The following is a 72,089-nucleotide window of genomic DNA, read 5'->3' as shown; positions in this document are numbered from 1 at the left end:
CTCTCCAGGAGATAGATTGCCTTGCGTGCAATTGGGGTCCCATTGAAATTAGATGCAGAGATCTGTTAGGATAGAAAGAGGTTGGTAAAATGAATCCAATGTGAAGTGCTGAACAGAAGAATCTTACATTTTATGTACCTTTCCCATTATGGTTGATCCAGGTGCAAAATACTCCGGCATGTCCACAAACGTGACATTGCCAATTTCAAACGTTAGGGATACGGTTATAGATTTGTGATGACAATGTCTGGGGAAAAAAAAAAAATGTAAACCCCACAAACATTAATGCACAGAACAAGCTTGCAGCAGCTTACTTTTGCTCAGATCAGACAATAGCTCACCGGTTCCCTCTTCAGTGAGGTTCACATTAATGACAAAAGAATCTTGCAGACGGTCCTCAAATTTGGTGTTTAAAAACTCTGACATATTGAAGTTGTAGGAGGCACATCCAGTGTTAGTCATCTTGTAGCAGAACACAGATGGTTATTGTCAAGTCAACCAGATAAGAAAAAGAAACCCCACTGTACTGTACTCACACACCTTTATGGTTTTATTCAGGCATAGAGGGGTCAACTCAGGAACCGGAATGTATTCAAAAGGGTTACGACAAACTTCAATCCATGTTTGCCCAGGTACAGGTTGCCCATATGTGTATCTGGGAAATAGTACAATGAACGGTCACTCACCAACGACAAGAGGATTGGGACGGTTAAGAAAATAAAGGCTTCACTTACTTGCCACAAACCTCAACTTTCAGTCCCACATCTCCAACACTACACATCTGTGGTGCTTTCACGGTAATGTCAAACTTGGGTAAAACTACACCAGATACAGAATGGTTACTCAAGATCTGAAGTTACCCATTTTGATAGCTTAACCAACTTTGACTTACCGTATTTTTTCACCTCAAAAACCTGCGAAATCATTCGTTCACCAATAAAAGCCTTCAGTGCGTACATCCCTAGCCGAGCCTCTGGGTTTAACTCATGAGAAAGGGTCAATATCCACCTTGTGGAGGAAACATTTGTCCACTGACCAATTCGGATACTCTGACTGTCCTATTAGAAATAAAATAGCACAAACTAAAGCAAAAGCACACCAACATATCTCAGACTTGAGCAGGAGCAAATTCTTACCTCCACCAGCACCAGACTGTACTGTAAAACAGAAACAAAACATTTCAAGCTACACACTCCAGCACCAATGTAATTTAATATTTGCAGAACTAAAATTGATCAATCTTGCTCAATATGTTCAAAGAAAGATCAGGTCTAACCATTTGATCGAGAGGCACAAACTTGCCATCCATGGTAACAACTCTGAAATTCACTGTAAAAGGAGAAACATTACACGACACACATTTCAATATGAAATGTACAGTAACGGATTCAACACTAATATTCATCCCAGGGTCATTCACCCATTTGTCCTGGATTATAGATGGGTTTGTCTGTTTGGATGAAGGTCACAGGTAGGGAAGGTCTGAACAGGACTTTCCTTTCTTCTGCCATTTTGAAAGCCCTCCCTTGAATTACCACCTTCACTTTCTGCACAGATTCTACCTCTACTTGAGGAGCCTGTAGTAGAGAAATGTTTCGTTAAAGGTACAACAAACCGGAAGGTAAAATTGCACACAGCTACACAATCTGATGACAGACCCGAAAGTTAAAGCAGCTGAAAGACTGTTGCAGATCTCTGCAGCACAAGTTGAGTGGTCACATTTTTCTCATTAAAGAGAGAAATGGTCATCGTGAGACTCTCATTGGGTTTGAGAAGGCCTGCACACAACTTGGCCTCAGACCCCGACTCAATCACTGCAGGAAACGTCACCATGAAAAATCTATCCAAATATACAAAGCAAAAGTCTTAGTTTCAGAAAGTCAGTATGTATTCAGAAATAACCATCTGACGGAGTTTACACTATTAGCACAGAAAAGACAACAGGGAGCTAAAGCCCTTTTTAATGGTACTTACGGCCCTGATCTTTGTCCATTAACAGCAAAGAGGAACAAGACTAAAATTAGCCTTTTCCAAACACAAATCTCCTTTAAAGCCATGGAGACAGATCATCCAAGACTCAACACAACTCAACCTTCTCTTTCAGAAATACTAAATAAGAAAAAAAGCATGCAGTTCTTTTCTCATTCATCTACACTGATATTTAAACACTTTTCCTCATTATGGGGAGGAGTTCATCAAGCTTGTTAAATTGATGTAGCGCTGCAGCACCTTGAGCCAATGGAAACATCGTTTGGGTGGAGCTACAACCCTTCAAAATTGGTGTTATTTGGTAAGTAGACTTGATTAACACTGATTGAATGTTGTGGGAGTTTGAGAAGCGCTACAGCTGGAGATGGGAGAGATGCTGAATCTGACATCAGAAACGTAAACAGAAACTTTTGTGTGAGTGATGAGAGAAGGAAACTACTGCATGAGATCTGTTCATTGTTGTATGTATTTTACAATCAGGTATTTTTCTAAATTTGATCTAGTGCACTTAAGAACAATATGAAATATGATTTTTGATCCTAGGTCTCTGGGAGACCATAGCCCTGTAATAATACATGGTGATATTATTGAACAGGTTTCTTCATATAAATACTTAGGAGTTTATATGGACAATTTACTATGCTGGTCTTCTCACATCGACAATCTTTGTTCCAGACTGCAGCAGAGGCTATACTTCCTGCGAAGGTTAAAAATGTTTGGAGTAAACCAGAGGATTTTGTTTCTATTTTATCAGTCTGTTTTTGAAAGCTTAATTAGATACTGTATTACTGCATGGTATGGAAATCTGACTGTTCAATCTAAATCAAAACTAGCACGACTGGTGCATTCAGCTCAAAAAATCATAGGGTGGGAGAAAAAACGAACCATACTAGAACTGTACTGAGGCATCTATTTCAAGGCAAGCTAAAGAATTGTCTCTGATGATACACATATTTTACACAAGTATTTTAATTTGCTACCATCAGGGAGAAGATTCAGGGTCTTGATGTGCAAGTCTAATCGTTATAAAAACTCTTTTGTTCCAACTGCGATCAAAATTTTAAATAGAGATTTTTTTATTGAATTGATGTAGTATGCTGCTAGTTTTTTATATAATTCATTGAAATGTGTTATTGCTTATTATTGCATGTTATTGTATGCATTGTGTTGTGTGTGATTGATGTTGTGCACTGGCCGTGTCATGCGGTCCAAGACAAATTTCCCAGGAATGGGACAATAAAATATAATAATAATAATCAAAAAGGAAGAGTATTCATGATTGAAAGAATGAATAAACAGGTAGGCTTAACTAATGGAAATATTTGTTACCAACACTCTGAAATGAATTGAAAAATCTAGGCTTAAATTCCCAATGGTTGGCTAAGCCAGTATGTAGCATGGACTTCGATAAAGGGTAATTCTGTAACACATTAGTTTCAAAGGGCATTAGAAGACTGCTGGGAATACTTTATAGTAATTTCAGTAGTTTGGGGTGGACTGTGAAAAAAGTAACAAAGTTTATTGACTGACAAGCATTGCTACCTACAGAGCCAGTGCCAATAACACCACCTCCTATTTCCAATGCCAAAAGTTGACGTCCATTTAAGGTGTCCGATTATGACAAAAATCTGAATTCATTTTTTTCCCCTTAGTGTTCGTTTAAATGAACAGAACTGAAGAACTGCCATGGCTCAGTCACCTTGTCAGGTTGAGGTTCTACCTGACTGGAATAGGGCAGTATCGGCCGGCTTTTGTGTTCCCCCTTGGAATGATCGCACCGGTCTGGTTGTTTGGACCGCCGTGCACTCTCCGGTGATGTCATGGTTCTGTCAACCAGTCAAGTTGGACCACGACATCATCGTCCCCTGTCTGTCTGTATTTTGTGTTTGTTTCGTATTTATGTTTTGTGTGGATGGGTCTGGTGGTGGGTTATTGCTGTTTGCGATTTGCTGCCGTTTGCCCTGATGTCAATGTCATGGCACCTTGCCAGTTTGGGTGTTACGCCTGTCAGGACCGGGGCATCATCCTTCCCTTGTCCGTTTCTGTTAAAGCATGTTTACATTTTGCCCTTATGTGTTTCAGGGGTTGCTGGCATGCTGAATCAGCATTTCCATGGGAAACAAAACTTACAAATCTGTTGTATGGAAGGTTGCCAGGAGATGGGCGGATAAATTATAATTCTTAAATAAGCAGGACAAGGCAGAAGTACCTTTTTATTTCTTCTTTATTTTCTGTATCAACAGGAACTCATACCCTCACTCACTACCCTTCTCTGTTCTCTTCTTCTCCTCCTCTTTTTCATCTCCCTTCTCTTCTCCCCAGGAGCGCCCTCTACTGTTTAACACAGGACACAACATACCCACCCTTAGTTAAAGTTACTAAGTGCCTGCTCCACTTAGACCACCATATTTACATTTACACATTTGGCAATGGGACACAATGGTGGTGACTGTGGGGATCGAACCAGCGACTTTCTGATTACCAGTTTACCAGTTATGGTCATTAGACCACTACACCACCACCACACCATATACTAAGTATTTATTTTGTAACCAGTATTACAGAACAGTAACATTAATACACATTTAGCATATAAGTACTTTGAGCTATGTGACTCAGAATTTCACATGTCTTTAATTGTAATACTCCGAGTACCCTCAAGTCAGCAACATAGTAAAAATTCAACACCCAGTATTTAACAGAACAATATGTGAAATAACCATTTTGTTTACAATGGTTCTTATTTCACTTTATTTTCCACATTGTTTCACCCGTGTACTTCTACTTTGTATTTTATTTCAGTTACTATTTAATCAAATGTACTATACAAAGTCTTTCATCCACTCAGGTGCTTTTGCCGATCTCTCACTCCTCCTGATTACATCTGAACGCTCTTGTGACTGTGAACTGAAACTCTCTTTTGGTTGAGGGAACTTGGTAAGCCTCATTCCATTCCATTTTTTCCCATCACTCAGCAGGTAAGTATTTTGTCCTATTTGTTGACGAACAGACAAGGGTTGTGTATATTTGGGACAACCCTTAGTTACATGTTCTGGTTTTCTGACACTCACCAGATCTCCCTCATTGTAGAACGTATGTTTAGCTCTTCTTCTGGTGTCAGTGTAGTTTTTGCTTTCCAACTGTTTGATTTTAACAAAGGCCTTTACTTCAGCACATTTGTCCACCTTTGTTCTCATTTTCCAATTGTGCAGGAGTTCAGATGGTGAAACACCAGTTGTAGAGTGTGGTGTAGCGCGGTAGCTCTGCAAAAACTCCGTAATGGCAGGTTTCCATGTTTTTCTCTCCCTATCAGCTGACAAAAGACATTCAGTACACGATTCCAGCGCTCAACTGCACTGTTGCACTGGGGGAGGTACACGCTTGTGAGCAACTGTTTGATGCCTCTTTCTGACAGGAATTCAGCAAAGGCAGATTAAACAAATCGAGGACCATTGCCTGTAACAACAAACAAGGGGTTACCTTCACAAGCAAAAATGGAATGCAGAACGGAAACAACCACTTCCGTGGTGACTTGAGACGCAAATGCCGCTTCCGGCCACTTGCTATAGTAGTCCACTAAGCAGATGGCAAAGCGACATCCAGGTGAGGCATTCTGAAAAGGTCAAGTCCAAGTTTCTGCCAAGGACCGTCAGGTAAGTCTATAGGTTGCAAAGGGGCAGGTGCAGTTTTGTCATTTAACTGGCATGGCAAGCAGTTAGCAATAACAGAATGCACTAAAGTGTCCATTTTTGGCCACCAGTACAATTCGCAAAGTCTGTTTAGTTCTGACTAGTCCTTGATGAGTTTCATGCGCTAGGTTGACAAGAGGGGCACGCAGGGGAGCAGGTACAATGAACCGATGCTCACCTCTCCTAATCAGTCCATCCTGTACAGACAATTCATCCCTAACTAAGAATAAAGGGGCTAAGAACGGGTTTATATCCTTATCACCAGGCCATCCGGCCTGTATTTGTGTCTTAAGCAAGTTCATTTCGGGACACGCTTCCGAAGCCGACTATACATTCTTTACATAGACTTCACTTAATTATAGACCAACACTACCATTTAAAAGAAGTCTCTTCTGCTCACCAAGACTGGATTTATTGGAACCAAAATACAGTAAAAACATTGATATTGTGAACTATTTTTACAGTTTAAAAGAAGTTTTCTATTTGAATATATTGTAAAATGTAATTTGTGATCAAAGCTGAATTCATCATCATTACTGCAGTCTTCAGTGTCACATGATCCTTCAGAAATCATTATAAGATGCTGATTTTCTAATATGGGCATATTTAAAAGTGCATTTTACTCATTTAACCTGAACACATTTGCAAGTACAGGCTTTGTTGATGATAATGAAGCAGCATAAACACTAGTTAAAATATAATCTAAACGTTCATATTATTATATCATAATACATACATTTATATAATACAGCATACAATTTAAATGCCTGCTTTAGCCGAAACATTGAAATGTAACTAAAACTTGAAATATGTCCTAATAGGCAATACTCTGAATCCTGGCTGGCAAGTCTGGAAACAGTCCCACTAGTAAAATATGTACGTTTATATAAAATAGCATGTCAGCTAATTAAAACTAAACTTAATCATCTGAAATAGTCTCCTCAGCTTGATCAAGTCTCTTCAAAATACAAACATTCATCGGAGTCCCGCTCTGAGGAAAATGTTAACTCTTCGTCACTATCCAGGAGTTTCCTCGCATGTGTATTGTGCAGTCTTTCAAACACGCAGAAAAATGAATGAACATGTTACGGCACAGTCAGGGGCGTTCACCATTTGCATTGATCCTCAGCACATGTGATCACATTAGGGATCATTAGCTGAAAATGGAGAAATTGTACGTCACTTTGTTACATACAGATTACATTGCAGGAGAATATGTCTTCAATTTGAATTGTTTTATTTCAAAGTAGACACCTCTTTCGGCATACGTTTCATAATTGTGTGGTAAGTATTCAGAGTTTGTTCATTTGTGACGAGTTTCCAATATATGCTCGCCAAAAGAGACTACTTACAGCTCACCCTTTTTATTTTGCAAAAGCAGAAGGTTTTGTTATTGTGAGTGTACACAAATAAATGTAGACCCTTTATAGCCTCCAATTTTGTATTTTGTCGTTTCCGCTGGAATGAAAGAAAAAAAAAAAAAAAAACAGCAGGACACGCCGGCGTGTCCGTCGACCCCAGAGGGTTAAGGGCTCTTGTCAGATCTGGCTGAATTGGTCAAGGAGAGGTTTGTAAAAACGTAGTTATTACAGTGAAAAACATCCCACAGGGACATATTTAATGCTGAAATATAAACCAAAGCAAGATTATGCGTTACTACCTACTTTTGCCATTTCATAGCTTTTAAAGTCCTGTGTGGATTCTTATTTCATTGTGGTTTGCCTCGAAAGAATTTAGGGCATTAGTTCTGTACAGCAGTACCTCCACTCAAAACACAGCCTGTGTAAGGCACCTATCCTGGTCGCGGAACTGTCTGAAACTGTCCCCATCCACTGCACCATTTTGGGCGTCCACACTTGTTGGGAGTGTTTGAATTCCAAGTGAACCACTCCTTCCCTACTTTTGTTCACTCACTTACCCACAATGCACTCCTTTGCCCATAATTCAGTGGTGGACAGCGAGGAGTTTAACGCTTCCTGCAAGGCTTTAGTGTTGATTTTATTAAATTGACAAATCATTACTTAAACTAGAGGCAAACTCTCGTTACCAGATCACCTTACGCCCACAAGTTTTGGGCTTGAACTCATTTCTTAAACCAAATAGAAATGTTTTGACAGAAATTAAGGTTATGGGACTACCCATTATGCTAAGCACTTCAATTAGGTTTCCTTGGTCAAAAGGGCTTGTGCAACTAGAGTACAGGAATGTGTGGAAAAATAACTGATTCTAGGTCTCAACCCAAATGCATACAGTGTCAAACACGTTCGATGATTCAAACACTTGCAACAGAATGCGCAAGTATAGTTCTTTGATAACAGCACAATACACAACCACATGACAAGCCTACAAGTATCATGTTAGGATCCAGGAAACTCACACCCCTATCAAGATTAACTGACAGGACAAACAGCCCTGCATCCAATTAAGCATTATGTGCTTGTGAATAAAATCATGACTAGACCAAGTGCGATTCAGCAACAAACCAATAATGTTGGTCTAACAAGGAGACTACAGAAAGATTGAATGTATAACATTTTATTTAAGCCAAGCATCCTACAGCCAGTAGAGTACAATTATATGCAGGGGGATGTGTATACGGTCTCAAACTGATCACCTGAAATGGAAACAGGAAATAAGCCAATTTTCTCCTACAGAAGAGAGCAAAACCTCAGGGACATTGAGAAGCATACTTGTTTGATAGTAGTCATAAACTCGGACTACAGCTGGCTTGAGATTTTTCACTGCTTGAACCGCCATCAGTTGGAGCATATAAGTCAGAGGCACATTCTTGGTAACCTGCAATACAGGAAAAACATGTACATACTGCATGTAGCATATTTTAATGTAGCTGGTAGGGTTAATACATCCAGTATACACTTCTCACCGCTTTCAGATATACCAGGACACGATCATCTTCCGCATCAACACGCTCCACTAGTGGGGCGTACGCATTGGGTGGAGCTCCAAGCTGTGGAAAGGACCCATTATTCATGGTTACATTATGTAGCTTCCAACATCTTGGGATTTCAGTCACCTTAAAAGAACACCAACCGTTGAGGTGTCTGCCATGAAGCCTGACAGAATTTTAATGTCCACTATAACCATGTTGGTACTCCCTTTTGGTCCATTATATCTGAAAACAAAGTTCAGAAATGCATTAAAGTGGCTCGTCTATTAACACCTTGACTAAATCAAGCTTTTTGTTTTTTTCATGCAAGCGGTTCTTACGTCACAGTGAAGTTGAGCATGAGTTTGTCTCCAAGTGGTCTGCATTCTCCCTTCACTTTAGTTTCAACACTCAAGGTTTTGGTGGTTTGAACAGGTGGTGGGATGTTGTAGAACATTGCAACCTATGAGTGGAAGTCAAGTTAAAGGATAATTGGGACATGGAAGACAGACAGACATATGAGCCAAAACAGACAGACCTGCACAGACACGCATGCAGAACCAGTCACTTTAACACTGTATTTGCCAGGAACATTCTTCAGCGGCTTCTCCTGATACAGCAGCCGGTTGTCTCGATTCACATCAAAGTTATAAACTTCTCCTCCTGCCGACAACTGTACAATAACCGTACTGGAGCCCCTGGAGCTGAACACTGCAGTCGCGTACAAGGAGAGAGCCTGAAGTGCCACCACAGTGTCCTAATAACCACAAACAAGGGGGAAACTGCTTTCATATGGACATGAAATTACTGGAATATTGTGCACTTGTTGGGTAGTTCACAGAACCTGGGTGGAAGAGAAGCCGCCGTAGGGATTCTGCTGAGCCACAAGCCAGTAGACAATCCTGTTAGCATAGCCCAGATTAACTGCAGAGAGCGGGTTTACAGAAAGAACAGCTAACAGCACATATGAGCTGATCTCCACTGCCAGAGTGTCACCCGATACAGTCTGAGACCAATGGAGACGTCCTCCTTTAGGACAAGAGGGAGAGAAAAAGGTCAAAAAGGCACCAAAACAGACTAGACGCCTCAATTGAAATGTCTAGTATATGGTTTACCATCATTAATAGCAACATTGTCCAAGGCATTTAAAAGCTGTAGTCGAGTGTTGGTCTCTCTAGCCAGACTGAACGTGTAGGCAAGCAGAGCAGTGGTGTAGGTGTTTCCCAGGTTCCCAATGACGGACCTCAAGCATGACAAAGCACTGGTGACAACAGGATCCTGGAACGCAAATGTGACACTACAGCCAAAACTGGATTGTCAATAGCTTGTACAAATGCAACCCGTTGCCAGTTTTACCGTGGCTGGGATGTCTAGTTCAAGCAGTGATGCTGTGATATAGGCGGTCATGGTAACATTATCACCAACTCCACCCTTGAACACATGAAAAAAATACATACAAATCAGAACCATCTCCGACCTCAAGTCTATACGTTACGGTTTGTGCAAAGAAACACCTTCATGTCATTGCGGTACAGATTTCCCTGTTGCATGAAACAGCCATCTGAACCCTGCTTGCTTATCAGCCAATCCTTTGCGCTCTGAATGACATGTGGATCAATGAAGATGAAGTTCTGTGCTTTGCCAAAAGACCTCAGGACAAAGGCAGTCAACCTGTCCAAGAGAAACTGAATTTACAAACTGGTTTATCCACTGGTGACAAAGACGACACTCGTGCAGCAATGAAACTCACCATGTATTCGACGCCTCGAAATCATATGTGCTGAAGGAACCGTCGCTATGCCTGTAGTTCAGTTGGTTTTGGTACCCTGTTTAGGTCAAAAACAGAACAAGTTCTCAATGTCCATCTGAAACATTTAAAAAAAAAAAAAAAAACCCCATCCAAGGTCCTGTTGTATACCACTCTTAATGTTGCCTGTGGCTTGCTCCCGGATGGCTGGGGTCAGCTGCTGAGTGACTATCAGATACTGCAGAATGTAAATATTGGGAGAAAGAGCAGCTATATTCTGTTCTCCACAGCCACGTGGCATGTGTAATAGTCCATCAAGATTCTCCAAAGCACGGCCCATTATATCCCCTACAAAAGGAAAAGAAACAGGTTAAAGCTTATAAACATCTGAGGTACGGGCTGAATGTTTCAGTTCTCATTCATTAAACTGTTTACCAATGACTGAAACGGAACATCTGGCTGATCCCTGGATCACATTTGCAGGAAGCGTCAGCACAACCTCTTCTAAAAGAGGGCTTCCTGCAAAGCAGAGTGCAAAGAAAGACTGAACACAAATGGGTCAGCACAGAGCACTAGGCTAATATTTAGCTGTACATTTGGGGGGGGGTTATAAAGTGGAAACGAACCCTTTGGACACAGTAACCAACTCTGGGTCTTTATCCGCTCAACTCCTTCAGCCTACAAAAGCATTAAAACCAATTCCTCAGTAAATGTACCAGCAGCTCAATTATCAAACTCCAGAAAGTTTAACACATGCTGACCAGTACAAGTAGACTTGTAGTCACTATGTCAATGCGTCCTCTTGCTGGCACACTCACAACCTCATTGCCACACATAGCCTGGGACTGCTCAGCCTGTGCACTGACAGTCACATTTAGAGCTCCTGTAAATAAGATGAATAAAATAAACAAAACCTTACAAGACCAGACAATCACATCAATGTAGTGAGATCTGATGCAAAACAGACCAAGAACAGAAGCTGTGAGAACCCATTTGAAGGTCTTGCTCTCATTGGTACAGAGACAAGATGAATCACTAGACACCGGTTTAAGAGTGTAGCCCGATGATGGAGCTGGAGTTACTCGTACCTGCCAGAGACCAACATCATTAGTGCACATTGAGATGAGGGGATGCCTTATGCAAAAATAGACAAACCCTGACCATGATGCACTTGGACTGATAGTTGAAGACAGTGGCCTTCAGCTCCAAAAACTCGCCACGGATGATGGAGTAAGGCAGGGAAAGCGCCAAGAAGAAAGGCTGGAATGCAGTCAAAAGAGCAGGAGGTGCCAGACCTAGACCGTTGGAGGACAGACAGAATGCCTCGGTCTCCCATGTGGTGATAGTGTCAGGAACCTTGATGGGAATCTTAGCAGATCCAGTGACCCTGTGTAGAAGTTACAAAGTCAAAAAGGCATTTAGGATATGAAAACATTGTGAATAAATGGCTTTCTGGTGTCAACCATTGACATTTAAGCAGATAACCCAACTAACCCCACATCAGCAAGTTGCCAGATCCATGTTTCCGGAAAGAAAGTCCTGATTGTCAGGTCAAAAGAGGAACTGCTGTCATCCGCAACTGCTCCTGACATGGCAAACATTGGGGCAGCAATTCCAGCTTCCCTAAAATACACAACTGAAACAGAGAGGAGCAAATGAACAACTAGTTGTTCATGCATACTGATGCACTTTAGGACTATAAATACAGAAACATAAGGTCATATATGAAAGAATAAAACGCTTTATGGCACACTCCAGAACAAACAGTTGCAAAGCCCAAAAAACTGGAAAAACTCATTTCGTGTTTAATAAACACAGCTGCATGGACCTACATCTGTTGCGATAATAATTCAGGCCCCTATACAGCAGGCAGTCTGGTTCTCGTACAGGCAAATTTGTAGCAATCTTCAACCCCACACTCTGCCAGAGCAACAAGACAGACAAAGTCAATGAGATGCATGTAGTGTCCAGTTAGTCAATTAAGCATGGCAGTGCTCACAATAAACAAGTCAGCAGTACTTTTCCACCTTGAAAGTTTCGTAGGCTTTGTCTGTAGGAACAGCTCGACGGGGTCTAACAATCAGGCACTCCTGTTCATCCTCCACCTCATATGGGTAGTCTGACTGGGATTGCATCGGGAGTAAATTGAAGACCTGGGACCATAGGAGTACATCCATGTCAAAGAGACTCCAAAAGGCAATAGACTCATTTGAAACAAACTAGGACAAAGTAATAGATGGATCACATTCCAAAAGGAATCACCAAATACACATGGATACCGTTTCTGCATTCAAACGTCTTCCTGGCTCCAAGATCCTGATGCTCTGATCTATTGCACTGAGGCCACACAGTGATCCTGGCTGAGCAGAGAGAGTCATAACATTTCCCTCACCAGGAACAGCCGTAACAGGGGAGAACTGCAGGGACACCTGCAAAAAACCACCAGTTCTCACTACAGGACACGTCACTTGTCCAATCATAAAAGCAAGAAAGTGTACTTCAAACCTGGTTTTTAAAACACATTTCAGTGTTAAATGTTGCGCTCCCAGCAACTACATTCTCACTGGGAAGAACACTGAATGCCAGAATCTGCACTACTGGAGCAAAATCTACAGCAATTGACAGCTTGAACGATACGGTGCCAGAGGTTACAGAACCAGAAGTCCTCACATTAACGTTCTCAAATCCATGTAGAATTATGACTCCTTTGGACAACACCTGACAAGTCAAACCGGTGCGTCAGTGCAGACCAACAAAACAACTTTAAAACATCCACTACAAAACTGATATACTCACCATATAGATAATGTCAGTGTTGTAGTTACCAGACTCCCCAACAAAAGAATATTTGATGGTCACAGTAACCTCAGCACCACATTTCAACGGCTGCACGAGCTTCACTATAGTAATTTCACTAAATGATGGCATGTAGGGCGTAGCAGGTTGGAAAAGACTAACAGTCCTTCTATCGGTGGTAAAGTACGCCCTTTTGTAACCATAAGACTCCTCTGGAGTTGCACTTGCCTGGGGAACAATGAATGGAATTAGTTTCTTGCAAGTCAAAGTCTTCCATTTAAATCAGTGTACTCAATGAACATACCACCAGATTAACATCAGCATTAGGAAGACTAGCTGTACGGAGGGAGAATGTGGCCAGTCCATTTTGGTTTGTAGTAAGATTCAACAACAGTTTGGGTGGCCAGCTGGAACTCTCCAGGAGATAGATTGCCTTGCGTGCAATTGGGGTCCCATTGAAATTAGATGCGGAGATCTGTTAGGATAGAAAGAGGTTGGTAAAATGAATCCAATGTGAAGTGCTGAACTGAAGAATCTTACATTTTATGTACCTTTCCCATTATGGTTGATCCAGGTGCAAAATACTCCGGCATGTCCACAAACGTGACATTGCCAATTTCAAACGTTAGGGATACGGTTATAGATTTTGTGATGACAATGTCTGGGGAAAAAAAAAAAAAAAAAATTAATGCACAGAACAAGCTTGCAGCAGCTTACTTTTGTTCAGGTCAGACAATAGCTCACCGGTTCCCTCTTCAGTGAGGTTCACGTTAATGACAAAAGAATCTTGCAGACGGTCCTCAAATTTGGTGTTTAAAAACTCTGACATATTGAAGTTGTGGGAGGCACATCCAGTGTTAGTCATCTTGTAGCAGAACACAAATGGTTATTGTCAAGTCAACCAGATAAGAAAAAGAAACCCCACTGTACTGTACTCACACACCTTTATGGTTTTATTCAGGCATAGAGGGGTCAACTCAGGAACCGGAATGTATTCAAAAGGGTTACGACAAACTTCAATCCATGTTTGCCCAGGTACAGGTTGCCCATATGTGTATCTGGGAAATAGTACAATGAACGGTCACTCACCAACGACAAGAGGATTGGGACGGTTAAGAAAATAAAGGCTTCACTTACTTGCCACAAACCTCAACTTTCAGTCCCACATCTCCAACACTACACATCTGTGGTGCTTTCACGGTAATGTCAAACTTGGGTAAAACTACACCAGATACAGAATGGTTACTCAAGATCTGAAGTTACCCATTTTGATAGCTTAACCAACTTTGACTTACCGTATTTTTTCACCTCAAAAACCTGCGAAATCATTCGTTCACCAATAAAAGCCTTCAGTGCGTACATCCCTAGCCGAGCCTCTGGGTTTAACTCATGAGAAAGGGTCAATATCCACCTTGTGGAGGAAACATTTGTCCACTGACCAATTCGGTTACTCTGACTGTCCTATTAGAAATAAAATAGCACAAACTAAAGCAAAAGCACACACCAACAGCAACATATCTCAGACTTGAGCAGGAGCAAATTCTTACCTCCACCAGCACCAGACTGTACTGTAAAACAGAAACAAAACATTTCAATCTACACACTCCAGCACCAATGTAATTTAATATTTGCAGAACTAAAATTGATCAATCTTGCTCAATATGTTCAAAGAAAGATCAGGTCTAACCATTTGATCGAGAGGCACAAACTTGCCATCCATGGTAACAACTCTGAAATTCACTGTAAAAGGAGAAACATTACACGACACATTTCAATATGAAAATGTACAGTAACGGATTCAACACTAATATTCATCCCAGGGTCATTCACCCATTTGTCCTGGATTATAGATGGGTTTGTCTGTTTGGATGAAGGTCACAGGTAGGGAAGGTCTGAACAGGACTTTCCTTTCTTCTGCCATTTTGAAAGCCCTCCCTTGAATTACCACCTTCACTTTCTGCACAGATTCTACCTCTACTTGAGGAGCCTGTAGTAGAGAAATGTTTCGTTAAAGGTACAACAAACCGGAAGGTAAAATTGCACACAGCTACACAATCTGATGACAGACCCGAAAGTTAAAGCAGCGCTGAAAGACTGTTGCAGATCTCTGCAGCACAAGTTGAGTGGTCACATTTTTCTCATTAAAGAGAGAAATGCTCATCGTGAGACTCTCATTGGGTTTGAGAAGGCCTGCACACAACTTGGCCTCAGACCCCGACTCAATCACTGCAGGAAACGTCACCATGAAAAATCTATCCAAATATACAAAGCAAAAGTCTTAGTTTCAGAAAGTCAGTATGTATTCAGAAATAACCAATCTGACGGAGTTTACACTATTAGCACAGAAAAGACAACAGGGAGCTAAAGCCCTTTTTAATGGTACTTACGGCCCTGATCTTTGTCCATTAACAGCAAAGAGGAACAAGACTAAAATTTGCCTTTTCCAAACACAAATCTCCTTTAAAGCCATGGAGACAGATCATCCAAGACTCAACACAACTCAACCTTCTCTTTCAGAAATACTAAATAAGAAAGAAACTACTTTTCTCATTCATCTACACTGATATTTAAACACTTTTCCTCATTATGGGGAGGAGTTCATCAAGCTTGTTAAATTGAATTAGCGCTAGAGCACCTTGAGCCAATGGAAACATCGTTTGGGTGGAGCTACAACCCTTCAAAATTGGTGTTATTTGGTAAGTAGACTTGATTAACACTGATTGAATGTTGTGAGAGTTTGAGAAGCGCTACAGCTGGAGATGGGAGAGATGCTGAATCTGACATCAGAAACGTAAACAGAAACTTTTGTGTGAGTGATGAGAGAAGGAAACTACTGCATGAGATCTGTTCATTGTTGTATGTATTTTACAATCAGGTATTTTTCTAAATTTGATCTAGTGCACTTAAGAACAATATGAAATATGATTTTTGATCCTAGGTCTCTGGGAGACCATAGCCCTGTAATAATACATGGTGATATTATTGAACAGGTTTCTTCATATAAATACTTAGGAGTTTATATGGACAATTTACTATGCTGGTCTTCTCACATCGACAATCTTTGTTCCAGACTGCAGCAGAGGCTATACTTCCTGCGAAGGTTAAAAATGTTTGGAGTAAACCAGAGGATTTTGTTTCTATTTTATCAGTCTGTTTTTGAAAGCTTAATTAGATACTGTATTACTGCATGGTATGGAAATCTGACTGTTCAATCTAAATCAAAACTAGCACGACTGGTGCATTCAGCTCAAAAAATCATAGGGTGGGAGAAAAAACGAACCATACTAGAACTGTACGAGGCATCTATTTCAAGGCAAGCTAAAAGAATTGTCTCTGATGATACACATATTTTACACAAGTATTTTAATTTGCTACCATCAGGGAGAAGATTCAGGGTCTTGATGTGCAAGTCTAATCGTTATAAAAACTCTTTTGTTCCAACTGCGATCAAAATTTTAAATAGAGATTTTTTTATTGAATTGATGTAGTATGCTGCTAGTTTTTTAATATAATTCATTGAAATGTGTTATTGCTTATTATTGCATGTTATTGTATGCATTGTGTTGTGTGTGATTGATGTTGTGCACTGGCCGTGTCATGCGGTCCAAGACAAATTTCCCAGGAATGGGACAATAAAGTATAATAATAATAATCAAAAAGGAAGAGTATTCATGATTGAAAGAATGAATAAACAGGTAGGCTTAAATAATGGAAATATTTGTTACCAACACTCTGAAATGAATTGAAAAATCTAGGCTTAAATTCCCAATGGTTGGCTAAGCCAGTATGTAGCATGGACTTCGATAAAGGGTAATTCTGTAACACATTAGTTTCAAAGGGCATTAGAAGACTGCTGGGAATACTTTATAGTAATTTCAGTAGTTTGGGGTGGACTGTGAAAAAAGTAACAAAGTTTATTGACTGACAAGCATTGCTACCTACAGAGCCAGTGCCAATAACACCACCTCCTATTTCCAATGCCAAAAGTTGACGTCCATTTAAGGTGTCCGATTATGACAAAAATCTGAATTCATTTTTTTCCCCTTAGTGTTCGTTTAAATGAACAGAACTGAAGAACTGCCATGGCTCAGTCACCTTGTCAGGTTGAGGTTCTACCTGACTGGAATAGGGCAGTATCGGCCGGCTTTTGTGTTCCCCTTGGAATGATCGCACCGGTCTGGTTGTTTGGACCGCCGTGCACTCTCCGGTGATGTCATGGTTCTGTCAACCAGTCAAGTTGGACCACGACATCATCGTCCCCTGTCTGTCTGTATTTTGTGTTTGTTTCAGTATTTATGTTTTGTGTGGATGGGTCTGGTGGTGGGTTATTGCTGTTTGCGATTTGCTGCCGTTTGCCCTGATGTCAATGTCATGGCACCTTGCCAGTTTGGGTGTTACGCCTGTCAGGACCGGGCATCATCCTTCCCTTGTCCGTTTCTGTTAAAGCATGTTTACATTTTGCCCTTATGTGTTTCAGGGGTTGCTGGCATGCTGAATCAGCATTTCCATGGGAAACAAAACTTACAAATCTGTTGTATGGAAGGTTGCCAGGAGATGGTATGGATAAATTATAATTCTTAAATAAGCAGGACAAGGCAGAAGTACCTTTTTATTTCTTCTTTATTTTCTGTATCAACAGGAACTCATACCCTCACTCACTACCCTTCTCTGTTCTCTTCTTCTCCTCCTCTTTTCATCTCCCTTCTCTTCTCCCCAGGAGCCCTCTACTGTTTAACACAGGACACAACATACCCACCCTTAGTTAAAGTTACTAAGTGCCTGCTCCACTTAGACCACCATATTTACATTTACACATTTGGCAATGGGACACAATGGTGGTGACTGTGGGGATCGAACCAGCGACTTTCTGATTACCAGTTTACCAGTTATGGTCATTAGACCACTACACCACCACCACACCATATACTAAGTATTTATTTTGTAACCAGTATTACAGAACAGTAACATTAATACACATTTAGCATATAAGTACTTTGAGCTATGTGACTCAGAATTTCACATGTCTTTAATTGTAATACTCCGAGTACCCTCAAGTCAGCAACAGAGTAAAAATTCAACACCCAGTATTTAACAGAACAATATGTGAAATAACCATTTTGTTTACAATGGTTCTTATTTCACTTTATTTTCCACATTGTTTCACCTGTGTACTTCTACTTTGTATTTTGTTTCAGTTACTATACAAAGTCTTTCATCCACTCAGGTGCTTTTGCCGATCTCTCACTCCTCCTGATTACATCTGAACGCTCTTGTGACTGTGAACTGAAACTCTCTTTTGGTTGAGGAGGGAACTTGGTAAGCCTCATTCCATTCCATTTTTTCCCATCACTCAGCAGGTAAGTATTTTGTCCTATTTGTTGACGAACAGACAAGGGTTGTGTATATTTGGGACTACCCTTAGTTACATGTTCTGGTTTTCTGACACTCACCAGATCTCCCTCATTGTAGAACGTATGTTTAGCTCTTCTTCTGGTGTCAGTGTAGTTTTTGCTTTCCAACTGTTTGATTTTAACAAAGGCCTTTACTTCAGCACATTTGTCCACCTTTGTTCTCATTTTCCAATTGTGCAGGAGTTCAGATGGTGAAACACCAGTTGTAGAGTGTGGTGTAGCGCGGTAGCTCTGCAAAAACTCCGTAATGGCAGGTTTCCATGTTTTTTTCTCCCTATCAGCTGACAAAAGACATTCTTTCAGTACACGATTCCAGCGCTCAACTGCACTGGGGGAGGTACACGCTTGTGTGCAACTGTTTGATGCCTCTTTCCGACAGGAATTCAGCAAAGGCAGATTAAACAAATCGAGGACCATTGCCTGTAACAACAAACAAGGGGTTACCTTCACAAGCAAAAATGGAATGCAGAACGGAAACGACCACATCCGTGGTGACTTGAGACGCAAATGCCGCTTCCGGCCACTTGCTATAGTAGTCCACTAAGCAGATGGCAAAGCGGCATCCAGGTGAGGCATTCTGAAAAGGTCAAGTCCAAGTTTCTGCCAAGGACCGCCAGGTAAGTCTATAGGTTGCAAAGGGGCAGGTGCAGTTTTGTCATTTAACTGGCATGGCAAGCAGTTAGCAATAACAGAATGCACTAAAGTGTCCATTTTTGGCCACCAGTACAATTCGCAAAGTCTGTTTAGTTCTGACTAGTCCTTGATGAGTTTCATGCGCTAGGTTGACAAGAGGGGCACGCAGGGGAGCAGGTACAATGAACCGATGCTCACCTCTCCTAATCAGTCCATCCTGTACAGACAATTCATCCCTAACTAAGAATAAAGGGGCTAAGAACGGGTTTATATCCTTATCACCAGGCCATCCGGCCTGTATTTGTGTCTTAAGCAAGTTCATTTCGGGACACGCTTCCGAAGCAGACTATACATTCTTTACATAGACTTCACTTATAGACCAACATTACCATTTAAAAGAAGTCTCTTCTGCTCACCAAGACTGGATTTATTGGAACCAAAATACAGTAAAAACATTTATATTGTGAACTAGTTTTACAGTTTAAAAGAAGTTTTCTATTTGAATATATTGTCAAATGTAATTTGTGATCAAGGCTGAATTCATCATCATTACTGCAGTCTTCAGTGTCACATGATCCTTCAGAAATCATAAGATGCTGATTTTCTAATATGGGCATATTTAAAAGTGCATTTTACTCATTTAACCTGAACACATTTGCAAGCACAGGTTTTGATGATAATGAAGCAGCATAAACACTAGTTAAAATATAATCTAAACGTTCATATCATTATCATAATACATACATTTATATAATACAGCATACAATTTAAATACCTGCTTTAGCCGAAACATTGAAATGTAACTAAAACTTGAAATATGTCCTAATAGGCAATACTCTGAATCCTGGCTGGCAAGTCTGGAAACAGTCCCACTAGTAAAATATGTACGTTTATATAAAATAGCATGTCAGCTAATTAAAACTAAACTTAATCATCTGAAATAGTCTCCTCAGCTTGATCAAGTCTCTTCAAAATACAAACATTCATCGGAGTCCCGCTCTGAGGAAAATGTTACAACTCTTCGTCACTATCCAGGAGTTTCCTCGCATGTGTATTGTGCAGTCTTTCAAACACGCAGAAAAATGAATGAACATGTTACGGCACAGTCAGGGGCGTTCACCATTTGCATTGATCCTCAGCACATGTGATCACATTAGGGATCATTAGCTGAGCCTGGAGAAATTGTACGTCGCTTTGTTACATACAGATTACATTGCAGGAGAACATGTCTTCAATTTGAATTGTTTTATTTCAAAGTAGACACCTCTTTCTACATACGTGTCATGATTGTGTGATAAGTATTCAGAGTTTGTTCATTTGTGACGAGTTTCCAATATATGCTTGCCAAAAGAGACTACTTACAGCTCACCCTTTTTATTTTGCAAAAGCACAAGGTTTTGTTATTGTGAGTGTACACAAATAAATGTAGACCCTTTATAGCCTCCAATTTTGTATTTTGTTGTTTCCGCTGGAATGAAAGAAAAAAAAAAAAGACACGTCGGCGTGTCCGTCGACCCCAGAGGGTTAAGGGCTCTTGTCAGATCTGGCTGAATTGGTCAAGGAGAGGTTTGTAAAAACGTAGTTATTACAGTGAAAAACATCCCACAGGGACATATTTAATGCTGAAATATAAACCAAAGCAAGATTATGCATTACTACCTACTTTTGCCATTTCATAGCTTTTAAAGTCCTGTGTGGATTCTTATTTCATTGTGGTTTGTCTCGAAAGAATTTAGGGCATTAGTTCTGTACAGCAGTACCTCCACTCAAAACACAGCCTGCGTAAGGCACCTATCCTGGTCGTGGAACTGTCTGAAACGGTCCCCCATCCACTGGACCATTTTGGGCGTCCACACTTGTTGGGAGTATTTGAATTCCAAGTGAACCACTCCTTCCCTACTTTTGTTCACTCACTTACCCACAATGCACTCCTTTGCCCATAATTCAGTGGTGGACAGCGAGGAGTTTAACGCTTCCTGCAAGGCTTGTTGATTTTATTAAATTGACAAATCATTACTTAAACTAGAGGCAAACTCTCGTTACCAGATCACCTTACGCCCACAAGTTTTGGGCTTGAACTCATTTCTTAAACCAAATAGAAATGTTTTGACAGAAATTAAGGTTGTGGGACTACCCATTATGCCAAGCACTTCAATTAGGTTTCCTTGGTCAAAAGGGCTTGTGCAACTAGAGTACAGGAATGTGTGGAAAAATAACTGATTCTAGATCTCAACCCAAATGCATACAGTGTCAAACACGTTCGATGATTCAAACACTTGCAACAATGCGCAAGTATAGTTCTTTGATAACAGCACAATACACAACCACATGACAAGCCTACAAGTATCATGTTAGGATCCAGGAAACTCACACCCCTATCAAGATTAACTGACAGGACAAACAGCCCTGCATCCAATTAAGCATTATGTGCTTGTGAATAAAATCATGACTAGACCAAAGTGCGATTCAGCAACAAACCAATAATGTTGGTCTAACAAGGAGACTACAGAAAGATTGAATGTATAACATTTTATTTAAGCCAAGCATCCTACAGCCAGTAGAGTACAATTATATGCAGGGGGATGTGTATACGGTCTCAAACTGATCACCTGAAATGGAAACAGGAAATAAGCCAATTTTCTTCTACAGAAGAGAGCAAAACCTCAGGGACATTGAGAAGCATACTTGTTTGATAGTAGTCATAAACTCGGACCACAGCTGGCTTGAGATTTTTCACTGCTTGAACTGCCATCAGTTGGAGCATATAAGTCAGAGGCACTTTCTTGGTAACCTGCAATACAGGAAAAACATGTACATACTGCATGTAGCATATTTTAATGTAGCTGGTAGGGTTAATACATCCAGTATACACTTCTCACCGCTTTCAGATATACCAGGACACGATCATCTTCCGCATCAACACGCTCCACTAGTGGGGCGTACGCATTGGGTGGAGCTCCAAGCTGTGGAAAGGACCCATTATTCATGGTTACATTATGTAGCTTCCAACATCTTGGGATTTCAGTCACCTTAAAAGAACACCAACCGTTGAGGTGTCTGCCATGAAGCCTGACAGAATTTTAATGTCCACTATAACCATGTTGGTACTCCCTTTTGGTCCATTATATCTGAAAACAAAGTTCAGAAATGCATTAAAGTGGCTCGTCTATTAACACCTTGACTAAATAAAGCTTTGTTTTTTTCATGCAAGCGGTTCTTACGTCACAGTGAAGTTGAGCATGAGTTTGTCTCCAAGTCGTCTGCATTCTCCCTTCACTTTAGTTTCAACACTCAAAGTTTTGGTGGTTTGAACAGGTGGTGGGATGTTGTAGAACATTGCAACCTATGTGTGGAAGTCAAGTTCAAGGATAATTGGGACATGGAAGACAGACAGACATAGGAGCCAAAACAGACAGACCTGCACAGACACGCATGCAGAACCAGTCACTTTAACACTGTATTTGCCAGGAACATTCTTCAGCGGCTTCTCCTGATACAGCAGCCGGTTGTCTCGATTCACATCAAAGCTATAAACCTCTCCTCCTGCCGAGAACTGTACAATAACCGTACTGGAGCCCCTGGAGCTGAACACTGCAGTCGCGTACAAGGAGAGAGCCTGAAGTGCCACCACAGTGTCCTAATAACCACAAACAAGGGGGAAACTGCTTTCATATGGACATGAAATTACTGGAATATTGTGCACTTGTTGGGTAGTTTACAGAACCTGGGTGGAAGAGAAGCCGCCGTAGGGATTCTGCTGAGCCACAAGCCAGTTGACAATCCTGTTAGCATAGCCCAGATTAACTGCAGAGAGAGGGTTTACAGAAAGAACAGCTAACAGCACATATGAGCTGATCTCCACTGCCAGAGTGTCACCTGATACAGTCTGAGACCAATGGAGACGTCCTCCTTTAAGACAAGAGGGAGAGAAAAAGGTCAAAAAGGCACCAAAACAGACTAGACGCCTCAATTGAAATGTCTAGTCTATGGTTTACCATTATTAATAGCAACATTGTCCAAGGCATTTAAAAGCTGTAGTCGAGTGTTGGTCTCTCTAGCCAGACTGAACGTGTAGGCAAGCAGAGCAGTGGTGTAGGTGTTTCCCAGGTTCCCAATGACGGACCTCAAGCATGACAAAGCACTGGTGACAACAGGATCCTGGAACGCAAATGTGACACTACAGCCAAAACTGGATTGTCAATAGCTTGTACAAATGCAAACCGTTGCCAGTTTTACCGTGGCTGGGATGTCTAGTTCAAGCAGTGATGCTGTGATGTAGGCGGTCATGGTAACATTATCACCAACTCCACCCTTGAACACATGAAAAAAATATATACAAATCAGAACCATCTCAGACCTAATGTCTATAAGTTACGGTTTGTGCAAAGAAACACCTTCATGTCATTGCGGTACAGATTTCCCTGTTGCATGAAACAGCCATCTGAACCCTGCTTGCTTATCAGCCAATCCTTTGCGCTCTGAATGACATGTGGATCAATGAAGATGAAGTTCTGTGCTTTGCCAAAAGACCTCAGGACAAAGGCAGTCAACCTGTCCAAGAGAAACTGAATTTACAAACTGGTTTATCCACTGGTGACAAAGACGACACTCGTGCAGCAATGAAACGCACCATGTATTCGACGCCTCAATCATATGTGCTGAAGGAACCGTCGCTATGCCTGTAGTTCAGTTGGTTTTGGTACCCTGTTTAGGTCAAAAACAGAACAAGTTCTCAATGTCCATCTGAAACATTTAAAAAAAAAAAAAAAAAAAACCCCATCCAAGGTCCTGTTGTATACCACTCTTAATGTTGCCTGTGGCTTGCTCCCGGATGGCTGGGGTCAGCTGCTGAGTGACTATCAGATACTGCAGAATGTAAATATTGGGAGAAAGAGCAGCTATATTCTGTTCTCCACAGCCACGTGGCATGTGTAATAGTCCATCAAGATTCTCCAAAGCACGGCCCATTATATCCCCTACAAAAGGAAAAGAAACAGGTTCAAGCTTATAAACATCTGAGGTACGGGCTGAATGTTTCAGTTCTCATTAGTTAAACTGTTTACCAATGACGGAAACTGAGCTTCTGGCTGATCCCTGGATCACATTTGTAGGAAGCGTCAGCACAACCTCTTCTAAAAGAGGGCTTCCTGCAAAGCAGAGTGCAAAGAGACTGAACACAAATGGGTCAGCACAGAGCACTAGGCTAATATTTAGCTGTACATTTGGGGGGGGGTTATAAAGTGGAAACGAACCCTTTGGACACAGTAACCAACTCTGGGTCTTTATCCGCTCAACTCCTTCAGCCTACAAAAGCATTAAAACCAATTCCTCAGTAAATGTACCAGCAGCTCAATTATCAAACTGCAGAAAGTTTAACACATGCTGACCAGTACAAGTAGACTTGTAGTCACTATGTCAATGCGTCCTCTTGCTGGCACACTCACAACCTCATTGCCACACATAGCCTGGGACTGCTCAGCCTGTGCACTGACAGTCACATTTAGAGCTCCTGTAAATAAGAGGAATAAAATAAACAAAACCTTACAAGACCAGACAAATCACGTCAATGTAGTGAGATCTGATGCAAAACAGACCAAGAACAGAAGCTGTGAGAACCCATTTGAAGGTCTTGCTCTCATTGGTACAGAGACAAGATGAATCACTAGACACCGGTTTAAGAGTGTAGCCCGATGATGGAGCTGGAGTTACTCGTACCTGCCAGAGACCAACATCATTAGTGCACATTGAGATGAGGGGATGCCTTATGCAAAAATAGACAAACCCTGACCATGATGCACTTGGACTGATAGTTGAAGACAGTGGCCTTCAGCTCCAAAAACTCGCCGCGGATGATGGAGTAAGGCAGGGAAAGCGCCAAGAAGAAAGGCTGGAATGCAGTCAAAAGAGCAGGAGGTGCCAGACCTAGACCGTTGGAGGACAGACAGAATGCCTCGGTCTCCCATGTGGTGATAGTGTCAGGAACCTTGATGGGAATCTTAGCAGATCCAGTGACCCTGTGTAGAAGTTACAAGGTCAAAAAGGCATTTAGGATATGAAAACATTGTGAATAAATGGCTTTCTGGTGTCAACCATTGACATTTAAGCAGATAACCCAACTAACCCCACATCAGCAAGTTGCCAGATCCATGTTTCCGGAAAGAAAGTCCTGATTGTCAGGTCAAAAGAGGAACTGCTGTCATCCGCAACTGCTCCTGACATGGCAAACATTGGGGCAGCAATTCCAGCTTCCTTAAAATACATAACTGAAACGGAGAGGAGCAAATGAACACAACTAGTTGTTCATGCATACTGATGCACTTTAGGACTATAAATACAGAAACATAAGGTCATATATGAAAGAATAAAACGCTTTATGGCACACTCCAGAACAAACAGTTGCAAAGCCCAAAAAACTGGAAAAACTCATTTCGTGTTTAATAAACACAGCTGCATGGACCTACATCGGTTGCGATAATAATTCAGGCCCCTATACAGCAGGCAGTCTGGTTCTCGTACAGGCAGATTTGAAGCAATCTTCAACCCCACACTCTGCCAGAGCAACAAGACAGACACAGTCAATGAGATGCATGTAGTGTCCAGTTAGTCGATTAAGCATGGCAGTGCTCACAATAAACAAGTCAGGAGTACTTTTCCACCTTGAAAGTTTCGTAGGCTTTGTCTGTAGGAACAGCTCGACGGGGTCTAACAATCAGGCACTCCTGTTCATCCTCCACCTCATATGGGTAGTCTGACTGGGATCGCATCGGGAGTAAATTGAAGACCTGGGACCATAGGAGTACATCCATGTCAAAGAGACTCCAAAAGGCAATAGACTCATTTGAAACAAACTAGGACAAAGTAATAGATGGATCACATTCCAAAAGGAATCACCAAATACACATGGATACCGTTTCTGCATTCAAACGTCTTCCTGGCTCCAAGATCCGGATGCTCTGATCTATTGCACTGAGGCCACACAGTGATCCTGGCTGAGCAGAGAGAGTCATAACACTTCCCTCACCAGGAACAGCCGTAACAGGGGAGAACTGCAGGGACACCTGCAAAAAACCACCAGTTCTCACTACAGGACAAGTCACTTGTCCAATCATAAAAGCAAGAAAGTGTACTTCAAACCTGGTTTTTAAAACACATTTCAGTGTTAAATGTTGCGCTCCCAGCAACTACATTCTCACTGGGAAGAGCACCGAATGCCAGAATCTGCACTACTGGAGCAAAATCTACAGCAATTGACAGCTTGAACGATACGGTGCCAGAGGTTACAGAACCAGAAGTCCTCACATTAACGTTCTCAAATCCATGTAGAATGACGACTCCTTTGGACAACACCTGACAAGTCAAACCGGTGCGTCAGTGCAGACCAACAAAACAACTTTAAAACATCCACTACAAAACTGATATACTCACCATATAGATAATGTCAGTGTTGTAGTTACCAGACTCCCCAACAAAAGAATATTTGATGGTCACAGTAACCTCAGCACCACATTTCAACGGCTGCACGAGCTTCACTATAGTAATTTCACTAAATGATGGCACGTAGGGAGTAGCAGGTTGGAAAAGACTAACGGTCCTTCTATCGGTGGTAAAGTACGGCGTTTTGTAACCGTAAGACTCCTCTGGAGTTGCACTTGCCTGGGGAACAACGAATGGAATTAGTTTCTTGCAAGTCAAAGTCTTCCATTTAAATCAGTGTACTCAATGAACAATCATACCACCAGATTAACATCAGCATTAGGAAGACTAGCTGTACGGAAGGAGAATGTGGCCAGTCCATTTTGGTTTGTAGTAAGATTCAACAACAGTTTGGGTGGCCAGCTGGAACTCTCCAGGAGATAGATTGCCTTGCGTGCAATTGGGGTCCCATTGAAATTAGATGCGGAGATCTGTTAGGATAGAAAGAGGTTGGTAAAATGAATCCAATGTGAAGTGCTGAACTGAAGAATCTTACATTTTATGTACCTTTCCCATTATGGTTGATCCAGGTTCAAAATACTCCGGCATGTCCACAAACGTGACATTGCCAATTTCAAACGTTAGGGATACGGTTATAGATTTTGTGATGACAATGTCTGAAAAAAAAATAAAAAGTAAACCCCACAAACATTAATGCACAGAACAAACTTGCAGCAGCTTACTTTTGTTCAAGTCAGACAATAGCTCACCGGTTCCCTCTTCAGTGAGGTTCACGTTAATGACAAAAGAATCTTGCAGACGGTCCTCAAATTTGGTGTTTAAAAACTCTGACATATTGAAGTTGTGGGAGGCACATCCAGTGTTAGTCATCTTGTAGCAGAACACAAATGGTTATTGTCAAGTCAACCAGATAAGAAAAAGAAACCCCACTGTAGTGTACTCACACACCTTTATGGTTTTATTCAGGCATAGAGGGGTCAACTCAGGAACCGGAATGTATTCAAAAGGGTTACGACAAACTTCAATCCATGTTTGCCCAGGTACAGGTTGCCCATATGTGTATCTGGGAAATAGTACAATGAACGGTCACTCACCAACGACAAGAGGATTGGGACGGTTAAGAAAATAAAGGCTTCACTTACTTGCCACAAACCTCAACTTTCAGTCCCACATCTCCAACACTACACATCTGTGGTGCTTTCACGGTAATGTCAAATTTGGGTAAAACTACACCAGATACAGAATGGTTACTCAAGATCTGAAGTTACCCATTTTGATAGCTTAACCAACTTTGACTTACCGTATTTTTTCACCTCAAAAACCTGCGAAATCATTCGTTCACCAATAAAAGCCTTCAGTGCGTACATCCCTAGCCGAGCCTCTGGGTTTAACTCATGAGAAAGGGTCAATATCCACCTTGTGGAGGAAACATTTGTCCACTGACCAATTCGGTTACTCTGACTGTCCTATTAGAAATAAAATAGCACAGACTAAAGCAAAAGCACACACCAACAGCAACAGATTTCCTCAGACTTGAGCAGGAGCAAATTCTTACCTCCACCAGCACCAGACTGTACTGTAAAACAGAAACAAAACATTTCAATCTACACACTCCAGCACCAATGTAATTTAATATTTGCAGAACTCAAATTTTGATCAATCTTGCTAAATATGTTCAAAGAAAGATCAGGTCTAACCATTTGATCGAGAGGCACAAACTTGCCATCCATGGTAACAACTCTGAAATTCACTGTAAAAGGAGAAACATTACACGACACACATTTCAATATGAAAATGTACAGTAACGGATTCAACACTAATATTCATCCCAGGGTCATTCACCCATTTGTCCTGGATTATAGATGGGTTTGTCTGTTTGGATGAAGGTCACAGGTAGGGAAGGTCTGAACAGGACTTTCCTTTCTTCTGCCATTTTGAAAGCCCTCCCTTGAATTACCACCTTCACTTTCTGCACAGATTCTACCTCTACTTGAGGAGCCTGTAGTAGAGAAATGTTTCGTTAAAGGTACAACAAACCGGAAGGTAAAATTGCACACAGCTACACAATCTGATGACAGACCCGAAAGTTAAAGCAGCGCTGAAAGACTGTTGCAGATCTCTGCAGCACAAGTTGAGTGGTCACATTTTTCTCATTAAAGAGAGAAATGGTCATCGTGAGACTCTCGTTGGGTTTGAGAAGGCCTGCACACAACTTGGCCTCAGACCCCGACTCAATCACTGCAGGAAACGTCACCATGAAAAATCTATCCAAATATACAAAGCAAAAGCCTTAGTTTCAGAAAGTCAGTATGTATTCAGAAATAACCATCTGACGGAGTTTACACTATTAGCACAGAAAAGACAACAGGGAGCTAAAGCCCTTTTTAATGGTACTTACGGCCCTGATCTTTGTCCATTAACAGCAAAGAGGAACAAGACTAAAATTAGCCTTTTCCAAACACAAATCTCCTTTAAAGCCATGGAGACAGATCATCCAAGACTCAACACAACTCAACCTTCTCTTTCAGAAATACTAAATAAGAAAGAAACTACTTTTCACATTCATCTACACTGATATTTAAACACTTTTCCTCATTATGGGGAGGAGTTCATCAAGCTTGTTAAATTGATGTAGCGCTACAGCACCTTGAGCCAATGGAAACATCGTTTGGGTGGAGCTACAACCCTTCAAAATTGGTGTTATTTGGTAAGGAGACTTGATTAACACTGATTGAATGTTGTGGGAGTTTGAGAAGCGCTACAGCTGGAGATGGGAGAGATGCTGAATCTGACATCAGAAACGTAAACAGAAACTTTTGTGTGAGTGATGAGAGAAGGAAACTACTGCATGAGATCTGTTCATTGTTGTATGTATTTTTACAATCAGGTATTTTTCTAAATTTGATCTAGTGCACTTAAGAACAATATGAAATATGATTTTTGATCCTAGGTCTCTGGGAGACCATAGCCCTGTAATAATACATGGTGATATTATTGAACAGGTTTCTTCATATAAATACTTAGGAGTTTATATCAGGGCCGTCGCCAGAACAAACCAAATGGGGGGGCATTTAATTTTCATAGGGGGGCACACTTTTTTTAATGATCTGAGACAGACCAAAACAACAACCCATATTAGGCTATAACTTAAAATAGACCACAATAGTCTTGTTTTGTTCAATTATTCAAATAAAATACTTCACCGTATGATCTCAACGTTTCTGTTTATTTTCTCTTAACATTTCTAGTAGCCTATATTTTTTGTTAATCTGCATTGTTCGTCACATACACAACACAGTGCCATCTAGTGGCTTTCTTGAGTAACAAGCACAATCAACGTAATGCATATTACAAGTCCAACCTAAAACTACACCAAAACCAATTTGATTTATAACTCTACAACACTTCATAAACACGAGTCACAAAAGCTCCTGGTTTCCACCAACAGCACAACAATAATAAAAGCAATGCATAACATACTGCAATAATTTTTTATTTTTTTTTGTTATACACAGAGACTTCAGCTCTTGTTGAGCAATACGTTTTATCCTCTCTCACTATATCTTTCTCTCTCTCTCTCTCTCTCTCTCTCTCTCTCTTTGTATCTCTCTGGATATTTTTTCTTTTGAATGAAAGCAAAAGAGCATGGCTAACCAGCTGGATCCAAGAACAACACAACAATAATAAAAGCAATGCATAACATACTGCAATAAAAATTTAGCAATGAAGCAGGCAAGCATTGTATTCACAATTGATTAAAATAGTTGAAGGCGGCGGGTCTCCGAGTGAAATCTCCGAAGAACATTATCTTTCCATTCATGTTGACACTTGCGTGTGAGATCCTTCTCAAATGCCAGCTGAATGAGCTGGGCCTTGCGTGTGTGCCGCATAGAACGCCTGTGGTCGGTGAATACATTCCTCAAAACTGAAAATGAATTTTCACACATTGCGGTTGAAGCACCAAGCGTCAATCCGGTCTTCAAAGCTGTCAGTACACTTGGCATTGCTTTAATGTTTTGTGGTACTTTGAAAGGAGATTTTGTGTTGTCAGTTTCAGCGTTTCCTTCTTTGTTTATTTGTGTAGAAATAAACTGTTTAGCAACAATACATTCTGTCTCAACGATGGTTGATTTTGTTAATGACATGATGTGCTGAAGTAACTTCGGATTCAAAAATTGATCGCTCTCTGGGTTCAAAGCAATCAGCGATTGCGCAAGCTGTGTGTTGCGCTCACCGAAGCGATGGCTGATTTCTCCAAGAAGTGTGTCAAGTGCACTGTAATAAAGCCTTCGTAGCTCTGGTTTGTCATTGTCCTTTTGTCCTGTTGTTTCTTCAACGAAATACTGGTGTAAATTACACCCGCTGCTCTGTCTACGCTGTGAACTTGTGTCTCATTAGACAAATTCTCAATTACCATCTCATTAGCTCCAGAGTCGTCTCCACACACGTTGTTGTTGGTCAAAGTCGTCTTTGTCAATCGCATCTAATCTTTAAACCACTTTCTTATATCCATAGCTTTGCTGTAGGTCTACAAAACCGCCAAAATTTGATTCTGAGATCGCATGCAATGCGCAGCTGAGCTGCGCAAAGGAATTACGTATAAACAATTCTCTATGCTTAACTAAATGAATTGCATGATTTATATGATATATATATACTTACACACAAACTGCATATTGTAATTTGAATAAATAAAACTACTAACACAAAAATAACATATTGAAAGGTCTGCTGCTGGAGACTTGCCATTGGCTGTAGTATTTGAATAATTAATGGAGTAGGTCTTTGCAATGTTTGGGTGCTGTTTTGGGATGTTTTAACAGTCATTTATGAATATAATTATATTTCAAGTTACGTTCTGTGTAATAATGCGTTGAGTAATGAATTTTCTGAATCATTTCTGAAGATAATGTGTATGTGTTATGCATATTTACCGCTGTAGAGATTACTGTTCCTGTGAGATAAGTTCTGCTGAAACAACTTGATGAGAAAGTGAAAATGATCACAATCGTAGACTTTTAATATCAAACGATTAGGGGAACACACTAAGTCATTTGGGGGGGCACAATAAATCATTTGGGGGGGCACTGCCCCCCAATGCCCCCCCTTGGCGACGGGCCTGGTTTATATGGACAATTTACTATGCTGGTCTTCTCACATCGACAATCTTTGTTCCAGACTGCAGCAGAGGCTATACTTCCTGCGAAGGTTAAAAATGTTTGGAGTAAACCAGAGGATTTTGTTTCTATTTTATCAGTCTGTTTTTGAAAGCTTAATTAGATACTGTATTACTGCATGGTATGGAAATCTGACTGTTCAATCTAAATCAAAACTAGCACGACTGGTGCATTCAGCTCAAAAAATCATAGGGTGGGAGAAAAAACAAACCATACTAGAACTGTACGAGGCATCTATTTCAAGGCAAGCTAAAAGAATTGTCTCTGATGATACACATATTTTACACAAGTATTTTAATTTGCTACCATCAGGGAGAAGATTCAGGGTCTTGATGTGCAAGTCTAATCGTTATAAAAACTCTTTTGTTCCAACTGCGATCAAAATTTTAAATAGAGATTTTTTTCATTGAATTGATGTAGTATGCTGCTAATTTTTTTATATAATTCATTGAAATGTGTTATTGCTTATTATTGCATGTTATTGTATGCATTGTGTTGTGTGTGATTGATGTTGTGCACTGGCCAGTCAAGTTCCGAATGGACAATATAATAATAATCAAAAAGGAAGAGTATTCATGATTGAAAGAATGAATAAACAGGTAGGCTTAAATAATGGAAATATTTGTTACCAACACTCTGAAATGAATTGAACAATCTAGGCTTAAATTCCCAATGGTTGGCTAAGCCAGTATGTAGCATGGACTTCGATAAAGAGTAATGCTGCAACACATTAGTTTCAAAGGGCATTAGAAGACTGCTGGGAATACTTTTGAGTAATTTCAGTAGTTTGGGGTGGACTGTGAAAAAAGTAACAAAGTTTATTGACTGACAAGCATTGCTACCTACAGAGCCAGTGCCAATAACACCACCTCCTATTTCCAATGCCAAAAGTTGACGTCCATTTAAGGTGTCCGATTATGACAAAAATCTGAATTCATTTTTTTCCCCTTAGTGTTCGTTTAAATGAACAGAACTGAAGAACTGCCATGGCCCTGTCACCTTGTCAGGTTGAGGTTCTACCTGACTCTGGAATAGGGCAGTATCGGCCGGCTTTTGTGTTCCCCCTTGGAATGATTGCACCAGTCTGGTTGTTTGGAACGCCGTGCACTCTCCGGCGATGTCATGGTTCTGTCAACCAGTCAAGTTGGACGATGACATCATCGTCCCCTGTCTGTCTTGTATTTTGTGTTTGTTTCGTGTTCATGTTTTGTGTGGATGGGTCTGGTGGTGGGTTATTGCTGTTTGCTATTTGCTGCCGTTTGCCCTCCGTTGATGTCAAAGTCATGGCACCTTGCCAGTTTGGGTGTTACACCTGTGCAGTACCGGGGCATCACCATTCCCTTGTCCGTTTCTGTCAAAGCATGTTTACATTTTGCCCTTATGTGTTTCAGGGGTTGCTGGCATGCTGAATCAGCGGGAGTGGAGCGCAAATGGAGTACAAAGAGTACAAAATTAGAGGTGTTTCAATGAGCATGGAAGCATTGTGTCTCTAGATACAGATAGGTTCTGCCAGGTATTCATGTTTTAGCATACTCCTAGAAAATAACCAGAACAATTCTAGGTATTTATTTAGTACAGTGGCTAGATTCACCATGAAAAAAAGCTTTGGTTTAGGTCCTATTTATCCAATCACAGCCACTTTGATTGTGTAAACAAGCAATTATCAGATCAAACTCAATTATGGAGTTCCACAAGTCTCTGTTTTAGGTCCTCTGCTTTTCTCTTTGTATATGCTTTTCTTGGGAGACATTATGAACCTGTTTCCACCTGGTATTAAGATGCATTTTCAGTGATCCGATCACAAGTGGTCAGCTGTCAGAGGAGTAGCCAAAAACTGTGCTCAATTTAAAGTACAAGTACTCACTGCTACAGCATCATGCTCTTCTTTTTTGTTTTTTCTCCCCAATTTGGAATTGCCAATTCCCAATGCTCTCTAAGTCCTTGTGGTGGCGTAGTGACTTGCCTCAATTCGGGTGGCGAAGGACGAATCTCAGTTGCCTCCTCATCTGAGACCGTCAATCCACGCATCTTATCACGTGGCTTGTTGTAAGTTGTGGCACAGGCTTTTCTGTGTCATGGTGATTGTCATTTTCAAGGTAATTCTGTAAATATTGGCTCTCGAGACATCAGTTTTTAAGTGTTCATTTTTAAATTAGTGTAACAATATATCATTGCGCATTGTCCCGCATGTCATGGGCAGTATTAACGCATTTACACCGCGCCCTCGTGGGGTACTGGCAACTATCACATTTACTTTGGGCTGATTAACAGTATAAATCCATGTAAACATCCATGTTAAGTTTAAATAATTTTTGCTCTGCCAAACGTGTGATTGACAACTGGAGCATGAACATACAGCATTTCTGCACATGGTGCCCTATGCAGGCTCTGCGTTTAGGGAGCGGCGGTACTGTGTACAGAACTAACGATCTACGTTCTTTCGACACTGAAAACCGTAATTTCACTGAAACAAGAACAAAAAGCTATGAAATAGCAAAAGTAGGCATTAATAAAACATGATATTGCTTTGTTTAATATTTCAGCATTATTTATAACAGGGGTGGGGAACCCTGCTCCTGGAGGGCCACTGTCCTGCAGAGTTTAGCTCCAACCCTAATCAAACACACCTGTCTTTTAATCCTGGAGACCATGATTAGTTTCCCCAGGTTTGTCTGATTAGGGTTGGAGCTAAACTCTACAGGACAGTGGCCCTGCAGGAGCAGGGTTCCCCACCCCTGATTTCTAAGAATGTCTCAGCTCTTTTGGTTCATACAATGCAAGTGAATGGGTGGCAACATTATAAAGCTCCTAATAACAGAAGTCAGCATAAAAGTAATCCATAAGACTCCAATGGTTAAATCAATATCTTCAGAAGTGATATTAGAATGTGTGGATGAGAAACAGATTCACATTCTTCTTCTTGTGTTTTTGGTGATTCAGATTCTTCTCTGCATATTGCCGCCTGCAGGGATGGGAAAATAATTTCTAGCAAAAAATTAGAAATATTGATCTGTTTCTCAACCACACCTATCATATTGTCACATCACCTTGTCAGGTTGGGATTTGTCTGACGGAACCGGGACATAATCGCCCCATGTTATCTTGTGTTTCGTGTCCTGTCTTTGTGTCGAGTGCATGGGTCCGTTGTGAGTTACCGCTGTGCGCTCTTCGATCAGTCTTGTGTCATGTCCGGAGGATGATGTCTGGATCCTGACTTCCTGTATGTACCAATATGATAGGTGTGGTTTTTGAAGCTGCAGCTACAGACCTGGACGAGCTCACAGATACTGTTACATCATACATCAGTTTCTGTGAGGATATGTGCATCCCTACTAGGACATTTTTGTCATTCAACAATGATAAACCATGGTTCAAAGGAAAACTCAGACAGCTTCGTCATGCCAAAGAGGAGGCTTACAGGGGTGGGGATAGAGTCTTGTATAATCAGGCCAGGAACACACTGAATAGGGAAATCAGAGTGGCTAAAAGAAGCTACTCTGAGAAGCTGAAAAGCAAGTTTTCAGCTAACGACCCTGCATCAGTGTGGAGTGGCCTGAAACAACTTACTAATTACAGGACTCCTACCCCCAACCCTGTGGCAGACCAACGACTGGCTGACGACCTGAATGTGTTTTACTGCAGATTTGAAAGGCCCGATTTCACACCCCACATGCACTCGGACCTTCATTTCACACAACCATTAACACCTCCTGCAACCCCCCTCCTCCCCCCTCCTGCTACACTACCTGCACTCAAGATCTGTGAGGACGATGTGTGCCGTGTCTTTCGGAAGCAAAGGTCAAGGAAGGCTCCAGGACCAGATGGCATCTCACCAGCTTGCCTTCGTTCCTGTGCTAACCAACTGGCCCCCATCTTCACTCAGATCTTCAATAGATCACTGGAGCAGTGTGAAGTCCCATGCTGCTTCAAACGCACCGTTATTATCCCCGTCCCTAAGAAACCTAAAATCACAGGACTTAATGACTACAGACCTGTCGCCCTGACATCTGTGGTCATGAAGTAATTTGAGAGACTGGTGTTGGCCCACCTGAAGGACATCACTGGACCCTTTCTGGACCCCCTTCAATTTGCTTATCGAGCAAACAGGTCTGTGGATGATGCAGTCAACATGGGTTTGCATCATATCCTGCAACATCTGGACAGACCGGGGACATACGCAAGGATCCTTTTTGTGGACTTCAGCTCGGCTTTCAACACAATCATCCCAGATATACTCCGGACTAAGTTAAACCAACTCCCTGTTCCCACCTCTACCTGTCAGTGGATTACCAGCTTTCTGACGGACAGGCAGCAGCTTGTGAGGCAGGGAAAATTCACTTCCACCACCTGTACCATCAGCACTGGTGCCCCCCAGGGATGTGTGCTCTCCCCACTACTCTTCTCCCTGTACACCAATGACTGCACCACCAAGGACCCCTCTGTCAGGCTCCTGAAGTTTGCAGACGACACCACTGTCATCCGAGATGATGATGAGTCTGCATATAGAAAGGAGGTTGAACGGCTGGCTTTCTGGTGCAGTCAAAACAACCTGGAGCTGAACACGCTCAAAACAGTGGAGATGATTGTGGACTTTAGGAGGAACACCCCAACATTTTCCCCCCTCACCATTCTAAACAGCACTGTGGCAGCAGTGGAGTCATTCAGGTTCCTGGGCACTACCATCTCACAGGACCTGAAGTGGGAGATACACATCGACTCCATTGTGAAAAAGGCCCAGCAGAGGTTTTACTTCCTTCGCCAGCTGAGGAAGTTCAACCTGCCACCAGTGCTGCTGAAACAGTTCTACTCAGCAGTCATTGAGTCTGTCCTCTGCACTTCAATAACTGTCTGGTTTGGTGCAGCTACGAAATCAGACATCAGAAGACTACAAAGGACAGTTCGGTCTGCTGAGAGGATTATTGGTTGCCCCCTGCACCCCCTTCAAGAACTGTACACTTCCAGAATGAGGAAAAAGGCTGGTAAAATCCCTCTGGACCCCACTCACCCTGCCCACTACCTTTTTGAACTGTTGCCTTCTGGCCGGCGCTTCAGAGCTCTGAACACCAGAACCGTCAGACACAGGAACAGTTTTTTCCCTCAGGCCATCCATCTAATGAACAATTAAATTGCCCCATTGAGCAATAATTATGTGCAATACACAGTTTAATTTTAATTTTAAATTATATTATCCAACATATCCACTTCTGCCATTACTTACATTGCTCTGTACATAATATACAGTTTTTTGTTCTTTATATACAGATTGTATTAGATTTGCACTACGTGTGTGTATGTGGGTATGTATGAAGGTGAGTGTATGTACGTATATGTATAATTATTTATTTTGTGTTCTTTTTTGTTTTTAATTACCTATGTCTTGCTGCTGTTTTTGGTATTGTTTGTATTGTTGTTGACTGGAAGCTCCTGTCACCAAGACAAATTACTTGTATGTGTAAGCATACTTGGCAATAAAGCTGATTCTGATTCTGATTCTGTATGGTTCGGTTTCGGTCCGTGTTCGTTTTGGTCAAATCGTGTTAACGTTTGTCCCTCATGTGTTTCAGGTGCCGCTGGCATGCGAAATCAGCATTTCCATGGGAACCCTGATTGTTTCCATGGGAACACTGATCATGCCAACTTTCAGCTGGCGAGCGGCACCTTTCCCTTGTTTGTTCCTGCCTATTTTAATCCCCTTGTGTGTCATGTTCGTGGCTGGATTTTTTTTTAATGTAGACTAGTTAATGTTGAATGTGTTTAGTGTTGATCTGTGCTTGATGTGAAGTAACTTACCTTACTCTCTCTGCCTAGTTGGTCCTGTCTCGTGTATCTGTTTGGATACCTCTCTGCCTGCATGCCGGGAGTGTGTGAGCGACTCCCACGACTCTTTAGCAAAGATATCTTTGCAGATCTGCCACTCGCATGTGGGCGCACTCTGCACAGAGGATTCCTCACATTTTGCTGAAATTATAATATACTAACCACCACAACAATAAAAATAATTCAATAGATCTAAGTATCCTTTATTAGTAATCTGTGCTTTCAAAAGAACCGTTTCTTTTTCACTGGCTTATTTTTTGGGAAGAACTTCAGTTCTTTTAAAGAGTGCAAATACATAGTTAGATAACAGCTGTCAGGATTAAGTGCTTTGTGCATTTATTTTTCAATTTCATTATGCTTTTCCAAATTTGAAAAGTTTACTGGAAGAATTGTCTATTTAAAAAAAAAAAAACTCAAATAATGTAAATTCTGTATTTACAGTGACTGTTAATACAAAAAATTAACATGGAAGCTTAATGTTTGGAATTTCTTTACATACATAATACATGCATAATAATAGCTTCATTTCAATTATTTTGATATTTATGTATTATTTTACGTCAAAATGGTTTAGGTTGGGTTAGTTTAGACCAGGGACCATATAACAGAAACTTACATTTAAGATCTGAAAAGTAAAGGCAGTGATGGAGGCCATGTGGTGCACCGGGCCTTTCAATCACCTTACTATTATTTATTTAGTCATTTACTGCTGTGCAGGGAAAACACCAAATACATCAAAGTATTGTGAACTACCCAATTAAACTGTAATGTACAAGTTTAATTTTAATATATAAAAAAATTATGACACAGGTTTGACATTAGAGACTCAGTGATTATGCCATTGGCTCTCGCATATCTTGTAGCCGATTGTCACAGGCTCTCTCGTTAAAATGCAACATGGACTCTTCCATTTGAATGCTGTGTCAGCTATCTCACATCTATATGAATCATGAATCCCGCTCTAATGCATTCTGGGCTTACCCATTGAAATCGCTGTGTGAACCTTACGTCAGTGGTGTGCGGCCGTCGAATCGCAAAATGAGCCCTCCCGTTCTAATGACTTGCGTCTGGAGGTGGCTTAAGGTCAAGTTCAGGGCAAGGTGTGCCTGCCTGCTGGGGGGGTATTCCTCCAGTGCAACAACAGCTCCTCATTTATATGCGCCGGAAAACTACCACCCAAGATGGTGCACTTGAGTTTCCAAGGTTTCTGTTAAAGACGTTTTCATCTGGAAGAATCAGTCTAATTGGCATCTGCTAAACATTCTTAATAATAAACATCCCGGGGACATCTGCTGAATGTCACTGATTTCCGAGACATTCTTATTGAAATATGTATAATATACAGATGTAAACACGCATCAAATAGACATCCGATTGATGTACTTGTGCTATCGGGGGGACTGCTTCTACAATGCTAAATTTCTTCTCTACCATCTCCAAATTCTATCCCCTAGTTATCCTTTTCCCCATCTCCATTTATCCCCATGCTGACCGTAGTATGAGGCTGCTTATCAAGAGGCGACTGCTTGTTCTATTATTTGTGGCACTTCTGCCCTGCTTAATCAATAAATCTCAGAGAGCCCTCGCTTATACTTATGCTTTCTGTTGCTGCCTTTTTAGGGGGAGAGGAATCATAGAGATGCATTTAAAACAAGCATACGTAGTATCTCATAGAGCTTAAAATGTTAATGACTCACTGTCTCTGTTCTTATTGGTAAATGTTTTGGGGGTGTTTGCTCGGGTCGAGTCTCAAGCTCGAGCCCTCCACTATGGACAGTGAGCCAAATCTGTTAACCTTAACCTCTATTCAAGGATTACATTAATATGTGAGCTACTGAACTGGAGTTTACAAACAGAGTTAGGGAGGAGCCTTTTTATTCAATATTTTTATTGAAAGCTATGGCACAATGTTACAGACCTTATTTCGTATGTCTTAGTGAATCAACAAAATGGGAGCCATACTTGTGTCTTGAAGAAGGTTAAGAAAGGCTGCCACTGTAAAACTTATCAGAGTTGGCACCCAGAGAGTACCTAGGGAGGAGACTTTTTGTCTAATCTGACCAATTACAATGGCAGAGTAAGCATATAAACTGGATATAAACTGCTGCTTACCTCACTGCTGCATCAATTCTTATGGCATCCCTCCTCCACCCCAACTCCGCATTCTGGACCTTATTCACGCTAGCACCATTTTTGTTTTTTAATATGAATGACAATGAGGCTGTGAGGGATAGACTTACAGTCTCTTGAATGGTACGGACAGTATAAAGCTGTATAAAGCAGGGCCATAACCACAATATACATTGATTGGGACAAGTACCCAATAATCAGATATGGACAAATTGTTGATAATGATCTATAAAACACAAAATAGAGCTTTTTCACCCTCGGATTAAAACTAGAACATGAAAGACCTGTGACTCGTGGCTTCCACTGAGTTTTAACATTGTAACAAGGACAGTGTCATATTTTCTTAATGCAAATATTCATCCATCCATCCATCCATCCATCGTCAACCGCTTATCCTGTGTACAGGGTCGCGGGGGGCTGGAGCCTATCCCAGCTAACATTGGGCGAAAGGCGGGGGACACCCTGGACAGGTCGCCAGTCCATAATGCAAATATTGTTTGGTAATAATTTAAACTCAATTTATGGTTTTCTAAATAATCTTATGTCTTTAATTATTTCAGAATTTTTTACAGCATCTCCTAATAGTCTTCTTTTAAAAGAGACTGTCTCTTTGAGTATGTCTTGTCAGGTTTGTACTCAAAAAATGTGCCACCAGTTAAAGGAGTCATTTATTCACTTGTTCACTCACCATTATGTTGTTCAAAAACTATATGCTGTTACTTTTTCTTGGAACACATAAATAGATATTTTAAGCAGCTCTATTCCATTGAATAACAGTTTATAGTGAACAGGTGTCATGTCTACATGTGTTTTTGTTCAGGTTTTGTTTTCATGTCTTTTATTTTGGAATTGTGATTCACGAACTCCATGTTCATGTGTCTTGTTTTCATTGGTTTATTGTCTTTTATCAGTTCTAGTTTGTCATTGGTTTAAGGTTATTAGTCTTGTTATCTTGTTTATAGTTCATAGTCAAGTTAAGTCTAGTTCATGTTTGTTTCACTTGTAGATTTACAGTTGTTTGGAAATCACTTTGGTTAATAAACTGCAGTTGGGTTCTCACTACGTCTTTGTCATTGTCAGCACCAGCGCGTCGTTACAACAGGAGCTGTCAAGCTTCAAAAAGGACAAATCCTATAAATCACTATTTAAGGTTCAGTATAAAGACCTCATAACAGTAGTCCATATGACTTGTGCACTTTATTCCAAGCTTTCTGGGGCCATACAACACAAAGCTGTTTAAACTACTTGTATGGTTGTGACCAGGTTCTTTTCTACCCAAAGGAGGAAACGGGAGACGGGCAGTGTTCCAACTCAACAGGTACACTTGTTTTTTTTATAAATCAAACTTAACACGTAAGGAGCACAGTCTTGTTGTGTGTGCATTAGCTCTCTATCTCTCCCCTTCCTCTTCCCCCAGAAAGGTCTGGGAACTTTCAAGTGCCTTGGTGGAAGAGTGGGGTAACAGCAAGAACTGGCAAATCTGGTGCAGTCCATGAGGTGGAGATGCACTGCAGTACTTAATGCAGCTGGTGGCCATACCAGATACTGACTGTTACTTTAGGTTAGGTGCCCCTCCGACGGAGCAGTGGCATAGTAGAGCCCGAAGCCATTTATTTGAGAATAATGGCTGGCTGATGAAGTTATTGGCTAGCTAGCCGGCTCAGCCAAAACCTAAATGTCTGCTGCAGCCGCCAAACTTTTCATAGCTGCAAATGTCTGAAGCTGCCACTTCATGTCTACAGATGTCTATGTTATACTGATTTACCAGATCTCAATATTTCCAAGCAATGCATGGCTTACACTATATTTCTACAAAATGCAATACAATGTAATAAAGAAAACACCAGATTTTACTTTCACAACGTATGTACATATTTATTTTGTAGTCTGTATGCTACTAAACATTTTCAAATAGCCTACAACGTGTTGTGTTTAGGCTAAATGTATGTAGGCTAAGTTGTAACAATAACTTGGCATTATCATGGATGAAGCTAATATTACACCTTGAAGGAGCAAGTGATGATCGTTTGCCATTGAGCAGTAGGCCAGTGGAACTAAACATGCATTCCACCGGCACACTACCTGCGTGACGGCAGAGATCGCGGAGAAGTATGTTGATTAAGAACGCAAACTTTTGTTGAATTTATGAGAAATCTACAGACGCAAACAGACGAAATGTAGTAAAATCGAGAATTAGCAATGTGGAAACGGTGGTTTGTTACTGCAGTAATATCACGTTCAGTGCTATAAATCTCTCTGTTACAGAATATTTGGTTCATAACATCAATCTTTGATTCAGGTGTTTGTGCAACCGTGCCCTGAAGATTTAACAAAAGTCTGGGTAGGCCTAAGTTAAAAAAAAAGTAAGTAGGAATTAGGAAAGTATGTGAGAAGTGAGATCAAAATTACCTTGCTTGCTTCTTTCCGCCATTTCATCTCAGAGCGAGAAAAACATGCATCGCTTCTTCTGTACGGAAAACAAGCAATTTTAATTGGTCTTCAATTCACTGTGAGTCTGTGTATCGTAGCAACGATCACAAGACTGTGCTTTTATGAATCCAGTGGGAAAATAGATCGTGTGTGTGTATGTCTCTATGTGATAGAATTATTATTTGATGCAAATAATTCTAGCCAGTTTTAATATTTGATAAAGCCAAACTTTATCAGATGGCGGCCCAATTTGGCTTACGAAATTATTGGCTGGCGGCGGCTGAAATTCTAAATGGCGCAAATGGCGGCACCTGGCGGCGGCTTCGGGGTCTATGGCATAGCCACAGGTGTTCTCCATTGTACAAAGGTGCCTGGGTTTGTTCCTGGCAGGCAGCAGATACCCCAACTCCACCCCAGCCCAATTGCTTACCAAATGGAGCCTATAAGGCTGAGTAGCCTGCCAGAAACAACAACAGGCACCTTTCAACAGTCAATTATGTTGTTTTTATGCTTCATAATAGTAAGTAGGTGTGTAAAAATGCATCAGAATAAGCTAAAACTTGCATCGATTAGAGTTTATAATCAGTTATCCATTTAAGCTTGGATGGACCTGTGAAAAATAAAATGCAAGCAGCAATTAATGGGGTTCAAGCAGTTTAAAGCCTTTTAAGTACATGCATAAAAAGGTATTATGTTTTATTTAGCAAGCATGTAACCACCTAGATCATTGATGAAAAAGACAATTTACAGCCAATACAGGCTATTTACTATGGAAATATATGTTTTTTAAAGCTTTTTAACAGTTATAGCGGCAGCTATTGTCCAATCTCCATAAAATTTTGTATGCTTCTTTAGAATTATATGTTGCATGTGCTCACCTACTTTCATGAAGTTTATACTTTTTGTTTAGGATTTATAGGCTTTTGAGTAATTTTGCCATGTCCATTTTCTAAATTACCTTGTTATAGCTATCTAAAGGGTAAAGTTCCACATTTTGTTGGTAACTATTGACCTAGAGAGTCCAGAGAATTGTACTGCATTAGTTTTGAGTTTGAGAAAAACACTTAGGACTAGTTCGCAAAAGTAGGTTTTTAAATAATCGTGAATACTTAATGAACGATTTGATTGACAGCAGTGCTTCTTGAAGCAAAGTTGTTCAGAATGAGGAGATCTAACATATTATATGCATATTGTGTCTATGTGTGAAAGTCAGCATGATTTACTGAGGCTTAAAACTCGTTAGCGCCACTCAGTGTCCGATTTATTTCAAATTTCTCACAGACCTCTAGGGCCAGTAGTCAAACAAGCTCACCGAGTTTTGTGCCAATCGGCCTCCGTTAACCTTGTCTAATAGGTGCTCAAACTTCATTGGCAGATGGTGGCCATGTTTTTTTAAATACGCCAATGTCCTCATAGACGGACATGGCACCTTGGACAAAGACACTTCACGCCGATTTTCAACTCAGACTAATGGTTGCATAGTTTACATCCAATTTCATGTTTTTTTTGTATTATAGCGCCACCATGTGGCCAAACCATGCCAACTTTTCTGGACAGCCAAAGATTGACCTCTTACATAAGCATGCCAAGTTTGGTGAAGATATCTAATTTCCTTCAAGAGTTAATAGCCATTTACGAAAAATTGGCCACTCCTACTTCCGATGTTACTGTAGCTAGCTCGAGTTGAAAGCTCAAACCTTTTTTGATTACTTGTGATAATAAGATTCCATAGAATAATTTGGTCCTAATCAGATGAAAAACCTGGGACTAGTTCGCTAAAGTAGGTTTAATGAAAGATCCAAGATGGCGAAAACGTTTTATAGATGGAAATGAAATTGGAGATATACGTTTTGTTTGGTTTGAGCCAAGAATTTCAATTGTATAAATCACTAGAGTCTAAGACAAACGGTCGGAGTTATGAGCAGTTATGCTTTTTTAATCGCTGTAGTGCCCCCCCCAATTGACCGATTTGGCCGAGTTCGTGTTTCTGAGTAGCGAGCAATACTACTACCATTTCACCTAGTTTCAAGTCACGCTCTGCCCGATCAGTTTTTTGGCGGAATAATAATAATAATAAATATAGCTGCAAGCAGCAATTAACAGGGTTCAAGCAATTTAAGTCCTTTAAGCACATGCGTAAAAAGTTATTATGTTTTATTTATCAAGCATGTAACCACTTTCAATGTCTATGTGTGAAAGTCAGCGTGATTACGGAGGAGTAAAACCCGTTAGCGCCACTCTGTGTCCGATTACTTTCAAATTTCTCACAGACCTCTAGGTTCAGGAGTCAAACAAGCCCACAGAGTTTTGTGCCAATCGGCCTCCGTTAACCTTGTTTAATAGGTGATCAAACTTCATTGGCCGATGGCGGCCATGTTTTTTGAGATATGCCAATGTCCTCATAGACAGTCATGGCACCTTGGACAAACACTGCATTCTGATTTTCCAGGGGCTTGAACCCCTAATTATCAAAATATTAATCACTACAGTCTTGACCAACACAAAATAGGTATCATTTGAAATCTTAAAAGCTCTACTTTACAATGCATGTATGCATTATGACCAAAACTGAACAAGTCCTTTGAAATTGGCAGACAAATCAGAAGTGTCCCGTTTTGATTATTTATTGATGATTTTGCACTGTACTTATTATTGCAATTGGTAAAAATTATCCAATAGCCATGTGCCATATGTTGTTGAAAAGCTCTCATAGTATACAACCAGCCTATATGACAAACATATTACATGTAAACATGTTTTGTTTATATGCCGAATTTTCACTTATAATGTCCCAGAAACTAAATAGAGCATAAGAGGGGGCGAGCCCAAACACAAAGTAATATGATGCATAGATTATTAGATAACCCACTCAAAGCACAATGAAAAATGAAGCGCTTCAAAACAAAAGTACATAAACATTTTTGAAAATAAATTATATAGATATATATATATTTTTAAATTTCAATATTTTATATATTGTCAGGTATATCTGACATGTTGGCATGGCATGTGACAGAACAACCTGCCCCTCCCTATTTTTATTGTTGCCCCACCTAAGAGGGGAACATGTGCAACTGCTGGACAAGTTACTTTCTTTGGTATGTTACAGATGTTGTGTATGGATATAATCTTTATTTAACCTGCAATATTCCAAGTTCGTGTGTTCTGAGTTTGTAAATGTAGGGACAGAAACTTAATTCAAATGTATTTTATCCAAGCAAATGATAGCTTCCTCTTTTGTGCATTTTTTCCATTCATTTGGAATCTTCATTCCGCTCCCCTCAAATGTCTTTTTGTAGTGCTTTCCCAGATGATTCTGAAATCTGCACACAAACCACTTCCAATACGACAGCTGAGAGAGGTCAGGAGTGATGCTCCACTTTGCATAATCCCCTCCTGCTAATCTATATTTTTTATATGGGAATTTCTGATCTGAGGTATAAAAACATTTTTCACTTGCGACTAAAGTGGTACAAAAATCAGTGCTGAGAATTTTTGTTGTTCTGTAATACCAACCATTGATTCCATCCATTCTGTGAAAAGGAACACTGTGATCTTCATCATGACCTTCTATTGTGTTGGTGCAGATGGCATTACAGAAAGGACACTGAACCCAACAGCACTGACAGAAGTGATCAATCAGAATCTCATCTGGTCTGTATTCACAGTCCAACTTCACTGGAAAAGTTATTGTACTGAATTGTCTACTTATGTCAGACATCACATAAGAAAGTTCTTTTCTTATCACATATTCTAGTAGTTTGATATCAACATTATCACGACTCACTCCACTGAGGTGTTTTTCAGAGAATATCAGCACATCTGAGAGCTTCTGTGTGAAACACTTCAACCACAAATCAACATCTCCACTGTTCACTTGAACATATTCAGTAGATTCATGAGCTGCTTCAACATCTCCACTGTTCACTTGAACATGTTCAGTAGATTCATGAGCTGCGTTCATGATCTTCTGCTGAAGGAGTTTGAGGTTCTTCATCATCTTGGGCCGAACACTGACACTGAACTTATCAGTGATGTACTGACTGACTTCAGCTCTGATGAAACTCTTGAAGTGATCTTTGGGATCCTGAATGTAGTTCATGTATTTGTCAAAGTTCTCCTCTTCTGCCAGTGTCTTCAGGATGTGTTTCTCCAGTTTTGATCTGTTTCCATTCAGTGATTCACAGTTTGTTCTCATTTCATCTGCTAAATCTCTGGCAATGTTCTTGTAGACACTCTGTTCAATGGGATCTTTCAGTTTCTGACAGATGATCTCACCAAAAACAGCAGCTGATGTTGCTCCTTTACAATATTTCTGGAAAATACTGTAATATTCATTTCTTTTCTGCTCAACATAGAAAACTGGATCATTGGCTTCTCTGAACAGTCTGTGTTGGTCAGTGAATGTCTTGTTTGATCTCTTACAGATAGAAAACACCAAATCCATGAAGAATTCATTCATGAACACATATTTCACAGGTCCTTCCTGATGTTTTATTAATCTTGCCTTGATGTAATCTATAAATTGTTGAATGTAGCTGATGTTGTAGCCCATCTTTGAAATGTTAAATGACTGGATCATTTTATCTGTCTCCTGAGCAATATCTGTGATTAAGACTTGTATCTGGGCTTCATCCTCCTTAGCGAGAGTATTGCCACATTTCTCTTTCCATGTTGTCACAGCTTTGTTCAATAATCCACTGCATTTCTTTAACTGTACATAATCTGAATAATTTGACAAGAATAAAATATCCCTTTTCTCACTGCTCACTTTTCTGTTGTCTACAGGAGCACTTTCATAGATGTCACTCAGGAGTTGTTTCACATCTCTTAATATGTCAATGTCTTTGATTTGAGGAGTGTCTCTGATGATCTTCTTCACACTCTGTTTCCAAAAGCAATCAAACTCTTTCTTCAGTGTTTCTTCATCATTTGCTTTGTCTTTGAGTGTTAAGGCGAGTGTTTTGCTCTTTTCAAACAGAGTGTTTTCATGATGTGTCCTCTGAGCATCAATCTCTTTCTTCAGTTCTCGCTGTTGAAGAACTTTACCTAATTTCCTCTTTGTTTCTCTCACGATGTTTTCCTGAACATCTTCAATTTTTATTTCAAATGAAGTTTTCCACTGAATCAGTATATCTTTAAATTTGTCTTTCTCAAAGAATTCTGACATTAATTTTTTAACTTCATCTCGATTTTCTTGAAGTTCTCTTTGAAGATGTGCTTCATCAACCTCATGAATTGCTTCATTTTCTATTTTGTTGTGTAGCTTGTTTTCAATTTCCAGCATGGCACTCCGGAGACTCCAGGACCACTTGCTGTATTCTGTCTCCAGTTTCCTGTATGTTGAAATCTCCAGAGAATTTCTGAAGCTGAACACAAATCGTTCATTCAGTAAAGCTTCCCAGAGATCTTGAATACAATCTTTCAGGTCTGTCAACATCATGCCATCTGATTTTGAGGCATGAGAAAGAATAGTTTTCTTTAGATCTTGAATATTTTCACAGTAGTTTGGGTTTGGTGGTGCCATGGGTGGGCTGCCCTCCCAGAGGTGTGCAAAATACTTCACATCCTTCTGTACATCAAAATAAATGACATCACTGAATCTTTCTGCATCAAAGACTTCTTCTTCTGCAGCAAGTTTTGTCATTTCATCCAGTAATTTCAGCAGTCGTCTCCTTCCCTCCATGTTTTTCTCTCCAGCTGTGACGTCTGAAACATTCTGATGCACAAACATGCAGCTGGGATTCAGTCTGACCATCTTCATCCTCAGGAAGGCCTGAACAACAATCTGAAGAGTGTCCTGCATCTCAGAGGAGTTTTCTCCAAAGATGTTGATCAATGTCAGATGCCCAAGACCCACAACAAATGTGGCCAGTTCATTGTCATGATGTCTCGTTGATCTTCCAGCCAGTTCTAGAGCACGAAGTCCCTCAGTATCAACCACCAGAATATAGTCAAACTTCAGCTGTTCTTTCATCTCCTCTGACACTCTGACCAGCTGCATGAAAGCTCCTCTGGTGCACCTGCCAGCACTGACGGCAAACTGCAGTCCAAACATGGCATTCAACATGGTGGATTTCCCAGAGCTCTGAACCCCTAAAACTGACAGCACAAACACTCTCTGGTCTCCCAGTTTCTCCTTGAGTTCATCTAGAACAGCAGAGATCCAGATCACAGGAACATGAGCAGCATCTCCATCCATCAGCTCCAGAGGAAATCCAGAGATCATCATCTCTGCTGCAAGACTCGGGAGAGAAGAGAAGTGAAACTGCAGACCTTCCTTGTTCTTCTTCACAGATGAACATGATTCATAGATCTGACCGATCTCTCTCAGGATGTGCTCCAAACCAAACACTGAAGCTTGAATCTCTTTTGAAATCCTGTCAAGTTCTGTTTGTTCATCTGTCAAATTTGTTGCCATTGATTGCTGATTGTTCTCTTTCAGTTTTAAGACTGTTAACCATGTTTTATTATACTTGTGATGTAGAGCAGAAAGGTCAGTTGAGGTAAATTCATCCAGAAGGATTGTGAGCCATTTAAGAAAATAGATTTTCTCTTTTGCAGCACATGAGTTCATTTCTTTGATAAAGCACTTAATAAAATCACTAATGTCAGATTCATGTTGCAGCTCACGGATTTTCTTTATTTCTGTATGTTTTCTACAAATTTCGCTTTGTAGTTCATTTGCTTGAGGTCGATGTAGTTCTTTGTTCTTCTGACACCACTGATGCCACAGTTTTCCCTGACAGGTCAGAAATGATTCTTTGATTTTTGTCAGATCTTTATTCTCCAGTAATCTCACCATCTGCTGTGCTGCTTCTTTTCCTCTCCTGCAGTCTTCATCATCATCTTCATCTACTCTGATATCTGAGTGTTTGGACACATCTTCAAGTCTGAAAATGGAAGATGATTCTGAAGATGAGAGACAATCATTTATAGCTCTTCTGATTTCTTCAGCTATATCAGACTGATTTCTGTCTTTCAAACCTATTTTGTATTTTCCTGTCCGCATCTCAATGAGAGATGAGTCATCATCAGTAAGAAGGCAAATGAATGGCTTTGAGTCTTTAAAGAGTTTTTGAACTTTGATCATGTTTTTGTCATTTCTGTCAAGCTGTGGCAGAATAACAACATTGACTGAGGACATTTCAGTGAGGATCTGCAGCTGTTTCTCATGGTCTCCTGCATCTCCATGTAGATTACAGAACGCAACACAGTCAGTGAATTTATCTTTATCTTTTCCAGACGGGCAGTACCAGGCGATCTCCACCACTCCATCCATCAGTACTCTGGTTCTGCTGCTGCCTGGGCAGTTCCTGTGGAAGAACGTGTTGTGTTTCTCATTGATCAGACTGTTCATCAGCTGAGACTTGGATGAGGACACTGAGCCAAACCTGAAGAAACACACCATTGGAGTTTCTGCCTTACAGACTGACTGGACTTTACTGATGATTTTACCTTTATCATCAAATGTCTTCCAGCTCTTGTTGATTTGTCTGAATGTCCAGAGAGGAAACTCAATGTGTTGTGTGAATGGATCAGGTACAAGCAGAGGCAGAGCATACTGACACTGAGACAGTTTAGTCACCATCAGCTGCTTCAGGAAACTATCAGCACAATGAAACACGGCCATCTGAACATCCATCGGGTGAATGTGGTCAGATTTTCTGCTTGCATCAGCACATTTTGAAGTTTGTGTATAAATATAATAAAAAGCATCAGCATCTTCATCCCAATTCTGCCTTTTTTGCTGTGTGCGATCTTGCTCACTTGTTCCTTTTTCAACAGTAATGCATCTTGCAGTGTAATTCATCATCAGTACTCTTTTCAGGAAAACCTGGACTAGGTCCTTTTCTCCACAAGGTTCAAGGAATTTTGGCAAGTCTGCTGTTACTTCAAGACAATCTACAGGTGTCAGTTTTTGAAGTTTCTTCTCTATAGGAAGAAGTCGACCAATGATTTGTTCTGCTTTGTCTCTTTTTCTCTTTGCCATTTCTTCAAACTGGTATTTTTTATCTTCTACTCCAAGCTCACCACTTTTTTTCTGTAACATCAACCAGATATACATTTTTTTTATTACCATTTTGTTTATACCTAATGATATAGACAGACAGACAGAGACACACACACAGAAAATATATTAACATTTTAGAACTTTCATGAATAACATTAAAATGAAGCATTATTGTTTTTTACAATGCTTAACAGATAGCTAATGGACTAAGTTAAGCTCAGTCAGCAGCATCTGTGGCATAATGTTGATTACCACAAAAATAATTTTGACCTGCCCCTCCTTTTCTTTAAATAAAACAAAAATCGAGGTGATTGTTTGGCACTTACAATGGAAGTGAATAAAATGAATTTGTTTTGGGCCAAGAGGACCTCTGGTGGTGAATGGGTGTATCAGCTGATGTGGATGTGACAGTATCCCCCTCTTACAAGCAGCTCTTGAAGCATTTTTGCGCTGTTTCTTAGGTCTCCACCTAGTCCGCGGGGCCGGCTAACTAGGATTATACCTATGGAAATATGCTATTAAACATGGGTCAAGAATGTCTTCTGCTGGCACCCAGGAATGTTCCTCTGGTCTGTAACCCTCCCAGTCAACCAGGTAGATTAGCTGCATAACTCATCTGTGAGAATCTGATATGCTACCAGGTATGCAGGGCTGCCGTTGACTTCCAGAGGAGGAATGGGCCCCTGCTCAGTGATTTGTGTGGGGGACTCAGCAAGTTTGAGGAGAGAGACATGAAAGGTATTATCAATGCATTAATGGGATGGTATTTGTAACCGGTAAGTGACCGGGTTAATCTGTTTGTCAGTTTTGAATGGACCTACATACCTAGGACTGAGTTTCTTACAGGGCAGTTTAAGGTGAAGATCGTGATTGATAACCAGACTTGCTGTCCTGGATGTAGGGGTGAAGCAGGTTGGCGGCGGTGATCGGCTTGAATTTTCTGCCTTCTGATCGCTCTCCATAGGTGTACATGAGCTCTGTTCCAGATTTGTTTATTGCGCTTTAACCAGTTATCAACAGCCAGATGTCTACATTCTCTACTGGCCAGGGGAACAGTAGTGGTTGGAACCCTAGCACACATGGGAAGTTAGTAATTCCTGTAGAGGCATTGATCAGATAATTTTGGGCATAGTCTTTCCAAGGAACAAACCTTCTACATTCATGTTGCTCCTCACTGGGTATATGGGTATATTCTGCTTCTAAGTGGAATTGTGCCGGGCAACAAGTCTATGGCACAGTCCCAGGACCAGTGAGGTGGTAACTGTGCAGCTTTGGCATTACTAAATACCTCTGTTAAATCTCTGTACTGTTGGGGAAGGGATGTTGGTTCCCTCACCTCTGGGCTTTCTATGGTAGTGGATCTACAAGACGGCAGTGGGGTTTGTTGAAGACAGTTTTATATGCTCTTGGGGCTCCATTTCACAATCTGATATCCACTCCAACAGATTTTAGGGTATGCTTAGGTGAGGTGATAACCAAAAAGTTTATAATTAAAAAATGGAAGAGGCCAATTTGCAGACAGATGGGAATGATATAATCCTGTACAAGTCCAGAACCCAGAGGTTGGCCATCCAGGGCAGCAACTGAAATGGGTGAAGTGCAGAGGATAATTTTTTTGGTCAATTAAGTTTCCAGCGGCCCCAGAGTCAATTAACCCTTAAACAGGGAATTGCAAGGATTGGCAATGAATAAGAGCAGGTACTGTAAGCTGTCTATTTCTAGATTCAAACAGGCCATTGTACTCACCCTGGAGGAGGGAGTGGAATTTTGTCCAAAGTGGGCAGGGCATGAGGCTCAGAGGTGATCTGACTTTACACAGGCATAACACTTGCTGAATTCTACATAGCCTCTCCTCTGGAGGGAGTCTGACTCTGCCTACTTGCATGGGTTCAGCAGGAGTGAAGGCAGAGGTTGTTGCAGTGAATGTGGAGTGGTGGTGGCCTAGTGGACTAAAGCACATAACTGTTAATCAGAAGGCGCTGGTTTGATCCCCACAGCCACCACCATTGTGTCCTTGAGCAAGACACTTAACTCCAGGTTGCTCCGGGGGGATTGTCCCTGTAATGAGTGCACTGTAAGTCGCTTTGTATAAAAGGGTCTGCCAATGCATAAATGTAAATGTACATATATCAAAGGCAGGAAGATGAGCTCTAAGCAAATTGTCGATTCTAATGGTCAGTTGAATGTATTGGTCGAGTGAGAGACTGTCATCTCTGCAAGCTAGCTCAGTCTGAAGTGTTTGATTTAACCCTTTTCAGAAGATAATCTTTAAAAGCTCATCCATCCATCTAGTTTCTTCAAACAGCAGCAGCAGATCTCCTCTGTCTGAGGCCTTGAACTTGGCTTGGAATAAGGCAAGATAGTTTCAAAGTGATGGAATTTTCTACCATACTGCAGCAGCCCATCCTAGAGATCTGCCATTCAATAGGGAAATCACAATAGTGACCTTAGGTTCCTCAGTTTAGAATGAGAAAAGTTGTTGTGTGAGGTAGATCGAGGACTGCAGTAGAAAGCCATGGCACTTGTCAGGGGAACCATCATATTTGTCAGGCAGAGCAAGGTGCAGGTGGTTGGTCAATTGCGGTTGTGTTGGAGGAATTTGATCTGCTGGAGGAGGGGTTTGCAGAGATAGGTTGGTCTGGAAATACTTTACAGTTTCATTCATTGCCTCTGATAGTTTTCACAGTTATTGATGTTGCTTGGACAGGAGGTCACATTTTTTGGCAACAGCTATATGTAACTGCTGGACATCTGCTGAATCTGAGGGAGGTGAAGTATTCTGTAACTCAGAAGACACTTGAGATCGGGTAGGATCCATGTGCAGAGAATTTTATTGGAAGGAGCAAAGTCAAACTCTCAAGGCAGGTAAGGGTCAAAACCACAGGGCATATGTAATGATGACTCAGGTAGGTTGGGATCCATAAGCAGTTTTATTGACAAGAGCAAGTAATAACAGGCGAGGGTCAAGTAACAGGCAAACAGGATAATCGTAGGCAGGCAGAATCGAGGTTGAACAGGCAGAAGATCAGGGCAGGCAGCAAACAGCAATGTACGAGAGACAGGCGAGAGTTCAACAAAGGCAGGCGGCAAACAAACGTGGTCAGAGATACAGGGCAAGGTCAGTACACAGATGATGAAACTGGAGTAAACAACAACGCTCAGAAATGTAGCCGGGGCAAACAAGACTTCGCAATGAATGAAACAGCGGGCGTGATTTAAATGGAGGCAGAGATAGGGAACAGCTGTGGTGTAATGAAACCAGGTATGTGGGCTTATGGGAATTGTAGTGCCAGAGGCAATATTCGGGTGATTCAGATCTCCGATGGCCGATTGAGGAGGCGCCTATCTCTGCGTTCGTGACCGCATATATACTCAAGGCAGAACAAATCCAATGGTTAAGACAGATATCAAAGTCCAAAGAGAGAGCAAGTGGTCTAGATAACTGCACAGGCAATGTACACCAGTAAAACTCAGAATTGCAGCTATGAGAGGCAAACAATACTTTGCAGAGGGTAACTGAAGGAACAGGTTATTTATACTCTCAGGAAAACAAGCATCAGATTGGACACATGTGCGGTGAGTCTTGATTAGTGTTGTGGCGATGAGAACCTCTGGTGGTGAATGGGTGTATCAGCTGGTGTGGAATGTTTTCTGTGTAAAGTTATAGCCAATTTTAAAAATTCATTGACATGATGATGTAATGTCAACAAACCTTAAAACCCTAACATGACAGTAAATTGAACAATTTAAACAACTTTACTTATAAAATAATGAGTTTCACATTTTTGCCTTTAAACCTTTTTGTTTGTAAATATTGGCCTCATTCACTTCCATTGTAAGTGTCTCACTGTAACCCAGATTTGTGCTTTTTTTTTAAGAAAAGGAGGAATGTGTTGAAATGAACTTTTGTGGAAATCAACGTTAAAAAAAGGGGGATCAATTGAAATTATGCCACAAACGCTGTCAATTGACCTTAATTTGTACTGAACCTGGAATATTCCTTTAAAATGGAAAATACACTCATATAGTTATTAATGTCATGAAAGTTTTATTTAATATATTTGATTGTTGATGAACTACTAATCTGTTAAGAATTACCAAATACAATTTGTGTTAATGGCAAATGCAAGTATAAAGTGTCATCAAATTAGTTTATTAGATGCTAATAAAGGTGATCAGTCTGGACTGATGCTGTTTGGTGTTGCATGTAAGGTTTACTTAAAATGTAACTTGAATTTTCAGGGTTTTAGTCTGAAGAACTCAAATGCAGATAGACGAATGCTCAAATTCTTTATAAAGAAAACAAGAGGCAAATGCGCAAGGTAGGTGAAAGACATGAACTAATAATGAGGGAAACAAGATTTTTTTCTGAGATTTATTTCTGACAACAACAGAACAGAACATAACATGTGTCAGGATCTTGCCACTAAAGTATAAGAAATAAACCAGATATAAGGCAGGATCCTAACACTACCCACCATCATGGAGGTGGCACGGATGCGGAGGTGGGGGTAGGAAAATGGGGGGCGGATCCAAGCAAGGAGCAGGTTCAGGCAGCAGATCCGGTGACTCCAGGGAGGGGCAAGGTCCGGCGACCAGATAAGCGCCTCCGGAAAGGGGTGGGATCCAGCCACCAGGGTAGCAGCTCTAGGAAAGGGGAGCAGTCTGCAGGCTAGGGGGGTGGCTCCAGGAAGGGAACTGGTCAGAAGTGGGGACATATGGCACCAGGGCAGCGATGAGGTCGGGTAGCACCAGGGCAGCGATAAGGTCAAGGTCAGCGGCATCCACTGAGGAGACGTCAAGGTCATCAGTGGCTGCTGCTGGGGAGAGGTCAGCGGAGAGGTTAGGGTCAGTGGCGGGCAGGACAGGTGCCTCCTTGCAATCAGCGGCAAGGACAGGTGCCTCATGGTGAACAGTGACGAGGACGGGTGCCTCCTGGTGAACAGTGGTGAGGACGGACACCTCATGGGGGTTAGCAGTGGATGGGCCAGGGGGTCAGCAGCATATGTACGGATGAACTGGGTGCCTCCTGGTGGTCAGCAGAGGATGGGCTGGATGGGAAACTTGGCTCGCGGTGAACCCAAAAGGAATGGCTGGGCACGAACAAAGAGGAGGTGTTTTCAGGTAAAAATGGTAAAATGGTCTGCACTTATATAGCGCCTTTTTAACCTTATCGGTATTCAAAGCACTTACACTGTGACACTTTCACCCATTCATACACACATTCATACACCAATGGCGGCAGAGCTGCCATGCAAGGCGCTAGCCTGCCATTGGGAGCAACTTGGGGTTCAGTGTCTTGCCCAAGGACACGTCGGCATGTGGAGCCATGTGGGCCGGGATTCGAACCACCAATCCTGCGATTAGTGGCTGACCCACTCTACCAACTGAGCTAGTGCTGAAGACCTTCCCCTGAGCCGCAGGAAAGGGGTCAGACGTTGGGTCGGTGGAGGCCTTTAGGAGGTCATCAGCAAGCTTAGTGGACACCTCTTGGTGGTTAGCGGAAGGCTCGGTGGACGCCTCCTGACAGTCAGCGCCGGGCTCGGTGGACGCCTCCTTACAGTCAGCGCCGGGCTCAGTGGACGCCTCCTGACAGTCAGCGCAGGGGTAGGTTGGACGCCTCCAGACAGTCAGCACATGGCTAGGTGGACGCCTCCAGACAGTCAGCGCAGGGGTAGGTTGGACGCCTCCAGACAGTCCGCACAGGGCTAGGTGGACGCCTCCACACCTCTTGGTGGTTAGCGGAAGGCTCGGTGGATGCCTCCTGACAGTCAGCACCAGGCTCAGTAGACGCCTCCTGACAGTCAGCGCAGGGGTATGTTGGACGCCTCCAGACAGTCAGCACAGGGCTAGGTGGACGCCTCCAGACAGTCAGTGGCAGGTGCCTTCTGGCAGTCAGCGGTGGACAAGGCGGGCACCTCCTGTCAGCAGCGGAGGAAGCAGGCGTGTCCTGGTGGTCAGCAGCAAGAGTGGGCGACTCCAATGGGACTGGAGTGGGACTGGATGTTGACCGGGATGTTTTGGAGCATCGCCTCTTTCTCTGCCGGCACCTCGGCTGATCTTTGCAAGATACTCATGCCGTAATGTTGACCGTCTGCTGAGTTCTGAACTGGCTAGATTCTTCTGTCAGGGTTTGTGTCCAAAGAACCCAAATGCAGACAGTCATAAAAAAAAAAAAAATTACTTTATTACAAAACTGTGCAAAAACAGCCCAGACTTCAGCCAAACAGGGCTGGAAACAAAGCATGGGATGGCAAAACTGAAAAGGAAACAAACTAAGTAATACGTTAACAAACTAAGAAAATGAACAAAAAGCACTGGACCAAGAATCAAATTGAAAATATTAGAAAACAGTGCTAAAGCAAACCGACACATGGAACCAAGAGAGAAACATGAGAAAGAATCTTGATAAGGCAAGAGACAGAAGGAGAATATAAAGAGGGAGAAATCAAGAGGTAAACGAGGAGTGAAGGTGAAGGACATGAACTAATAATAAGGGAAACGAGGGGACAGAGACATGGTACAGAACAAACAAGCAGGGTAACACCAGGAAAACAAAACAGAAGTCCAAAACAACAAAACAGAACATTGGTGTCAGGATCCTGCCACTAAAAAGAGTAATAAACCTGGCTGAAGGCAGAATCCTGACACCATTTAATTAAAAAAAATTAAAATTGCTATTGGTTAAGAGGCAACTGTTCCAGCAATTTCTGATTCACCTCTTCCCATGAATCCCTTCTTCAGTTATTTTTATACCTTTCCATTTTTCTTTCTTTTCTGTGAATATTGTATTACTTACGGTAAGCCTTTCTTTTCTTTTTGTTGGGTCCATGTTGCCCAGTGTGTGTGTTTTGCCATATTCAGTATTTGATGCTTGATCTTTTGTGACTAAGGAAACAAACACAACAGCTTTAAGACAATATTTCATTTGTAGACAAAGTATATTTCAACTCAATTCATATCATCTTTAACCATTCTATTCCAATGAACATCGCTTTCATCTAGTGTTTGGTTTTTATTATTTGGTCCTTTAAAAGTGGCATGTTGTTGCGTTTTAACAAAAAAACTCACACTGCAAAAAATTATTTTCTAGACAAGTATTTTTGTCAGATTGGCAGATTTTTCTATTCAAATCTTTTTGCAGATTTGTTCTATCATCTTTTGTCTTCACACTTTTATCCCATGACCAGTCCCATACACAATCTGTGGACTTTTTTTTTCACATTTTCTCCACTGATTTTTTTGGGAAAATTCTGCAGAAGTGATTTAAAGCATAGCAAAATCTATTACATGGACCTAACAATACTACACTCTTATCGGTAGCTAAAAGCATCATGAAATTAGCCAAAATATTTCATAAACAAACACGCAAAGGATGGAAAATGCGTAACATTTATGAATGATAGATCTTGCAATTCTGCAGAAAAAGTTGCCGTAGATTCCAACTGGGCCTGCACATGACTGATATAGACAGCAAAGTACCCCAAAATTATTTTATTTTTTTCATCTCCAATAATAATGTGATGTTCAGCTATCTCTATTGTGTGTGTGTGTGTGTGTGTGTGTGTGTGTGTGTGCGTGTTTCAGAAGTTGCTCTTGACTCCCTCGTGTCCTCCCCTTTTCCCTCCCCCATAATTGCCCACATCTTTACATATTTGACCCTTTTGACGAGCCATTTTTCAGTCTGAGGTATGAACATTTTGTGCTGAACTAGGCGGTTTTCATGACACTTTCAAAGAAGAATATCTGCAGAATAACACTAGAACTTTCTGAGGCTGCTGTCTTCAGAATTTTACAATTTGTGCAGAAATGTGGCAAAGAAGCTTCAGACTAAAATGATCAGGTACCTTGTTAAAAAAATAACTTTTTTAAGACTTAATGTAACTTAATGTAACCTCTAAAAACACAAGTGGCCTGACATCCTATTATTTATCCTAACACATAATCGATACAATTATGACTTACCCGCTCTGTTCCTTGTACTTCCCTGAAAGAAACATTTTATAGTGATTACCAACATAATCAGATCAGTAGTTATCTAGTATCTGTGACTCTGTATACTAGTATTTCTACTCAATTGTCTCAAAATGAAATCCGTTATATTGTCCTGATATTTAATGATCATCATACCTCAGTGGTAACTGTGATGACATCACTGTCTACAGTATAGTTGAGTTTTCCCACTGCTGCATATTTCATCTGGTACTCAGTATCTGCTCTCAGATCAGTCACAGTAACTGTGTTTGTGTTCTTCAGCACAGGTTGAGACGTCCAGTCACTCTCTTCCTTCATTTTGAACAGTAATCTGAGCTCTACTGTAGCAGGACATGATGAAGACACCTTCACAACCACACGGTCATCTTTGATCTCTTCAGCGATTGGACGGGCTGGTTTTGATGGAGGACTGAAACAAACAGCTTCATTACTTTCATCTTCATACAGGAGAATGCAGGAACCTGGATTATTCATACATTTCCTTCGATGAAACAATGAACTTGGCTGCTTTACAGTCTTTTGAATCAATCAAGTTTTTAAATGCCTTCAAGTTGCTCCTCATTTTACTTTTTATGTCAGGAGTGAGCCAAGACTTGGACTCAAGTTTATTCTCATTGTTTTTGTCTGTAGTTGAAGGTCTCAGGTATGTCTTTTGTTTAGAGAGGAGCACATCTGACCAGTCCAGAGATGTGAACGTGTAACTGACCATATTTTCCACTTCTTGATACATCAAGATGTTATCTAGGTTGTCTTCTACATTTGCTCCAGAATCAATCATTTGTCTGAGCAGTGTTTTGATGACATCAGACTCGTTCTGTCTCTCATTCAGCCATTGTTCAAGATCACTTCCGCTGAATGGAGATTCCTCGTGATCTTTCAGAAGATCAGTCAGAGCTGTGTCAGGTATCATGTCTCCACGGATGTTTGGCAACAGAGAGCCGAGTTTCTTCATGAGTCTCAGCTTGTGCTTGTAACAGTTTTGCTTCATGTTTTGTATTTTATCATGAAATGCTGTGAAGGCCTGAGCAGATGTGTCTTTCAGAAGATCGCTGCATTTCATCTCAGTTGTTCTTAAACTCTCGATCACTGATTCCATGTCTGTGATTAGATCTATGCTGATGTCTTTTTGAAGCTTGACAGTTTTTGAGAGCAGTTTGTCTAAAGGATAAAGCCAAACTCTCACTGGAACTGCAAGCTCTTGTTTTTCTCCCAGACGTTTTGGAAGTTCAGCAAAAACCTTCACAGCATCTTCAAAAGTGGTCGGATTAGACGCTAACTGGAAGTCCCCATAAAATGTGCAACTGAATTTCTGGACTGCAGTCTTCTGAGAGTCCATCATGCTGAGATCAACATTTGCACCAGCTGAAACGATGCCTGATAGTTTCTCAAAAGCAACTTTTACTTCTCCTGCTACTGTCTTCTTGTTCTCATCTGATGAAACTTCTCGATCAAACACAAAGCAAGCATCTGCTCCATACAGCACTGCTGTCACCACATGTGTGGCCGTGTCATCATTATAGTTAGCTATATCTCCAGGAGGCAGTTGGTTCATGGTCAACTCTTCAGATTTGCTGGTTGAATGATAATGTAAGGTGAGTCTCTGTTGATTAAAAGACTCCTTGGTGTCATTGAGATATTTGGCTGCTCCTGTAACATTGACGAGTCCAGCTAAAAAACTCAACTTCAGACCGCCATCAATGTTCAGTAAGTTTGATTTGTCTTCAATGGAGTCTGAAGTTGTGACATTGAAAACTGTATTCATTTGAGGACGAGCACATATATTCTGCTGCAGCTGCTCATTAGTCCAAAGATTGATTCCTGTAATGGCAAAAATATAATAATTTTTTTGTTTGTTTCGTTTTTTTGGTAACATAATCATTGTTTTAAGTCTATAACCTCCCAACGTGATCTCATGAGAATTCGTACATATATTCTCATACATAGCATCTCAAACGTAATAATTGTAATAATTTTACCTTTAAAAACATACAAATGTTTACTTTTGATTGAATCCGTGAATATTGAATTCTTGGAATGAATACGTTACTTTTATTGTATTTCTAATTAATGAGATTAGTTAAATGGCATCATATGCACTCACCTAATATTATATTATAACATTTTCATTTAGCTGTTATTTAGTCAAAGGATTGCATCACTTTTACAAAGACTTAACTTTAAAATGTTCAAATGAATGAAAATGTTGTAATTGTTCACTAAGCATTTGTTTTTAATTTTGTTTGCCAATGGGACACAAAATAATTATTCAGAACATGCTACAGCTCGAAAAACAAACAACAATAAAAGTAGTCTAATTTTTCGTTCGCTATAATCCAAGTCTTCAGGTAGCTCTGTGTGAGTAATAGATTCAAATTCAAGCCTTTTATTTAATGATCTTTGTCTCCATCCACCGTAGCAGATGTGATAGCCATAACAGTAAATTCCTGTTACTGTAACATCATGTTTAAAAAATTGCCGCCTCAAGAAGTGTTATGACACAAATGTGCATTGGTGACCGACTACGACATTACATATTCTGTGATGTATTCGTTTGAATGAGTCAATGAAATATGCAGGGGTGTAAAGTAATGAATTACAAATACTCACGTTACTGTAATTAACTACTTTCCCCAAGAATTGTACTTTTTTAAGTAGTTAAAATGTATTTATACTTTTACTTGAGTACATTTTAAGTGCTGTAACTGTACTTTTACTGCACTATTTTCCCACCGTCTGTGTTCGCTACTTCACCTGTCCTGATTTTATTTTTATCTATCAACGTGATTGGCTACGAGAGTCTCGTGACTCCCGTCAAATCAAATCACACGAAACTGCAGATGCAGATCTGGCGCCAACTGTGGAGAATGCCTCAAACATAGTTTACATCTGAACATCATGGCCACACCTGAAAGGGCTTTTCACAGTGAAAAAGGTCAATTGCTTGATTGTGTCACGTGAGTTTAACTTGCTCAAGCCAGATATCGGCATTAATCCTGCCTCTAATTTGAAGAAACATATCAAGGTAAATTTCATATTTTATGCTTATAGATTATGTGTGTCTATAACGTAGCCTGTAACTATCTATCACTGAGATTATTGGGTTGATGTGAGAGATCGATGCAATGTTATCAACAGGGCTGGGCGATAAAACAATCTTGATGTTTATCGGAAAAGAGAGAGATGTCCTCGCTCAAACTTTTGAGTAGTTTTCTATATTTAGCCTATGTTTTAAATCTAGAACAGGGGTGTTCATTACATCAATCGTAATAGCAAGAGCACCACTGGTTCGTTCATCTAGATGAAATATAAAGATTGACTTTTTATTTCCTGACGTCTGTAGCTGCGTTCTGTTTGATTGACAGGCGGCTAATGTTTGAGCGCTAATGCGCTAATGTTACGCGCCTAAATGATCAAATACACTTTATAATCCCACCAATGCCCGTCTTGGTGAGGCATTAATGTAAACACAGTCGTTTATGTCTAAAGTGAATTTAAACAGTGGGACAAATGCGTATTTGCATAAAAAATGTTAGACTTGAAGTGTACATGTATGTGAATTGAGCGTGTCTAGTTGACTGTGTCATATAAATGATATTAATCAAACAACAATAACAAGGAAACGAGAAACCACTCACTACTTTTGGACGAATAACTTGAGTAGCTTTAAAAGTATTCATGTAATAGAATAAATGTAATTATATTGTTAGTTTTTTAATAATACCAATCCCTGATGTAGAGAGTGTGTTAATTTGTGTAATAAATTACCAGGAAAGTCGATAATTCGTAATTATGCTTAATCTTTATAAAGATAGATAAGTATCAACATTTGTAGAGCGATACTTCAGCAGAATATTCCACCAGTTACAAACCTCAGAAAATTGTTTCTATTCAACTAATTCTGGGCTTAAAAGATACAAGAACTAAATCAAAGTTGAACATTGTATCTCAAAGGAGGACAATGTGGCCCCCCATGTGCTACTTATATGATAATAATTCACACAAAAATGAAAATTCTCTTATCATTTACTCACCCTCATGTCATCCCAGATGTGTATAACTTTCTTTCTTCATAACACAAATTAAGAATATTTCAGCTCTGGTCCATTCAATGTAAGTGAAGGGGTGCCAGCACATAAGTAATACATAAAACTCCAGTGGTTTAATCCATGATTTCAGAATTTATATGATAGGTGTGGGTGAGAAACCGATCAATATTTAAGTCCATGTTTGCTATAAATTCTTCTCTTTGTCCAGTAGGTGGCGATATGCATGAAGAATGTGAATCACCAAAAACAAAATAAGAAAGTGAAAGTTAAAGTGGAGATTGACTGAACAGGGAGGAGAATTAATAGTAAAAAAGGAATTAAATATTGATCTGTTTCTGACCCTATCTCCATATGTCCATATCACTTCTGAAGACATGGATTAAAGCACATGTATTATACTGCTTTTATGATGATTTATGTGCTTTGTGGAGCTTCAATATTTTGGCACGGATTCTCTTTCATTGTATGGACCAAAAGAGATGAGATATTCTTCTAAAAATCTTTATTTCTGTTTTGCAGAAGAAAGAAAGTCATACACATCTGGGATGGCATGTGGGCGAGTAAATGAGAGAATTTTCATTTTTGGGTGAATTATTCCTTTTTAAGCGTGATGTAGCCCCTGTAACAAACAACTTTTCCCATGCCAGCTCTACTTCCTCTATTGTGCAGGACATGATGTGGCAAGTGATTCTGCTCATTTAGCATTTATTTTGCATTCCTTGCATTGTTTGAACATGTTTTATGCACAACAATAACGCTCTGTCGGCTTTAAGGGAAATTGATACTCTACACATAAACTGATTTTAATGTAATTGTTTCATACATTATGATTTAAAATGGTGATCAGTGTATTGAAAACAACTTTTTCATCTTTTAATTTCTGTTATCATGTCTCCCTTTTAGTTTTTGGAATCAGATTCATGATGTTTATCATAGATAAGTGATGCATTTTAAAAGTTGGCATACAGTGTTCATTATAATGGGGCAGTTTTTAGGACAGCTACTTTTACTCTACTCACACTACATTTCATGGGAAGTAACAGTACTTCTACTTGAGTATGATTTTTCAGTAGTCTTTGCACCCCTGGAGATATGACAATGCCTTCAAATCCCTTAAACAAAGATATTGTATTGAGTTCTGAGTAGGAGACCCTGTTTCTATTTCATTCAGCTGCTCTGCTTTGATATTTTGAGGCCTTCTTACGGCCATCTGTGCCATTTATAATTGCTGGTGTATGTTTAAATGAACTAGATAGACGTCTTTGACCTTTTTGATGTATTTCTGCCGATGTGCACCTCAGTGGAGGATGATACTTCATGTATGTGTCTTGTTTGTTGTGCTTTGTACTATGTGGGGGTTTCCTTCAGCTCATATCAGCATGGATTACTTGTTATCCAGTCATGATATGATTCAAGCTTTTACTGTTAATGAAGGATGGGGCTGTTAAAAATATTATTGGACCAGATCACAAAAACAAGTAAACAGTTTCATTCATGATTATTTAAAATGTCACGCCTGTTTGATAGTTTATGGTGCTGAGTGTTAACCGCTGAGCTTGAGATGAACCGTTTAATATATTCAGATGCAATGTGTTGGTTGTGCGTTAAACCCTGAAATGTAGTTTTATAATGTTGTGGAGCTTGTTCATTCACTTCATATGTATTGTACCTCTTTAAAAAGTGTATAACATGTGTCTACACTGTGCAACATCTGACCAGCAAGTCAGTGCTGAGACAGAACAGCTATTCTGTTTAAGTACAACAACCTCTTCATCAAAGAGAGCTTTAAGGCGTTGAGCTTCGGCCTGTGAAAACTGGACCTCCCATCTCTAATTTGACCGCTCTGAACCACTAATGATAGGACATATTTTGACCTTAAAATAATGATTTTTATGACTCTTTCTACTTGTAGTATTCAGCCCAAGTATGTCTCAAAGATCCAAGATCTTCTTGTGACCACCAGGGCACACTTGTCTTAACGTTATATTAGATTATCTTTCTGTGTATGTGATGAGGTTGTATTTTGTTACCTGGGATTAATGCCTCTTTCCTGCAGTCGTAAAGCATGCCCAGCTGGAAGGGTCGTCCCAGAGCTGCAGTTTCTTTCACATTTACTCCTGCTGAATCCATACTAAACATTTTAAAATATCACTCAGAGTTTTATAGAAACACTAAAGTACAATTCTATTTACATATGTAAATCTGAATGACCAGCTGCACCATACATACGCTGAAGTTCATCTATGTTGAAGAATAAACTTTTATAATGTAATATGTAAATAAAATCCTAACCCATGTAATGATGTATATAAACTGTTCTTTGTGACTGTAACACAATAAGAAGAATTACTCGGAATGTCTCATTTATATTTAAAACAAAACATTCCGTATTGTGAAATATATGTTATGATTGTTCAGAGACTTTAATGCGTTCATTTCTCTGCAATCCTTTGCTGTAAATAATGTAGATTCACAATGCAATTGAATTTGTTTATCACAGATGTCTGCTGTGGCCATTTCTATTCACTTGTGTGTACATTAATTTCTACTTTCTGAATGAATATGAAGGGATGGTTCACCCAAAAGTGAAATCATTTACTCACCCTCATGCCATCTCAGATGTGATTGCAAAAATGAGTTGCCGGGTTAAGCAGAACGGGCCACAAAACGGCGCTGCGATATGCAGAAAAGGACAGCAAAACAACCCCCCCCCCGGTAAAATCCAGCTCTGATGAGGACTAACAGAGCTGCGATATTCTTCTAAAAATCTTCATCTGTGTTCTTCAGAAGAAACAAAGTCTTACACATCTGGGATGGCATGAGTTTGAGTAAATGATAAGAGATGTTTCATTTTTGGGTGCACTGTCCCTTTAACTAATGAGAATAAAGACCTGCTTTATGAATGTGAGTATTTGAAAAAAGCAGAGAGAGTTTCAAAACAAGACTTTAACAAAACAATCATACATACAATTGTCAAACCAACCATTTTTATAATATCGTTATAAAAACCAACCTGCATATCGTTATATAACGATATGCAGGTTGAGTAATGATTTTAGGTTAACTGTTCTATTTGATATTTTTTCCTCTGTGACATAAATAGTTTTATGTTAACAGTTGCTTACCGTGTACATTGACATGAAGCTAAATTCACTCACATTTCCTCTTCCTTAAAGTCCTCAGCTGATGTAGATCCACTTTAAAGAGGAGCTTAAGATCTCTTCTCACATTAGACATATGTATAAAAGACAAACATTGTTTATCGCTTCCCTCTCAACACTGGTTGTGCTGTTTCCACAAATCAGTCTGTGGTCTGAACATCTGATCCTTGTCAAACTGGTTTGATTCACTCTTTCACTTTCATTGTAACTGCAGAAACCTTTAAATTCAAATGGCCCTACTACACCTCCGTTGGACTTTCACCCAAGGAAATAGTTTAATAATTAAGATAAAGTTCTTTATGCTACATTACTGTATGTCTCTGTGTTCTCTAAAGAAGGTTGCGTTTGCAGGATTAGTGCTGTAGTTGCCTTTCTGTTTGAGCTATAGACTTCATATTTTACACAAGTTAACAGTATCTTTTCATGAAGAATAAATTAGCTTCTTGGACCCATACATTTATTTTCTTTTTTAATTCTTTAAAAATCTACTTTTCATAAACTGCTGTACAGATTTGCACAAAATGTTCAAATATTACTTAAACATTAGCAGCAATAGAAAATGAATGTCAGAACATGTTTAGCTTACATATGAGCATTACAAACAGCCCCAACATGCTGAAACATGTGATACAAAGGCATGATAAACATCTGCCTTGCTGAAGCTGCTGAGTATTACATTTCAAGGTTGTGGCTGAAATTGCTGCATGTGAAAATGGAGACGTAAATGACTTGCCCTCTTGAGTTCTGAGATGGCATTATGTCTCCGAGTCAGATGGCACAACCACACACTGCTAATAGTCTGTTCTCTGATCATCTGATCTAAAGGATTTTACTAGTCACCATGAAAACACGAAGTTGCTACATTGAGCACATCAAATGAAAACATGTTCTGTCTACACACATATTTACCATTTTGATGTTTTGTGCACAGCCTGCCACAGACCAACACTGCTGTGAAGTTATTTGTTGTTTTTGGCATGCCAGTGTATTATTATGGTATCAGCTATAATATATTTCACAAAGCCACCCCTAAATGACACTCTAACTATGATTAGTCATTTAGCATGTCAATCAGAAGGTCTTTTCTGACTAAGAAGGCAGTTCATGGTGAGAATGAGCTACATTGTTTATCAGAAAAATGAGGAAACTTTGGGAGGAACCAAGACTCAGTGGGGGAGCGCAATTCCTTGGCATGGCACATATTAGAAAAGTAACAAAAAAGTTAGATTGGAGTTCGTTGGGATGTCTGTTCTGGGACTAACATTCTACGCATAGGCCTATATTAAAAATAAAAATAAAAAGGTTAATATCTTGCACTATTGCACTGCAGAACACTTTACAATTCCATTAAATGGTCTGCACTTATACAGCACCTTTTTAACCTTAACGGTATTCAAAGCGCTCTACACTGTGACTCATTCACCCATTCACACATCAATGACAGCAGAGCTGCTATGTAAGGTGCTAGCCTGCCATTGGGAGTAACTTGGGGTTCAGTGTCTTGCCCAAGGACACTTCGGCATGTGGAGTTGTGTGGGCCGGGATTCAAACCATCAACCCTGCGATTAGTGGCTGACCCGCTCTACCACCTGAGCCACAGCCATTGTATCAATGATCCGTGTGCAATATACATATACACTACATCCCCTCACTTTTGTTAACACAATTGTATTTATATTTATACACTGGGTCCAACATTTTGGAATAATGTGCAGATTTTGCTGTTTTGCTAATTCACCAAAGTGGCATTCAAATGATCACAGAGTATAGTCAGAACATTACTGATGTAAAAAAACAGCTTCATCACTGTTTGAAAAAAAAAAAAAAAAAAAAAGTCATTTTTGATCAAATTTAGAAAGGCCCCATTTCCATCAATTTGCTAAACTGCTAATTTAGTACTAGAAAATCACTTGTCATTATATCATTATATCACAGCGGAAATATATTTGGTTCATTAAATGAAGCTTAACTTTGTCTTTGTGTTTGTTTTTGAGTTTCCACAGTGTGCAATAGATTGGCATGTCTTAAGGTCAATATTAGGTCAAAAATAACAAAGCTTTCTCTATAAACCCGTCAGTCAATCGTTATTATATATTTTCTATGTTTTACTTATTAAAGTATATATTTATTCACTTGTTTCTACTGTTGCTTGTATTTGTACTGTGTAATACTGTTGTACCACTGTTGTGCTGTCTTGAGGGTTGCCAAACTAAACTTTGTTTTATTGTATACAATAACTATAAAGCAGTGGTTCCAAAGCCCCCCACTGTCCAAGACAATATTGCCCCCCTTGCACAAAACTAGATGTGTCTGATTAAAATAATCATGGATCATTTTTTATTCTGAAAGTTTCAGAAATAGTCTGTGGGCATAAATCTTAAAGTATTTTACAATTTTTAATGAAGTTGGATTATTTTAATAATTTCTTATTTTAAATTAGGCTCCTAGTGGGTCCCGGCTCCCTGGTTGAGAAGGCCTGTAGAGGGTGTGTGCGGTATGTGAAACTCAGAACAGAAGCAGTGAACCGACACACAGCTTCAAAGTGTTTGACTATAACCAGATAACCATGAAAATAAGCAATGCTTCTTTGCAATGTTTTTAATTGCCGTTTGCGAAATAATATCTCACCTTGGGACACGTCCAGTTCTGCGTTTCAGAAAAGCATCGCAAGCTTCATTTGATCACAGAGACCATTGGTGCCAATGGTTTCTAAAATCTACTAAGGCCAGAGGTCAGCAAACTTTGACTCCTCCCTAGTGTCTCTTCACGCTTTAACACCAAATCATTAAACTGATTATTACAATTTACATGTAAAACAAAATAGTGCATATTTAATCATTAACTTTTATATGTTGAAAATGGTACAAGAGACATGATAATTGTTGTCATCAGCTTCCTCTATGTAACCAAGCAAGCTGTTGCATACCAAACATGATATTCTTTCATGGATATTATACGTGTAGGTAACAAAATATGAAAATCCCTGGTTACAAATCATACTAGTTAATTCTTTGGTTATACAATATGGATGAAACATTACACACATTTTAAAGAGGTACATCAGGCTATAATCATTAATTTGTCAGTCATACAAGTTAACACAGTTTAAAGCAATTTTCAGAATTACATAGCAAGCCTAGGTATTGTGTAAACCGTGGATTTAAATGCATTCTGTACATTTTAGAAGGTTAAATCGGTACTGTGACATTGTGTAAAATGTTCTTGGATTAACATGAAATGTTTTAGTATTAGAGTCGTACAAATCTGATGGTCTTTTGGAAACCTTTCAAAGAAAAGTCTGCTTTAACTCTGTGTGGAAGTTCAGAAGGTCATGCTGAGGGGCCTTTCCTGACCAATGTTGATGCCTGGCTTTTAATTTATGACGTTGAAGAATTCAAGGGTTAAGAGGTTGGGTTCTTCCCAGAACCCAATCATTCTTCTGCATGTATAATACTACAAGGTCGAAAAACTGAATTCGCACTGATGAAAAGTATGCTATGTATAAAATACATACATATTAGTTGCCCTGTTGAGCAGCCAGATGTGATCTTGAATAACGGTTTACAATGGTAAATTACATCTGTTAATAAAGCTGTTTTGCATCTCCAGATAACGTCTTTAATTTTTGCTACGCTTGTATGGTTTTTTGACAAATGCTACATTCAAGTCTGCCCTTTCAAAAGCCTCAAACTGGTCTTGTTGTGCCACCACAAACTCCTGAAGTTAAAAGCTGTGCCATTGTTGCTTTTGTAGGTGCATGTTTGTAGCTTAAATTGCTCAGATATGATGTTCCAGATATGTGCCTGTAACGCCATCTCTACAGTGTCTAATTTAGCACATAGTGCAGCAGTTTCAGTTTAAATACAGTTTAAGTCAGAAGTTGACGTATACCTTAGCCAAATACATTCAAACTCAGTTTTTCACAAGTCTTGACATTTAATAGTAGAAAAAAGGCTTAGGTAAGTTAGGATCACCAATTTATTTTAAGAATGTGTAATGTTAGAATAATGCTAGAGAGAATTATTTATTTCAGGTTTTATTTATTTAATCACATTCCCAGTGGGTCAGAAGTTTACATACACTGTGTTAGTATTTGCCTCTAAATTGTTTAACTTGGGTCAAACATTTTGGGTATCCTTCCCACAATAAGTTGCTGGAACTTTGTCCCATTCCTCCAAACTGAACTGGTGTAACTGGAGTCAGGTTTGTAGGCCTCCTTGCTCACACACACTTTTATGGTCTGTTTTATTATGGTGGTTTTGGAACAGTGGCTTCTTCCTTGCTGAGCACCTTTCAGGTTATGTTGATATAGGACACGTTTTACTGTGGATATAGATACTTGATTACCTGTATCCTCCAGAATCTTCACAAGGTCCTTTGCTGTTGTTCTGGGATTGATTTGCACTTTTCAAACCAAACTACGTTCATCTCTAGGAGACTGAATGCGTCTCCTTCCTGAGCGGTATGATGGCTGAGTGGTCCCTTGGTGTTTATACTTGCATATTATTGTTTGTACAGATGAAGATAGTACATTCAGGTGTTTGGAAATTATTCCCAAGGATGAACAAGTCTTGAGGAGGTCCACATTTTTTTTCCCATCATGTCAAGAAAAGAGGCAGCGAGTTTGAATGTAGGCCTTAAAGTACATCCAAAAATTACTTGTGTCATGCACAAAGTAGATGTCCTAAACGACTTGCCAAAACTGTAGTTTGCTAATATGAAATCTGTGGAGTGGTTAAAATATGAGTTTTAATGATTCAGTCTAAATGTATGTAAACTTCTGACTTCAACTGTATTTCTTTTCTCATTAGCATCATTGCAAATACCAACTAAGGCCTTTCTAATGTTGTTACAATGCCTGCAGTCCATTTTAATTTCCAGACATGTTGCTGGCATTATCATATGACTGGGCCTCTACAGTTAGAGAGGTCCACCCATAGGCTATCACCATACAAATCACACACTCTGCTGTCTCACCAGTAGTGTGGCTCTCCACAACATTCTTGTATTTACAAATGTCAATATAATTAGTCCACATGTGGCTGATCAAGTCAAGTCATTTTTATTTTTATAGCGCTATTACACAACACACATTTACATTTATGCATTTGGCTGATTACAGTGCAATTATTACAGGGACAATCCCCCCAGAGCAACCTGGAGTTAAGTGTCTTGCTCAAGGACACAATGGCTGTGGGGATCAAACCAGCAACCTTCTGATTAACAGTCATGTGCTTTAACCCACTACACCACTACCATTCTAGATTCCAACACCCACTACTGCTTTAACCCACTACACCACCACTAACACACATAGTTTCAAAGCAGCTTTACAGAAAATCATTCTTTAACAGAAATTTAAACTGTAAAATATAAAAAGTCTTAGAGTGATCATTGTGTAGTTTGATTAAACATGATTGTAATTTGTATATAAAAATAAGTAATAATAATAATTGTATTAATAACCCCAGTGAGCATGCTGATGGCGACTGTGGCAAGGAACACAAAACTCCATAATATGTTGGTTAATGGAGAAAAATAACCTTGGGAGAAACTAGGCTCACTTTGTGGGCCAGTTCCCCTCTGACTAACCCCACCCTAACCCTAAACCAGACTCACTGTGTGGGCCAGTTCTCCTCTGGCTAAACAACATGAATATAATGAAAATATTAGTTATTTGTGTGCAGTGCAAGTCATGGTTTAAAATGTGTAAACTAAGTAAGTGTTAAGGGCCAAATCAACAAAGATTTTGTATGAAATGTAAAATTAATTACTAATGTATTTGAAGATCATCCTGGATTAACTACACAAGTTTACAGGCATTGTCCTTTGTTAGTTTGCTGATTAAGGCTTTTGTTGGCAATTAATTTAAAGTCAATGTATTCAATCAATAGACAAAGGTGATGCAGACAGAGATCAATGAGGTGCATCGCAGTTCAACCAGCAGGTCATTTTGATGAGGTTCGGTGGGGTCCATCTTAAGTCCAAGGTTTAGGCAGTGGCATATGAAGGATGAAGTGTCTTACAGCTATAGCTGGCATTAGTTCATCCTCTGGCATCAATTGTAAAACATTGAAGTGAGCTAGCACCAGCTGTAGTTTGTCGTCATCACTCAGCGACATGTAGCAGCAGAGTTGGCTCTGGTAACCACGGGATACAAATCTAGTTGTTGAGACATGGAAACAAATACAGTAAAATTAGAGTAGATGCCATTACATTTTTTGCAGAGATATAGATTCTGAGAAATGTTTCTGAGAAACTGTTCTGCAGACTAAAGCATCCTAATTGTAAATTGATGGATAAATTGGGTGTATGCCTGGCTAAATATATGAGTCTTTAGTCTAGACTAAAGACTCTTGAATGTGTCTACGTCCCAAACAGTGTTAGGGCAATTATTCCAAAGTTTTGGAGCCAAATAGGAAAAGGATCTTCCTCCTTTTGTGGATTTTGATATTCTAGTAACTATTAACAGGCCAGTATTTTGTGATAATAATGAACGTGATGGAATATTGTATGGTAGAAGGTCACTTAAGTGCTATGAAGCTAGACCATTCAAAACTTTGTATATAGTGAACAGAATTAATACGAAATTTAACTGGTAGCCAATGTAACGATGATAAAATGGGGCTAATATGATCATATTTCTTGGTTCTTGTTAGCACTCTGGCTGCTGCATTTTGAACCAATTGAAGTTTATTTATTGATCTTGCTGGACATCCTCCCAGTAATGCAT

General features: G+C 40.2%; 4 protein-coding genes across 4 annotated transcripts in view; all 4 read right to left on the bottom strand.

Annotated features, from left to right (window-relative positions):
* LOC127647396 (alpha-2-macroglobulin-P-like) overlaps positions 1-2,057 on the bottom strand; it is a 7,319-nt gene extending 5,262 nt beyond the window's left edge. Inside the window, 12 exon segments of the mRNA XM_052131602.1 lie at positions 1-62; positions 139-247; positions 332-462; positions 541-655; positions 735-819; positions 893-1,058; positions 1,137-1,157; positions 1,277-1,329; positions 1,421-1,577; positions 1,659-1,689; positions 1,691-1,840; positions 1,975-2,057. The exon segment at positions 1-62 is cut by the window's left edge and continues 109 nt beyond it. Coding sequence (XP_051987562.1) covers positions 1-62; positions 139-247; positions 332-462; positions 541-655; positions 735-819; positions 893-1,058; positions 1,137-1,157; positions 1,277-1,329; positions 1,421-1,577; positions 1,659-1,689; positions 1,691-1,840; positions 1,975-2,057 — 1,163 coding nt within the window.
* A 6,194-nt stretch (positions 2,058-8,251) lies between these two features.
* Positions 8,252-15,578, bottom strand: LOC127647395 (alpha-2-macroglobulin-P-like). Its single transcript, XM_052131600.1, has 34 exons — positions 15,496-15,578; positions 15,177-15,360; positions 14,939-15,095; positions 14,796-14,848; positions 14,656-14,676; positions 14,404-14,569; positions 14,246-14,330; positions 14,052-14,166; positions 13,853-13,973; positions 13,660-13,769; positions 13,413-13,583; positions 13,109-13,336; positions 12,818-13,030; positions 12,592-12,741; positions 12,340-12,465; positions 12,145-12,232; positions 11,807-11,948; positions 11,474-11,699; positions 11,280-11,400; positions 11,074-11,195; positions 10,939-10,990; positions 10,748-10,831; positions 10,484-10,660; positions 10,316-10,391; positions 10,080-10,236; positions 9,922-9,996; positions 9,681-9,843; positions 9,410-9,594; positions 9,104-9,322; positions 8,907-9,028; positions 8,730-8,811; positions 8,563-8,646; positions 8,369-8,474; positions 8,252-8,292 (listed from the first exon to the last, which is right to left on the bottom strand). Exons 1-34 carry the CDS (start codon positions 15,576-15,578, stop codon positions 8,252-8,254), a joined length of 4,305 nt encoding a protein of 1,434 aa, XP_051987560.1.
* A 6,142-nt stretch (positions 15,579-21,720) lies between these two features.
* LOC127647397 (alpha-2-macroglobulin-like protein 1) lies at positions 21,721-29,067 on the bottom strand. The gene is given in 35 exon segments (XM_052131603.1): positions 21,721-21,761; positions 21,838-21,943; positions 22,032-22,115; positions 22,199-22,280; positions 22,374-22,495; positions 22,571-22,789; positions 22,877-23,061; positions 23,148-23,310; positions 23,389-23,463; positions 23,547-23,703; positions 23,783-23,803; positions 23,805-23,856; positions 23,952-24,128; positions 24,216-24,299; positions 24,405-24,456; positions 24,540-24,661; positions 24,747-24,867; positions 24,941-25,166; positions 25,274-25,415; positions 25,614-25,701; positions 25,809-25,934; positions 26,061-26,210; positions 26,287-26,499; positions 26,578-26,805; positions 26,886-27,056; positions 27,133-27,242; positions 27,336-27,456; positions 27,535-27,649; positions 27,729-27,813; positions 27,887-28,052; positions 28,142-28,162; positions 28,284-28,336; positions 28,429-28,585; positions 28,667-28,850; positions 28,985-29,067. Coding segments are annotated over 35 exon segments (4,302 nt in total).
* Positions 29,068-44,660: 15,593 nt separating this feature from the next.
* On the bottom strand, positions 44,661-58,446 carry LOC127648203 (interferon-induced very large GTPase 1-like). The gene is made up of 4 exons (XM_052132786.1): positions 58,285-58,446; positions 58,120-58,141; positions 56,954-57,042; positions 44,661-50,184 (listed from the first exon to the last, which is right to left on the bottom strand). The coding sequence occupies exons 1-4, from the start codon at positions 58,444-58,446 to the stop codon at positions 45,334-45,336; spliced, it is 5,124 nt and encodes a 1,707-aa protein (XP_051988746.1). The 3' UTR covers positions 44,661-45,333.
* Positions 58,447-72,089: the final 13,643 nt, after the last annotated feature.

The sequence above is a fragment of the Xyrauchen texanus genome, chromosome 8, assembly GCF_025860055.1.
Source record: "Xyrauchen texanus isolate HMW12.3.18 chromosome 8, RBS_HiC_50CHRs, whole genome shotgun sequence".
Lineage (NCBI taxonomy): Eukaryota > Metazoa > Chordata > Actinopteri > Cypriniformes > Catostomidae > Xyrauchen > Xyrauchen texanus.
Note: the sequence above shows the minus strand (reverse complement) of the source record. Positions and strands in the feature narration are given on the sequence as shown.

Bases quoted from the DNA above. Each gene is read 5' to 3' on its own strand.
- LOC127647395 (XM_052131600.1), bottom strand. From the start codon at position 15,578: ATGGCTTTAAAGGAGATTTGTGTTTGGAAAAGGCAAATTTTAGTCTTG. The intron at 10,991-11,073 runs GTCAGCATGTGT...ATGCTTTTGTAG, and splicing joins CTACAAGTCTACTTGTACTG to GCTGAAGGAGTTGAGCGGAT. The intron at 8,647-8,729 runs GTTGGTGTTCTT...TCCTTTCCACAG, and splicing joins TCATGGCAGACACCTCAACG to CTTGGAGCTCCACCCAATGC.
- LOC127648203 (XM_052132786.1), bottom strand. From the start codon at position 58,446: ATGAAGGAAGAGAGTGACTGGACGTCTCAACCTGTGCTGAAGAACACA. The intron at 58,142-58,284 runs GTATGATGATCA...TGTTTCTTTCAG, and splicing joins TCATCACAGTTACCACTGAG to GGAAGTACAAGGAACAGAGC. The intron at 57,043-58,119 runs GTAAGTCATAAT...TTGTTTCCTTAG, and splicing joins AAGTACAAGGAACAGAGCGG to TCACAAAAGATCAAGCATCA.